Consider the following 72089-nt stretch of genomic DNA (forward strand, 5'->3'; position numbering starts at 1 on the left):
CTAACATCATCCATTCACCTGCTGAATTGATAATGAAATTGAGTAAAGAAGTTATTATTTCTGATTTTTTAAAACATTTTTGCATTTATTATAAATCTAGGTATGTGTACACACATGTATGAACATATACTATATATGAACATATGCATATATGAACAAATACAAGTGGAGGTCAGAGAACAACTTGCAGGGATTAATTTTTTCCCTTCATCATATGGGTTCCAGGAATTGAACTCAAGTTGTCAGGGTTGGTGGCAAGAACATTTACTCACTGAGCAAGCTCCATAGTCCCCATTTCTGATATTCATATACAATAAGACCATAAGTTTAATTTCTAGGTTTTTAGAACAGAGCTAAAACTTTGGGGGAAATATTCTATGGTGTGTGTGGCCAGCAAGCTCCAGGAATTCAAGCGTTTTCATAGCCTTAGCCCTGGGCTTCTAAGCACACACCACCCTACTAGGCTTTTTACCTGACTGCTAGCATTCACACAAGGTGTTTATGCTTGTGTGGCAAATACTTTATCAACCAACTCACTTTCTCAGCTCTAAGAACTGAAACTTTTCCACTGGCCTACATATTGATCCCCATGCATGACAGATCATGGAGTCTGTTTGTTTTTAAATTTTCAAAGCACTTACATGACAACTTCTCACAATTCAAGGACAATGGGACTTTACAAATAACCTGAAAATGAATGTGCTCTTCTTGGAACACATATAATCATAATACATTTTATAAAACCCCAAACAAGAACATGGAAGAATAAGCTGCTCTAACTCAAAAGCAAAAGTTGAAATGTGAGAAATCTGGATAGAAATTCAAAGGATTAGTTAACAGAGAATGTTTCACAGCACCATTAGCTTTCTGGCTTATAGTGAACACCAGAGTATTGTTGACTCTTAGCTGGTAGAAATTAAAGAAATGGTATGAATTGGTTGACAATATACCACAGCTGGAACCAAATGGCTTTTCTGCTTTTTGCACTTTCTCCTCTTCCATTTTTACCTCTTTCTCCTTACAATTAGCACTGTGTCTCTGCTATAATCTATAGGTCATGAGTCTATACCAGGAGTTAACACATTTTTTTTTTCAGTAAAACCAGATAATAAATCTTCAGGCTCTGTGCACCATAAGATCTCTTTTATAACTACTCACATCTCCCATGGTAGCATGAAAGCGCCATAGATAATAAATACAGAAATGAATATGCTATGGCTGTGTGCCCATAAAGCTTTAGACAAAGAGACAGCCTACTAGATTTGGCATGCATGGGTTCTGGCTTGTTGACTCCTTGTCTAGACAACAAAATGTTGTGGGAGCATTACTCTTGCTTGGGAAATGCTAACGTATGTATAAAGCAATGTATGAGAAACTAGGGATAGGGATGGCCATGTGAATTAGAATCACCCATCAGCCATGTGTTCTCTTTGTATATTTTAGATAGAAAATTTAGATGTTCCATGGTCAGTAGGAATTTTAACATTATTATAACCACTGTTCAACATCTTATTGTTTAAATATAAGAAGTGTATACTTCTCAATTTGTCTTAAATGTCTTAGGGAAGCATGGCTGAAAGTCATTTATTTTGTTTTCCTTTGTTTCGCCTTGTTTTTGAGGTAAATTCTTGCTATGCAGGCCAGACTGGTAAGAAACTTGGGATCTTCCTGTGTTAGGCTCCAGAGCTCTAGGATTATAGGTGTGAGTTTCATGTCAGCTAAATAGCATACTTAAATTAACAGAAATCCAGTCCCACAAGATCAAAAGTATTTCTTTCTGAGTCAGTTTTTCAACTGTTAGGTTAAAAATAAGAAAAATAAACATTATCATTATTCAGTATGTACGTAAGTACCTCTACTTTCCCATTCAAGAGAACTGGAGGCCCAATAGAAAAAGATTAAAAAGAGGGAAGTAAAAAAGGCAGCCCTCTCTGAGTTCCAAATAGTGACAATTTTCCAAATGATGGGTGTACTTATTAAATTCAAAATAATATATACAGGGTTCAGAGTAGAACCAACTATTTTTCGCCTGCCAAAGTTTTTAGCCATATCTTTCACAGGTTCTATGTGTCTGCACATATTGACTTGTTTTAATGCAAGAAGGCATACACTTCTCTTTACACCAGAGGTTCTCAAGTGTGCTAATGCTCTGACCTTTTAATACAGTTCCTCATGCTGTGGTGACCTCCAACAATAAAATTGTGTGGCTGCTACTTGCTAACTTTAATTTTGCTACTGTTATGAATTGTTATATACATATCTAATATGAGACCCCTGTGAAAGGGTCATTTGACCCCCAAAGGGGTCTCGACCTACAGGTTGAGAACCACTGCTCTACATGGTCCTATGTCTAAATCAGTGACTCCTAGGCAGGTAACAACTGGGAGATTGTTGAAAATTTCAGATGAGTTTACACTGCCAAAAGTCAGGCATTCTATGCAAGAAGTCAGCTGTACCTCCCTGCAGGAAGTGCCTCAGTAAACTCTTATTAAAGATGGGACTGTGGTTTATAGGGGATTGAGGAAGAAAAAATATGGTTAAAAATTGCTGACATGAAATAGCTTGATAAATGAATGTGTGCATGAATATAGATGATAAAAGACAGGGCAGGATTTATGCATGTATCCAGGCAGACAGTTTAGTAGGCTCATTAAATAATTATAGTACAATGAATATATCAAGCTACTAATTCATTTACCTTTGCCTTTTGTACTTTTGCTGTAAGATGCAGAAAAACAAGACTGACAGCTTTAAGAGCATCTTTTTGAAGGTAAATGAGTCATTGTAGAGGCAACTTTAGATCATTTAAGGGTGCTTTGCTAAGCCTTCCTCCTTATAGCTCATTTTGAGCCAAATTCTTTGTTCACAAGGCATCTAGATAGAAGGTGAAATAAGATCCATATGCACAAGAGTACAAGAGGGATGTTGACAAGTTTCCGAAAATAAATGCAGTGTGCCAGGGATGCTCAGAGATGAGAGAGATGGCGTTAGGCTGGAGCAGGGCTTCAGGGAAGTTAGTCATCTACACATCACTGAGTTCTTTGCCCAAAGAGAAAAGAGAACTTCCTTGTGTTCTTAGATACGTTAGACACTGATGTTTGGTGCTACTATTGCTTCAGAATGTATTACAACTCTTTTAATGTATGGCTTAAGTAAGCCTTGGACTTGTGATCGCCCTGCCTCAGTTTCTGGCATACTGGGATTAGAGTTGTGTGCCAGCACATCTGGCTCCTCACGATTTCATCTTTTGACGTTTTAATTCTATGCATTGCTATTACTGTTTGTGTGGGTGTTGTGGGGCTGTGATTGCATATATGTTTGTGCCACCTCATGCACGTGGAGTTCGGAACACGACTATCCAGAGTCTCTTCTCTTCTACAATAGGTTCTGAGGATCAAACACAGATCTTCTGGTTTGGGCAGCAAGCATTTTTACACATGAGCTCATCTCTCCAGTCCGCAGTATTTTTCTTAGAGGTTAGGTTGCATCATCCCATAGTCCAAGATTTCTTTATTGGAGTATTATTTTCCCCAAAATAATGGACATCATTTTAAAGGAAAATTCTGCTTAAGAGTGAGTATGTTCTCTCAGTTTTTCATTTTTCAACTATTTAATCCCTGTGGTAGAGATTATTCTGAGCTTTGGAGAAAAAGTTAGGGAGAACCTCAGTTCTCAGTAGGTGAGGAACTGAGCCGTTGAAATGCAGTTTAAGAGTGAGTATAGACACACACACACACACACACACACACACACACAAAAGGGGGAAGAGATGAGAGAGAGAGAGAGAGAGAGAGAGAGAGAGAGAGAGAGAGAGAGAGAGAGAGCTGACTTCAGCAGCTGGGAGGTAAGAGTGAGAGCTGAGAGCTTAGTGCCCGCTGAGCTGGTTTCTACTTCAAGTGTCTGCATGTCAGAGGCTGAGTTTGAAGCCGCCAGCATAGTTGGAGTTAATTCCCATTACACCGGACTCCGCCCCTCTCTCCCAAAGGTACAGCTAGGTTTTCAGGCGTCACTGCAAAGAGCAACTGGGATTGCATCCCTGTCTGACAAGCTGTGAGAAGTTTTATTTTTTTTCTTTCTTCTCAAATCTGAATCAGAAGAAAGGGAACAAGTCAATCAGCCTTCATGGTTAGAAGGTAAATATGCATCTCAGCCAAATGCAACTGAAGCAGCTGGACAAACCCCTGCTTTGCTTCCTTTGCTCAGCTCTTCTTTGCCGCTTCCTTTCTCAGGCTTCCTGTCCTTTCATGTCAAAGCTCAGAGAAGCTGTCTTTCTTCCCAGGGGCAGCCTGGTGGATTTTTCTTTCCTCATAGTTGGTTGTTTGCACAGTATAAGCGGGATCAGTGCTGGATTCCTATTTCATATAGACAAGGTTTGAAGGCCTAAGGGTTAAGAGCTAGCTGCTTTCCCCCAAGGGAGTTGGTAACTTGAGGAGAGGAGAGGCTCTGGGAGTAGAGGGAGGGATTTTGTTCTGACTTGTCCATCCAAGTAAAAATGGATCTGATTTCCCGATGTGGTAGGGCAATGTCTTAGATTTGCCTCAATTGAAATTACAGGACTGAAACAATGATCAGGTTAAACTGAAACACAGATGTTGAGAGCAGTAGGGCCAGCGTTAAATCACGGCATTCATTCGGAAGATGTTTATGAGTTCCTACTATGTGCCAAGCAGGATGATTTCCAAGGAAGCTGAAAGAAGTTAACTGCTAAGCCATACTAACAAAGAACACACAGCCAAGTAGTTTTGCTTTATAGTGGGAAAGGAGAAATTAAACAGCCCAGGAGCAATGACTGTTAGTGAGGTTTCAAGGAGAGGGTGGAGGGCAGGACAGAGGGTAGGGGGAGGGCAGAGGGTGGGAGGAGGATAGCGTGTGGGGGGAGAATAGAAGAGATTTTGTTCTTCTGAGTAATATCAAGTTATCTCTGGTATGAGACAATGTTGTATTCTCTGGCAGCACAAAGAATGAATGACAGCTACTCTGGTGCCAGGTAAACTGTGCTTCACTTGAACATTGTGCATTATTTCCAGAAGAGATGAAACAGAAACTCAGAAGTTTGAAGTGATTTCTCCCATAGTCATATCACCTTTAAGGGGAAAACCTCAGGTGTTTGCATCAAATTTGATTCCCAAATCTCACTCGTTTCCACTAAAAGAGTATTCCTCAGTCCCGAGTTCCATTAGAATGGCAGAATAGACTGAGGTTTTTAAAAATTGCAAATTGCAGATTCTCATTAAATAGAATTCAGTGGCTCTTAGAGAGAGAGAGAGAGAGAGAGAGAGAGAGAGAGAGAGAGAGAGAGAGAGAGAGAGAGAGAGAGAGATCTTTGAAAGAGCATCTAGAGTGATCCGGATGCAGGGGAGTTAGAGCTCCCTAATATCAGAGACTTGTCAGTATACCATGCTGCATCCCAACTATTCTGAACTAAACAGACAACCAATTAGCCTGCCTTCTGTTCAGATGTGGTGGCATTTTATTCTGTCTGAGGACATGTAAAAATTTTTATTGTACAGCAATAGAAGGCTGCCATTATGAACCGAAAGGTGGAGGAGAGAATGCATGCTTTGCTAGCCATTCCCTTGATAGGGTTTATCCTTATTTTGAAAGAGCAACTGAGGGGCAGTTTTTTTTTTTTGTTTTCTTATAGTTATTAAACATTTTTTTAATTTATTTATTTATTAAAGATTTCTGTCTCTTCCCCGCCACCGCCTCCCATTTCCCTCCCCCTCCCCCAATTAAGTCCCCCCTGAGGGGCAGTTTTGAATGAGCCAAATGTCTACCATTTGATCATTGAAGATGGGGTACTGGCCTTCTGCCTAGATATTATTCTTGCTGGTTGACAAAACATTAGAGAGATGGGTGTTCAGGAAGTAGACGTCAGAGTCAGGAGACACTCACATGAAATTTGGGAAGTCATTCTAGTACCCACATTTTCAACCTCAAACTCTTGAGAAGGAGAATGGCTTAGTATATGTGGAGTTTTTCTGTGTTTTTCCCCCTAACAATGTATGGTTAACTCTATTATTTAGAGGTGACCTTCTAGGTGTTTTATTAAGTTGATTGAGTGTACTGCAAAGGTTCAGAGAGCATGGCTGTATCAGAACAACAACCTCAATTTTCTAGATATTTGGTTGCTCAGGTGGTTCTCTGTATCCACTTACTGTCTTGCTTCCTGGATTTATTCTCAAGTTTTGGTCTCAGAGATCTGTACGTAAGGATGGTTATGTACAGGCAAATAAACAAACTAACCCAACACAGCTGCTTTTGCAACTCTTTCCATTCCAGATAAAAAGAGCGGGGATGGCTGGGGCAGGCAGCCTGAAAGAAGTTCCAGCAATCTTGAAAACTGAAGTAAAACAATATTGAGATGTTCTTAAGAGTCACAAAGGTACCAGTAGAAAATAAAACCCATTGAGTGACATTTTCTTGAGAGGGAGTCAAGCACAGAAGGCCTTGGAGCTCTTGTTATTATAGAGGAGACACTTCTGAGAGTGTAGGTGGCAGAAAAAGGTAGTCAGAAAATGATTGAGACATGGTAGACTTTATTGAGGTATTGTTTAAATGAGAAAGGTCTAGAATGGGTAGACTGACTATATAGTTAGCCCGATACAAGAGAACTTCACCTATTAGACATACATGTCTGCACGTCTTGTTCATTTCCCTGTAACGTGTCAATACTGAAGAAGATATACATGTAGCAGGATTAGCAGGTAGCCAGTACACGCTGCCTGGGGGTTGAGGAGAAAGATTTGTCCATATCTTTTACTCACACTAATGCCAATAAACCTACTTGTCATACAAGCATGCTTGCAGTCATTTTTGCCTTAGTACCTGCAGCTCACAGTCTCTTTTGTGTGAATCCTGTTGCCCTTGGGAACTGTTTTATTTATTTTTAACTCAGAATTTATACAATGCACTCCAGTGGCAATGAAAAGATTTGTGACTACCAGGACTGGGGAAGAGGTGAGAGAGATGAAAATGTCCGCTTACCTTTTCCCTTATGCAAAACATAAGCACAAATGTCTCTAATTTAATTGATATTAAGTGATCACATCAGAGTAGATACATGTGATAGCAAAACCTAAGAAAAGCATATGACAATAGTTGCTATAGAGAGAAGGGGAGTATTCCTTTTGAGGGATGGAAAAATATACTAATAAAGGAACACATCATACCAAAGTGAAATCTCTACCAACCAATGCTTGGCTAATGGAAACACAGTGGTGATGTCTGGATTTCTAAAATGCAGTGTATCTGCATAGCTAGACATTGCAGGACAGGGAAACAGAGGTAGTGCAATACGATATGTATGGGACATTAGGGTACAATGAAGGACAGCATTGTTTGTGATATTTATTGAAGTGAGAATAAAATGACTGAACCAGTTTCTGGGAATGAACTCGGGTTGCTTTAGAAGGCTGCCATCAAGGGGTTTACTCCATTCCAGGTGATGTAACTAAAAGCAGTTGCTAAACTGTGCTTCACTACCCAACAACTGGGAACATGCAGCAATGTGGGTGCATAGACTCCACGTATACTTCTGTTTCTCTGTCCAGCTATGGAAAGGTAGGCTCACTCTCACTATGTGCTCCAGGAATAGTAAGCAACCAAACCCCCACAACCTAAGCATTAATCTTATAAGGCCAAGGGTCCATGATTGAGAAAGGCATGAGGCAAAATGTATACATTTCATCTTTCCAATGTTGGCTTTCTTGGCCAGTTTTAACTTCATATCTTTTGAGTCATGGAGAGAGCTCATTAGAGAGGTATCGATGATAGTGATTCTCAACCTGCTGCCCGCTAATGATGCTGGCTAAAGACATCTCCAATTCTACATATGGTGACCGTCTCACCCCAGGTGGCTTTGGTCTTTTCTGAATTTGTCACAGACAAGCCCACATTACTTACAGAAAATCCTTCAGTTCCAGGCAGCTTTTGTTGTTTACTAAAATCTCAATGAACAAAAGGAAATTCATTTTTTTTTACCAAAGTTTAAATTATTTAAGTTCTAAAACAATGAGTTTTCTTTAGTTAGATATATTCATACTAAAATTTAAGTTCTAATTTCCTACATCCTGGTTTCACAATTCCATATTTGTAATCATGGTGGCAATGTTTGGTAGTATTATACTTCAAGTAACAGCATTTGTTTTCACTGATTAGATCAATGTTACATTAGAATCTCCCCTAGTTGCACATATCTGAGAAAGTGCCAGGCTGTGTAGCCCAGGATGGCCTTAAGCTCTCAATCCCCCTGCCTTTCCCTCTCCAGCACTTGTGAGTTTAGGTGCGGACTCTACAATGCTGGCTTTCCCTTCCACCACAGTCTTTTACTCACTGATGCTACTGTCTTCCTCTGCCCTATATTTTCTGCCATTCTTCCTAGTCATCATGCTGGATGAGCTCAAGGTGATGACGTCCGGCTACAAGTGTTGGGCTTGAAGCGGTCGACACTCTTGTTATATGTTATGTCTTGAGAAATGGACATTCCTCTCAACTTCTCTGTCTTGGCTTGTAATTTTTGACCCATTCTGAAGTACTTTTGTGGATATGACACCATGAAGACTTTTAAGTGTAATAATACAGGGTGATACTATAATTCTATTGGGGTAACACTGTGCAAGAAGAGAAGGTTGTAGGTAGGAGACAGAGAAATGAAATTTTTGTTATTGAGTCATCGTGTATCATTGTGAAAATCATTTGACTGTCTGACCCTCAGTTTGCTTATTTGGAATTGGAGAGCTAATACTTACAAACCCAAGAAGATTTCTGAGCACAGCACATGAAATGATAGGTTGAGAAAAGGTATTGATGATGATGCCAGTAGCTGTTTACTAGCTTTCTCTTTCTCCCCATCTGGTCTCTGTAAGAAGTTTCATATTCTTACAAACGCCAACATAACACACAGAAGCATTACCTCATTGTGGCAAAGGATAGCTGCCTTCTAAAAGCAATTACTCAAACCAGTTCCACTCCTTCCCCTGTTGGCCTCCAATCCCTCACCACATCTTTCTTTCATTTTCCTAACTCTCAGGCAGAAAGCCTCATCCTCAGGGGACCAGATCATGGTACTTTTTTTGCAAACCTTAACATTCCAAAGCAAGCACCTGCAATTTATGGTCTCGGCTCCCTTCCTGCACAAAACACATATGTTTCAAGAAGGAATTGTGATGGAGTGGAAAGAGAGTATAATACTGGGGAACAAATCATTGGACCCTAGTTTGTTCTGTGTACCCCTCTAGCTTTTCCCTCTTGGGTAAAGAACTTCCTCCATAGATTCACATCTGTAAAACGATAGGCAAGGGCAGATTAGCACTGCGTGGTGGTCTCCAAACTCTGGACTAGTAAACTGCAGTTCAAGTTTCTGGTTCCGGTGTGTCTGGTTACTAACTGTGACTGAAAAAAAAATCACTTCCTGCTTTGCTGAGCCAAACTCACCCATATATAAAGCAAGAAGGCTGAAGTAGGTGATTCATTAAAGTCTCTGCCAGTCTGGGAATTGGATGATCTTTTTTAAAAGTTCATTAAGCAAATATGAATTGTACTGCATGCCTTGTGCAAGCAGTATCTGATGATGCTTACAAATCGCATACAGCTAGATCCTGACACCCTAGATACAGGTAGGGTTTGTTCCTGTTGATCTCCCAAAGTGACATTATGGTGGCTTCATACAGCTAGTCCCTATACTCCTTGTGTTTTGCCCTCGCCTTTTCCAATATCACTACAATTTAAAATTCTAAGAAGTGGTGGTGAATCGGAGAGAAGTTTCTAAAACATTCTACCATCTGCCTGCTAGAGACATTTACAGCACTTTCTACAGCACAAGCTACAGTGTGGTCTCTAGATGCGTTAGTGGAGAAACTAGCCAGAAAGCAATGGCAGGTTAATGGATTGGAAAGGAAGTGGTTGATTTTTGACAGAGGAGAGTCTGGAAAGCAATTTGTGAGCTGGGCTGAGGCTACTAGCACTGGAAAGCCAGTATCCTGAAACTGAGCTTACTTGTTCCAAAGGGAATCTTGAAAGTCCCATTCAGCTGTACATATATGTTCTTTCCCTGGAGAAAGCCTGATCTTGATATGTTTCTGGGAGATGAGAAGCTTTATTAACTTTATTAAAAGCATAAGATGTGGATGATTTTCTTGGTAGTCTAGGCGTAAGCGCTGCTGGCTGGCAGATGGCTGCTCAGTTCTTGTGTGGGACGTGACCAAGTAATAGTTATACAATACAAAACAAGGCAACATTTATTTTATCTTACCAGTTTAGCTTTGATATTTCTGTGAAAAGCATACACATTGTTGGACACTCCAAGTCAAAATGGAACATCTTACAATGCCCTCTTACCTCTAAAATAGGGGCAGACGCGTGACTTTTGTTCCTCTTTATTTTCTGAAAAACTGTGTCAAAAACTCATCTAACTAAAATCCCCAGGGAGTCTTGCGACAGCCTTACTTTCATATTCTCTTCTCATGATTGGTTCCATATTGTGTGACAAGAGTAATACGCTGACTGATCAGGCTCTATTTGCATTACCATAGCAGTCACTAATTCAGTTCTGTGACTCTTCCACTGCAGCCTAGCGACCATAGAACTCTGAAGTAGGCAGAAGAAAAGGATGATGGAAAGCAACATCCCACAAAGACCCAAATGACACTTGAGAGAATGATCTCCTCCAGAAGCAAGAGCCACAAGGCACACCTGTGAGTCCCAGGACCTGCCAACCTGATGAAAACAGGCCAGTGGAGCCTACATCGTGACTTGTTGCTTTTGCTGCTGTGAACCATCTCATCTTCCCATCCTTTCAGAGAAACCTGAGACCATGAGGAGCAGCCTCACCCTGGTAGGCACCTTCTGGGCCTTCCTATCCCTAGTTACTGCTGTGGCGAGTTCTACCAGTTACTTCCTTCCTTATTGGCTGTTTGGATCACAGCTAGGGAAGCCAGTCTCTTTCAGCACATTCAGGAGATGCAACTATCCTGTGAGGGGAGAGGGGCACAATCTGATCATGGTGGAAGAATGTGGGCGCTATGCCAGCTTCACTGCCATACCAAGCCTGGCATGGCAGATGTGTACAGTGGTGACAGGTGCCGGCTGTGCTCTGCTACTCCTGGTGGCACTGGCTGCTGTCTTAGGATGCTGCATGGAGGAACTCATCTCTAGAATGATGGGGCGTTGCATGGGAGCTGCACAGTTTGTAGGAGGTAAGACTATCTCAGGGATTGAGGAGTAGGTTATGGAGATTTGGGGTGATGGAAGTGAGGAAAATGGGAGTATGGGAAAATACACTCTCACCTCTTCTACTCTTAATCTGAAGCTATGAATGAGATTTCCTTGAAATTCATTAAGAATTCACAGAAAATTGAGGTAGTAGACAGGGTTGCTATCAATAGCTTTGTCTCCTTTTTCTCACTTACAGGGTGTCTACTTAAAAATATTCTCTAAAACAGACATCAAAGTATAACAGAAAAGAACAGTGATCAATACAGGTAGAGCAGTTGAGATTGAATAATGGGTACCAAAATACAGTTGCATAGGAAGAATTCATTCTGTTTCTATAGGTAAGTATGGAGACAGTAGTCAACAGTTCTTTATTATATATCTTCTAAATCTATAAACTGGAATGAGAAGAGCCTTAGTGCTTCTAGTCATGTGTCAATTAAAAATAAATAGTACACAGTTAAAGTCTATACCATAGAACACTTCTGAATATAATAAAAATTTTAAGACTTTTATCCATTCTGACTTCCAATAACAGAGTAATAGTCCAGTATAATATCAGTGCTCCTTAATAAAGGTGATCTCTATGAGCCTTTTTGGTAGTTACTTTAGAGGACAATGATCAGGTAGACATTTACACACTTGCTAAATATCAATTATCCCCATCAAAAAATACCTCTATTAGTAGTAAATGTTATTTATTTTCTAGACAGTCATAAATACTTTTTGGTCTATATCCAAAGTTAACACCATTTGGTAGCCATTAAATAAATTTACCCATATTTCTTGTGGCCACGACATACCCTATTTTGTTCTTTGCCTTATTCAAGCTTCCCTTAATTTTAGTGCAGTCATCCTAGGTTGCAGGTAGCTGGATAGTGGTCTAAAAAAGAAGAAAAAATGCAAAGCTTGAAGATTGCAAGAAGATGGTGAGACTAGCTTAATTTGAACCAAGAATAAAAACTCAATTTAGATAGGCAAATGTATGTAATATTTGTACTATTTTGTATGTTTCCATGGGGCACTGGAAAAACTATTGTAGAACACACTGCTGATGTTTGTTGGTACAAGTTTTGGAGTTTTCATACACTGCATTAACACCATCTTTTCTACTAGTATCATAGCGTGGTAAGAAAAGTCAGGATGCTTGGATTCCAGTTGTGTGTGACATTGACCTGTGCCTACATATGCAAATGTTATATTTTTTTTGGTATTTCACTTCCATTGAATATATTCCCTGGAAATATGATACATATATGCATTTTATTTTTCTCTCCAATGACAGACTGCATTTAGGTGGTCTTGGAGTAAGATGGTCGTGAACTTAGGCAAATATTCTCAATGGAATAGTGATGGGTGAGACTTGGTTCTGTATCTTCTTTTCCACAGAGGGTATTTAGCTTTGTCTGGAGAAATTTTGGTTATTAAAACTCAGAAAAAAACGTGCCTCTGAGAAGCTCTTGGCTTTCTAGTTCCTTCTTTATTCAGATTCACTGTAAATCTTTCACATATGTATTATCATTCTATTTGCTCATATGCCTTAATTTTTCTACTTTTTTGCAGCTAAAAGGTTTTCTAGAAAAATCAAAAGTAGAATTCGATTCCTTCTGAATGCCATGGTAGCAAACATGTTGCTAATATTGCTAGAAACCAGCTACTTGATTTCTCTTGGAGAGTTCCATGAGTATCACAAATCAGCCTTTGGCTAGCTTTTCACCTACATTTGTGGACATGTTAAAGTTAACCCAACATTTCCTTCAATATATTTCCTCAGCAAGTGAAAGTTGACTGATAAGAGAGGGCTATTGCTGTTTTCTGGGATAATGTGAACATGTGAGACTTGGGTTAGTTTCCATCTGTTCATTCTTTTATAGACATTTTGCTTGTTTGTTTTGTTTTTTAAGACAGGGTTTCTCTGTGTAACAGCCCTGGCTGTCCTGAAACTCACTCTGTAGACCAGGCTGGCCTTCAGCTCACAGAGACACACCTGCCTCTGTCTCTCGAGTGCTGAGATAACAGGCAAAAACCACCATCGCCTGGCTATTTTCTAGACTTTTATTTATGCCTTTTATGCCCGGAATAGCCATCTCTTCTTACAGGAGAGTGATAGTTTAGCTCCATTTGCATCTCTGAGAGCACCAAGCTGAAAGTTAGGAGGCTGCAAGTGGCAGAAACAAGGACTGTAGCAACAGCCTCTACAAAACTGCATTATTAGCTCCTTGTCCTCTACGCTTGCTTCTCTTTGGAGCCCAACTGAGACTTTTACAACATTCAGGCTTCTCTATATAATGCCCATCCATTGATCTCATCTACAAGATCTAGAAACTTGAAGAAAAATTTTGAGGTGAATATGGAATGATAATGGGGACTTTGACATTTCCCAAGATGTCTGGAATAAAACTTTGGCTTGGTGACAGGTATCATTTGGCACTCAGATGACTCTGTCACCTTATATTCCCTATGATCCTTGTTCATTGGAATATACTTGCAGTGTTTGTATCTAGTTTAGTATCTTTAGAACCACAAATAAAGTGGCATCTACAACAGCCTTAGGATAGATAAGATTTTTAAAATTTTTCTGCACAGCTAAAAAATCCTGTCATTGGAGTGATTAGAAATCTTATAGAATGAGAGAAAATTCTTTGCCAGTTATTCTTCAGACAAGGAGTTAATATCTAGACTATATGAAGAATTAAAAAAGCAACACATACCTGCTCACCAATAAACTGTCAATCAATAAATAGCCTAATGAAATGACCAAGCAGTTCTCAAAAGAAGAAATACAACTGGTCAATAAATATTTTAAAGTGGTCGACATCCTTAGCCATTAGAAAATGCAAGTTAAATTGATTTGTGAGCCCATCTCACCCCAGTGATAAAGGTTATCATCAAGGAAACACATAACAATAAATGTTGATGAAGATGTGGAGAAAGATGTCTTATTCTCAGCTCATAGGAATTCAGACCACTGAGACCACTCTGGAAATAAGCTTAGAATTTTCTCAAAAATTAATAATAAGAAATACCATATGATCTAGCTATACTATTATTGAGTATACATGTACAGGACTGTATTTCTACCACAGAGACATATATACATCCTTGCTTGTTCCTGGTCTTCATGATATCAAGAAAACAAAATCAACTTAGAATCAACATATGAATTCTTAATGAAAATATGGGTGTATAAACACAAAAATTTATTTCACTGTGAAGAAAAATGAAACAATGAAAATTCCCCAAAATAGACAGATCTTGAATTTATATTAAGCAAGAAAGCCCAAGTTTAGAAAACAAATGCCGTATAAACTCTCATATGCAGATTCTAAATTTTAATGCGTATCTATACACATATGTGCATGCACACACATCACACACACATGTATGAGTTTGAGTGTGGATGCAGACAATGAAATGTGCAAGAAGATGACAAGAAGGAAAGGAGTAGAAAAGAGGTGCAAAAGAGGCAACTGAATGAGTGTGACAGGTAAGTAAACAGAATATTGGAGGTGGAAGGATACAAGGCTAGGAGTCGGTGGTGAAAAATAGTCTACAAAGATCAACACCAATTGCATATGATGACGAGAGAATGAAATGGAATATATTGTATGCTAGTTTACAGAAAAAGGAGCAAGGATGTGTTATCAGGATTATCCCCCAACAGTGGAATGATATTGCAATAGACTGCTAGATTTCTGCTGTTTCCCTGTCTGTAAGCAGCCAGATAATAGACAACCAGGCCTCCTTTGCTGACTCTTGTGACTGTTAAGTTGTATCCCATATGAAGGGCTAGGGAAGAGTGTTTTGGATCACCAGAGTTTCTAGGAGTCACTTGGCATTTGACCACTCCTATGTCTCTTCGAAGGTCAGACACTAAGAGAGAGGCTTCCTCAGTGGCAGGAAGCCAACCATGAGCAGCAATTAGAGCTCCATGGCTAGCAGACAGATAAAAAAAATAAGTAAATAAACAAATAAATAAATAAGAAAAAAGATATGTGGGCGTTTGATCTGTGCTTCTCGTGCAGCTAGGAGAAATTGATTTTGTTTCCCTGAGATCGCCTTGCTTCTCGGCAGCTATTGCATTAACCGAAATCCATCAGGGGAGGAGCCAATTTGGTTCAGGTCTGGATTATCTCTGCCAGACCCCAAACCACTGAAGAGATGGAGGATCCATTAAGAAATCCCTCCTCTCCCTGCCTGACTCTTGTTCCCTGCTCTGGCAACTGCCCACAGAGATGAGTGGTGGGAAGTGGGGGAGACAGGAAGAAATAAAGAGCTGCTGGCCTGACTCATACTCAGCAAGGTGACCTGATGGGGCCCTTGGGTCCCATTTGCTCCACCTGCAGCTGATCCAGCTGGCCAAGCTAGGGTCCAGAGAGTCTTCCACTGGGACCTCTGTGCCCTGTTCCAAACCGTGAAGGAAACATCTGGTCAGGAGATTATTTCAACACTGGGGGATGCTGAGGTTTCCAACTAGCTTGCCCTTGGTCCCCAAGAAAACTATCATTATTCACATTCCCTGGTGTATACATATGTAAGATGTTTATGAATTATCCTTTCTCTTTCAGTGAGAACTAAACAAAGAAAGAATAGGTGAGAAGTAAACATAAGGAACTTCTTGGCAGGAAAAAAAGTGTAAGATGTTGGATCAGGTTACTCGAAGTAAGCCAAAAATCTTTCTAGAACAGAAAATGTATTGGAATCACCTGGAATGCTTAAAAGAACATGAACTCTCCAACTCTCCAGTTTATTTTTCCATTCTGATATACACAGAAACAGGTGGAAAGCTCTGTGTATTTTTTTAAAAAAAAATCCTCAGCATCTCTGATATGGAGCCTTTTCCAAACCCAAAAGCAACCCATTGCCTTGAAAATATACTTTTTGTTAAGGGGAGCCTTTTATACATCCGACAGTCACCAGTGCACTTTTGTGTGTAAACCCACAGTATTAGATGATTCCAGCTGGATAAATGTTGGCACTGAAGAGAGATAACAGAGAACTTGATTTCAGGAATGATACTGTCTTTCCGAAAACTGTTATCTTCAATACGTGTGCACATTGTGTAATAACCAAATCAGAGCAATGAGTATTTCCACCATCTCAATCCTTTTATCAGTTACTGGGGTTGAAGACATTTTTATTTATTTTGAAACATAAAGTATAGTTATTACATGTATTGTTAGCTTGTTGCAACACTTCCATAAATAGTCAGAATCTAGGCTAACTGCAACTCCATAAATTAATTCCATAGAAGTGAAAAGAAAATTATTAACCTTTCTTAAAATTATTAATTTCTTCTGATGTTTACCAGACTTCATGCCATTTATTCTTCCTATGTGAGAAAGGATTTTAAAAGTTGACATGAGTTTGTAAGATAATAAAGGAGGTTTACCTACCAGCCAAGAGTCAAGTAGCAAAGTGAGTTAGATTTTTCTAACTTCCAGTTTGGGATGTTAAAGAACATTTTACACTCTATTATTTTGTTTATCTGTTTCTCTCTGCCTTTCTCTCTCTCTCTCTCTCTCTCTCTCTCTCTCTCTCTCTCTCTCTCTCTCTCTCTCTGTGTGTGTGTGTGTGTGTGTTTGTGTGTGTGTGTGTACAGCTTAAAGAATTCAGTTCCCTTGGTTCCCTCCTTCCACCACGTGAGTCCTGGGCATTGAACTGAGGTCGATAGGCCAGGCATCATATACCTTTTCCTCTTGCACCATCTCAGAGTTTTGCAGATGTTTTTAATTTTTCCTTGCTTCCCTTTCAGAAATCAATGCTAGGATATTGATTTGTGAAGTGGACCATGAACCATGTGAATACAAAGTACCTGTGGTGTTTGTTAATACAGATTCTGGTTGTCACAGCGCTGACCAGAGCCCTGTTTTTCACACAGCCTCACAGGCTGGTTTACTTTTAACATACTATAAAATGTTTTATACATATCCACACTCCAGAACCACAATAGTACAGTGTAGTTGAAGCATTTTACATACCCTAATTGCATTCCCAGGTCTCTCCGGCAAAGGTTCTGAGAAAGATTTCAGAATACACTAAAAGTGTTGAAGGAAACCGTCTCACTTCTGTTCATGAAATTGCATCCTTCTGCAATTATCTCTGCCTGTAAATATTTACTCATTGCTCAAATGCCAGTTCCAATTCAATGTCTGTATGTAAAGTTTCCATTGGCATTTTACCATCACTAGCAGATATAAGCTATACTATGGCTCTGAAAGAAGATGTCAGGTCTAATGAATGGAAGTGAACTAGAAGGAAAACATATACCCAGAATACAGACTTGTCAATTTTCCAGAGTTACATTTTACTTGAGATTTTTGTAAGAGAAAGAACTGAGCAAGTTAAAAATCTTTAACACCTACTATGCTTCTGTCCAGGAAAGTACATTTGAGCCTACCTTACCGATTTTGATTAGAAAGGTAGGGGACTTGGTGGTAGTGGTGTGGAATTAACAAAATTGCTGCTCACTTATGGATGGGGAGAAAGGATGTTACAGGTTTGTAATACCCAGTAAGAGGGCTAGTACTTCCCATAAATAAAAATCAGGCATAAACCTATTGGGGATATGTGTTGGAGGGAGAATAATACAGCTGCTGGTGGACTATGGGAAATAATTGTTCTGGGTGACTGAGGGCCTGGGGCAGCAGTAAGTTAATTAAAGGGAGGGTTTCATGTTGTTTTAGATTTTTTACCTCCTGAGAGGGTTTTTTTGATATGGAGGTTGCTGCAATGTCTGAAGCTCATCACCCCAGGCCTCTGTGTGGTCAGCACAGGGAATTCAAACTACAGTAATACATTTGCCTTTGTGTTAGCCACTACACTAGAAGGGGATGAGGTGAAGGGATACGCGATGGTCTGGTGGTGGCCCATTGGACATCTGCTTTGCCCAGCAGAAGAGAGGAAGGATAGCAATACCCTCCAGAAGGTGTTCATTGCCTTCTTACTGGCAAGTGAAACTAAGTTGGATAGACAACCTCTTCTTTCCCCTTCTTCATCCGTCTTTTTCCTTCTTCCTCCTCCTTCTTCTTCTTATCTTTCTTCTTCTTGATAGGTTACCAGTGCATAGTACTTACTGTCCTGGCACTTGCTACGTAGAACAGGAAGGCCTTGAATTCATAGAGAACTTTCAGCCTCTGGTTCTTCCTCTGCCTACTGAGTGCTGGGATTAAACATGATCACCACCATACCCAGTAGGGGCAGATGTCTTGTGGTTAGAAAGGCAGTAAAAGGAGTTGTTAGCAAGAACACACCGTGGTAATACAAACCAGAGCTACAACTCATATGTGGCAGGGCTAGGATTTTAAACTAGTTTTCCCCCAATAGCTGATCGCCTGCTTTTGTGAATATGATTGTGTTTTTATTTAGTGTTGCTACAAGAAGCAGATACATCTACACACAGGGAGTTTTAACAATGCATATTCCTGGTATGCATCTAAATACCTGGTGATAAAACCCAAGAATCTACGTTTTTACTGCTAGTAACTTTAAAGTTACTTTATATAAAACAGAATGGAAAATAATGGGTTTTGCTATGATTTTCACTCACTTCCCTACCTTTTTTTTCTCTGATCTTTAGATCCTTTCATTCACTGACATAGATGCCCACCTGCATTTTGTTCTACATATACGCTTAAAAAAATAAGTACTTTATATGAAGAAAAAAATGTATCTGTCTTTCTGAGTCAAGTTTATTTGGTTTATCCTAATGATCTCCACTTCCATTTTCGTTCAAGTCTCATTATTTTGTTTCTCTTTATGAGTGAATAAAATTCCATTGTGTGTACATGTGTTATGTTTCTGATCCATTCATCTATTGATAAACATATATATGCTTTCATATATTAGCTATTGTAAATAGTGCTGAAACTAACCATGGGTTTGTAGATGTCTCTGTGGTATGCTGATTTAGAGTCCTTTATGTATAGATACAAATGCACATTTTTACTTATTTTATTTTCTTTAATTTAAATTATTATTTTAAAAATTTACACACAATATATTTTGACCAATTTTCCCCTTTCCCAGTTCTTTCTAGATCCTTCCCAACTCCCTACCCACTCAACTTCAGGTTCATTCTCTGTCTCTCAAATAAACCTACCAAACTGAAAAAGACAATTTAAAACAACCAAAAAAAAAAGACAATAAAACAAAAATATCAAATGTACATTTTTAATCAGTTGCTGCTGTCTTGGAAAGTTTCAGCATGGTTGCTAGTAACAATTCCAAATAGAGAAGGAGAACAGGTGGGGACATATCTAACTGCGGAAGAATTACCCTGTGATTTCATTTTTCCTTTGTAATGTGTCTTCCTAGGACAAAATTTTACAGCTATGATAAAATGTATTGAGACTGTTAGTCACAAGGGAAATATGTGCATGAAGTGTGTTTACACTCTAGTGTACTTACCATCTACAGGACAGTAGGGGAGACGGGCATTTGCGGAGAGTTGGAGTAGAGCATGATTGTATGTGTGTTAGACAGGACCTATGCCTCAAAGGGAGCCCCTGCCTCTCACTAGGTACCCCTGAAAAATCGCAAAATAATGACTTCAATTTGGCAGCTTTTGAATGAAGTACTGTTCAACTTTTGGCTTTTCAGCTGTTTGTTATGAAGGCAAAGTGAGGAAACAATTAACAGAGGAATATGGTCAGAAATTGGGAGTCAAGCCATGGGGAAAAGCAGTTGTTTAATAACAACAAATCTTAGTTGAGTACTTTAAGTATCTGTCACTTGATATTTATTAATCTTGTTGGCTATTGAAATGTCTGTAGGCAGAGACTGCTCGTTTATTTCCTGGCTGCCTAGACTCGAAATAACCACACAGAAACTGCATTAATTAAAACACTGCTCAGCCTATTAACATATGCATATTTCTAGCTACCTCTTACATCTCAAATTAACCCATTTCTATTAATCTGTGCATCACAATGAGGCTCATGGTTTATCACTTCTGGCATTCATCTCCTCTGGCAGGTACATAGTGTCTCTGACTCTGCATACTCTCTCTCTCTCTCTCTCCATATATATATATATATATATATATATATATATATATATATATATATATATATTCCAGACTGGCTATATTCTGTTAAGTCATAAGTCATTGGCTGAAAGTAGCTTCTTTATTAATCAGCAGTAGTTACAGAATACAGAGGGGGCTCCCACATCAAATGTCTGCATAGGATATGGTATTGTTATTATTTCCATTTTAAAATGAAGGGAATTAAGACAGAGAGAGACATCAAGTAGCTTGTCTGAGGTCAGGTGAACTTTCAACTGAGGTCTAGGAATATTCTAGAGCTTGTTCTCTTAAAGTGTCATGTTTTGTGGTTTGTCCAGATTTCATGCTTGTGAAATACCTAAGGCCTGGTAGAACTTGTCTTCCCCGAAAGTAGTCATTCTTGAAAAGTGAACTCTAGAACAAAAGAGACTCTAATGGTTGATCAGTTTTAGATTACAAGTGTCCTGTCAATGACCAGCTGCACAATCTTATGAATACAGGCAAAATATCTAAAGGTCTTTTCCTATGCAGGATTCTATGATAGGAACAGTTGGAGGGAAGAAATTGAGGTGGGAAATTATGTCAATATAGTACCCATTTATGAAACTTTCAAGCTAAAAATACCGAATAAATTTAAAAATAAACATAATGTGTTAGAATAGAAAAGATGCTATTGACTATACAAGATATCCAGAATTATCTCCCAATCTAGCTGAGGAAATTCCTTCAGAAGGCTACCCTTAGAGAAAATGGGAAAACTCTGTTTTTCTTTTCTCTGTTTGCCTGTCTACCTGTTTTCCTTCCTTTCCTTTCCCCCTTTATCCATTTTTCCATCCTTCCTTCTTTCCTTTCGTTTTCTTTCTTCCTCATGTTGTTTCCCTTGAGATAGGACCTTATACTGTAGCTATCCCTGGCCTGGAACTTCTTATGTGGCCTAAGCTATGTCATCATGATGATCTTCCTATCTCAGCCTCCAAAGTGCTAGGGTTATGAAAAGCTACCACACCCAATGTCTCAGTTTTTAGTCACTATTTCTATCACAACAAGAAAGGGTTCAATTTTCCTTTCTACTTTTGTCTCTACCCATTGTGGGTACTCTGAACTGTCTCATATTACAGAATTTTAGTTTAGCTAGAATTTAAATGAAGTGTATTGTTCCATTGTCACTGGAGAAATTCCAAAGTCTAGAAAGGTCTCTGAGTGACAAGTTTCATTTCCCGGAAGACAACAAGACAGATAAGGATACTCTCTAATTTTAAGCTTTCTATTGAAGAAGGATTCAAGACTTAATTCGATCTCTCTTTATGTTACAAACTTCTCACTGCCAGTCAGGAACATTCTTCCTCTTTCCACATTTAAACTATTTTTTCTATATGTTAAGATCCTTCCTTTCTCCCATAGCTTCACTGGGGATGGGGAAAAGCCAATAGCCATATGTCGGACAAACTCACTTGCTCAATTTAAGACCTTCTTTATGCAAAGTGGGCTTCTTGAATGCCTTCGGGAACCTATGAGTGAAGAATGAAAAGTGAAAATCAGCCTTACTTTCCCTGTCTGACTGACACCAGGACCCTGGGACTTGCAAGCTTGCCAATTAGTCACCACCGTTCACTCATCTGCTCCTGTGTTCTACATGTCCGCTGCTTCCTTTCAGTGCATTCTTTACAGGTGTGTCCTTTCCTTGTCTCCTAGATGTGGCATACAGAGTCTTGAAATCAAGACATTTTGGTTTAAAATACACAGATTCACTTGAGTCTTCTCAGGGAAAAAGGAAAATACATATATATTAGGAAATCGGGACCAGACACTTAACAAAAAGAAGCAGCTTCTGCTTTCTATGTTTTAAATGCCATCAGCAGAAAGGGATTTATCTCATGATGTGTCTGATTCATGTCACTATTCTACCTTGTTACTTGCTCCACCAATTGCTTCGCCTACTTTCTCAGATTTCAATTCTAAACTGTAGCTTTAGCGTTATAGAGACTTGGATCTACCTCCTCAACTTTTTATTTTTCAATGCCGGTGTTATCTGTGAATTATGCCAGCAGTTCCACGCTTTGTTTTGTTTTGTTGCCTGTTTGTCCTTTCTTTTCATGTCAGTACAGGCTCTACATAATCTTGACTAATCCTTTGCACATGCCAAGCAACCCAGCCTGAAGCATAATTCTCCTACCTTAGGTTCTGAAAGTACCTAGATTACCATTACATGCCACTATACATTATTTAAAAGTTTCATAAGTCAAAATCTAGTGCTGTTGATTTCCTGAGGTCTGGATATGATGGCACTCATTACTAGATAGTCAATGAATTTGGTTTCGTTTAGTGTCAGGTACCAATGTTTGTTCTAAATTATTGCAGCTAAAGGCCTGGTAGGGTCGCAGGTTGTAAAAATGAGTCAGGTACTCCTAGGACACTATGGTGGCAAGTAAACCCAGCTGTGGTTTGAAGAGTAAGGTTTTTATTAAAGTGCCACAGTGTTCCCCGATCATGACCAAGAGGCCTAAGCCAATGGAGATAAGTGAATGGGGCTTTACTAGTTCCATTTGGTGTTTCTGGGAAGAAATACCTTATGAAACTTTAAGGAAGTTTATTTGGCTTTCAAATAGATGTTGTGGCACCGAAAAGTTCCCTAGAAGTGGCGGCTGGAGCATGAGGTCACGTGGTATCTGCAGTCAGGAAGCAGAGGGAGATGAACGCTGCTGCACATACTTTCTTGTCTTTTTTTCAGACTAGCACACTAAGGCACGGAATTACTGGTATGACCTACACCCAGACTAGTTCTTTCCATCCCAGTCAAACCTCCCTAGAAAAAGGGTCACACAGACAGACATGCCCAGGGGTGTGTCTCTTAGGTTAATATAAATCCCACCATGGTGACAGTCAAAGTTAATCATGACAGGTCAAAGAAATTGTTAGAAGTCAAAGAAGGCTCAGGATTTGGTTGAAATAATATTTTGAAGAAGAAGGAGTATAATATCCTTTTTACCATGCAAAGTATCCTCAACACGTATGAAGTCTGTAGTTCAGTAGTTTCACAGAGAGTTTGATGTCAGAATAGGCCTCATAGTGAGACTGTCTGTGACCAAGAAAGAAAAAGTGGCTGTAAGTATGATATTGACCTATCTTAACTTCATTCTGTCTTTATAAGCTGTCTACTTATCTATCTATCTATCTATCTATCTATCTATCTATCTATCTATCTATCTATCTATCTATCTATCTATATTTCTATCTATCTATCTATGACACTGTAATTGAATTTACAATATAATAGAAATATTGTATTTTAGAGATAAGTGTCAGGCTTGAATAGAGGAGGCAGAATGTAATGTGAAGCAGTCTAGGAAAGTTGCTAGGATGATCAAAAGCTGCTCTATTTTATTACTTGTGTGTGTGCTTTTCTTTCCAGGGCTGCTGATAAGCTCAGGCTGTGCATTATATCCTTTAGGATGGAACAGTCCGGAGGTAATGCAAACATGTGGGAATGTCTCCAATCAATTTCAGTTAGGTAAGGTAGTATGGCCAGAATGGTAGTGATGGTTTATGGGAAAAGTAGCTTCAAATGTTTATCTTTTGGAGAGTCCTCTGTGACTAAATTGCCCTTGCCTATATCTGTCATCTTGTAAACTTGTAGGAGGCAATAGGTTTGTCTGGGTTCCTTTATCCTTTTAAATTTATAAGCTTTGGATTTTAAATTCTGTTTCTTTAATTCTCTCTATATGTGATTGATGCATTTCATCAGGGTCTTTTGGCCAGTGTAGAGAAACTAACTATAGAGAAATTTAAAGTATTTGGCATGCAGATTAATTTTTGATATGTGTTATTTTTTATCATTTAACTGAGGAGGAATTTAAAAGAATGAGACAATGAGACAATGATTCCCAGGGTTTAAACTCTTTCCTAGTTTACCTTTGTGTGGGTAGAGGAGAATAAAAGCAATGTTGATAACGATTGAGATGCTTTTGAGAATTTATTTTATTTTGTGCATTATATTATAACCTAGGAAGACAATGAAGAGCAAATAGGTAAAAGGTGGTTTTAACTTGCCCATGGGCATATAACTTTTAGCTAACAGAATCATGATCTAATTGAAGTTCATATATGTTTGTTGCTGTACTATTCGTAAAAGAGAAAAAATAGAATCAACCTAATTTTTTTCATCATAAGAATAAACAGTGAAAATTATGTACAAAATGAATATGTAGATCAAAATGATTCTTAAAAAAAAACAAGAAAATGTGGCATGGAAACACAAAAGAGTTTTTCAGTCATGAAAATAGAACAAAATTTTGACATTTTCAGGAAAATGGCTGGAACTGGAAATAATTATACTAAGTGAATTAATTCAAGCTTACAAAGACACATATCATATATTTCTCCCTTATGCAGAGCTTAGATTTAAATTTAGGTGTTGCTACGTCTGTTTGAATAGAACAGAAAACAAAAAAAAAGAGGATTTTGAGAGGAGAAGAGGAGGTCTAAAAGGAATGAGAAAAGTGAAAGAAAAGATAATGGACTGTAACATGAAACCAGGAACAGAATGACTGGCCGGGAGACGGAGTACTCACAGAGCCGATAGGGGTCAGAGGAAGACAGTGGAAAAGAAGATTAAGTACAAAACATATTGACACTAGAAAGGGTCACAGTGAAAACTATTAGATTAAATATTAAATAAATAATAATAAAAGGAAAAGACACTTAAACAGTTGTTTTACATATTCTGTCCTAATTATATCTCCCAATGCCTCCAGCAGAGGTAACTATTATCTGTAACTTACATTTTTTTTTCATTTTTGGAGTTAGTGTTTCTCTGTACCTTCGGAGCCTGTTTTGAAACTAGTCCTTGTAGACCAGGCTGACTTTGAACTCTTTCTTAGACTTCCACCTGCCTCTGCCTCCCAAGTGTTGGAATTAAAGGCATGTGCTTTAAAGGCCTGCACAGCTAATTTTAATGCTTTAAAGTTTATAAATATATTTATAACTTTATATATATAAATATATATTATATTTATAAGTTTATATTTATAAACTTTAAAGCATTAAAATTATTATATATATATTCAAAATGGTGATTGTACTATGAACTTAATATTTATTATCAGATTTTATTTTTCAGACAACTCCATGAGTAGGTATTTTAAGACTTTCATTTCCTTTTACCGAATACACGAAGAACTGGGTATTAGTTTTAATGAAGCATCAATTCCCTATACAGTGCTTGGAAAATTCAGCATATTTTTACACAGAATCATAAACTATATGAACAAGAAAAAAGACTTAGCTATTGCTTGGCTTAGGTTGTTGCTTATTCTTCTTATCCTTTATATAAAATGCTCTGATCTCTGATTTGGGAGGCGATTCAATTGATAATGTGCTTGTGAACCGAGTTGAGATCCCCAGCACATGCATTAAAAAGCTGGGCATAACTATGCTCATCTACAACTCCAGTAGTGTGGAGAAGACATGGAGTCAGACAGATCTTTAGAGCTCGCCAGACAGTGTTGTTAGCTAATGGGTGAGCTCTAGATTCAGTGAAGAAATGGTGTTTCAAGAAAAATAATACGGAGGATGATTGATTAAGACACTCCAAACATTGACTTCTGAGCACACCACACATTAGCTCATATTTAAACCCTCTACATGGAAGTACCTTTCCACATGCATACACCATAAACACACACACACACACACACACACACACACACACATCCTGCAACTTGAAAAGTCCTTCACCACCATATATTTACATATTCATTTCCTTTGTAACACAAAACATGTAGTTATTTGGTCTTATTTGACCACCTGCTTTCCTTAATAGAACCGAAGATCTGTGATGGAAGAGACTTCATCTTTTTTCATAATCAAATGATACTTTTGGCATGAATAAATCTGATTTCGCCTCTTCAATTTAAAGACAAGGAACCAGGAGTCCTACTTGACCTTTGCCCTTGCCCTCCCCTTCCTTTTCCTCTTCTGGTGATGGTGCTTAGAGGCACTCAGAATGATCCAGCATTTGACATACTGTAGGCTCTCCTATAACACAGCCTCCAACAAAACTAGGCTGTCTCGAACCCCTAGCAACAGGATTGTTTGTTTACCTTTACATCAAGAAGGTTGGAAAAGCACCTAAATCAGCATGCAGTATGTGCCCAGGCCTACTCCAAGGGGTTCGTGCTGTGAGACCGAAAGTCCTCATGAGAATGTCTAAGACAAAGAAGCATGTCAGCCGGGCCTATGGTGGCTCCATGTGTGCCAAGTGTGTCCGTGACAGGATCAAGTGGACTTTCCTTACTGAGGAGCAGCAAATTGTTGTGAAAGTGTTGAAGGCACAAGCGCAGAGTCAGAAAGAGAAATAAATGTGCGGCTTAAAAAAAAAAAAGACAAGGAACCAGAGGTCCAGAAACTGATAGTGCAGTCCAAGTTTCCTGACTTCTCACTCCTGTGCTCTCAGGCTAGGATCCATATGTTTTGCAACTGTTCTGGGTGGGGCAGAGACTAGCGTGATGCGAAATTGTGGAGTTGTCACTGCTCTGACTGGGAAGACAGTTTCTCTGAGAGAGAACAATAAAGGACACTCTTACTTCAACTGGGGAAAGATTAGGGAAGACCTTCCTGATGAAGTGTAATAGTTTTAGAAGGTAGCTGAGATTAGTACTATTAACAGGGTAACTACAGGAGGAAGAGAGTTCTACACAGAGAAAAAGACAATAGTCTCTGAAATGGGAATGACATGACATAGATGTTGGAGAACTGGAAGGTCAGTGTTGCTGAAGTTGAGTGAGTGGCAAGAAGTGTAACAGACAGCTGAAGGATCGTGAACAGCGATCCAATTTTACAAGGCTTTGTGTTTTATCCTACCTACAGTGGGAAGCCATTGCATGACTTTGTATAGGAGAGAGACAAGATGTGCTTTACATCCTGTAAATTTACATCCTGTTTTTCTGACAGAGTTACAGAGAATACCATTGGAGGTGGTGGCAAGAGTGAAAGGTGTCAAATGGGAGGCTTGTCTTAGACTAGGTAGAAATAAAAGCATAGGGATCAGCTATCTGAATAAAGTAAATAGACCAATTACAATAGAGTTGTTCCTTACCAACACCAGTGTTGATGGGCCAACATGGATGCAGGAAATTTCACAAGGCCCGACCTCTAGATCAATAGCTACAGGCAATTAATAGCTCCTCAAAGAGGGAGAATCCATCTTCTTTCAGATGAGTCCTCAATGGGTTATCCAGTCCCAAGTGGTCAGTCCCCAAATTATATACATATGAGCAATGCTAAATGAACTCAGGAGATTGGATTTACATATTAATGCATATATAATGCATGCCTGTCTGTGTGTATATACATAAGCGTGCATAAAACAATAAAAATTTTAAAAAGGAGAGCACGGATTTGATGGGAAGTGTGTAGTGGAAGACTTGGAAGGAGGAGAGAGAGGGGAAGATGGTAGAAATACATTACCCATATATGAAATTTTTTTATTTACAAATGATTTAAAATTTATTATTTGACTATTTAATACAATATACAGTGTATTTTGATCATATATATTTCTCATTCCCTGATTTTATTCCATTCTAGGATTTTTCTTTTCTTTTTCTTTTTTTGACAGTTAACTTAATTTTTTTAAATTTATTTATTAAAGATTTCTGCCTCCTCCCCGCCACCGCCTCCCATTTCCCTCCCCCTCCCCTGATCAAGTCCCCCTCCCTCATCAGCCCAAATATTTTAATGAAAAAAAAAACACAGTTGTCCATTGCATCCTTGGGTTAGCGTTTATATTTTTTGATTCAACCAACTATGGAAAATTAAATTTGATACAAATTGTACTTGTAGTACAAATGCACATTTTTGGTCACTTATCTGTAAATAATGCAGTATAGCAAACTGTTTACAAAAACTTACATTCTATTAAATAAATACCATAGAAATTACTGAAATATACAATGAATTTATAATTCTTATGCAGCTACAATGCCATTTTATATCAGGGACTTGAAATTTTTTCAAATTTTGTGTGGGTTGCTAGACCCAATCTCCAGTAAATAGTGAGGGACAGATGTGTATTTTAAAATGCTCAATGGATTGTAGAAGGTATTATGTTTGATGAGGGTAAGAGAAGACAAGAAGTAGGAAGACAAGAGGAGAAACAGCTGTGCTTGAAGTGGGAGGAGGAAAACAGGAAACACAGTTCAGTTGTTTGTGAGATGAGATGTCTCTGTGTAGCTTAAATGCTAAGATCAAGCATGTGGTCTGAGTCTCACTGAGGAATCCAGTCTCAAGTCTAGAAACTGGGAGTTCTTAGCATATATATGATATAGTTATTAGGATAAAAGATTGTGTTAATAATGACTATCATGTTGTGAAGGTGAGATTTACAAACAGTTGAAGTTACTTTTACAAGATCTGTTTAGCTATGGAAATGAGTAAAAAGAAAGGTTAAGTTGAAGTCTTGGAAATTCTCAACACATAAAATTAGCAAATACAAACTCCTGCGTGTCATTCACTATGCACATAACCAACCTTTACATCAATCTGCTAGGAAGGGATTATCAGCCTGTGTCTTAGACTATCTTGTGTTATTATAGCAATCTCCCATTACTGGACAATGTATAAAGACAAAATATTCAACTTTGAAAAATATTAGTGTCTGAATGTGTCAAGACATTGTAGAGAAACAGAAAAATGTTGTAAGGAGCTGCAGGCTGCGTTCCTGCCTCCCGGCTCCCAGCCATGGGCTAGCTTTACCCGAAATAACAACACACAAACTGTATTCATATAAACACTGTTTGGCCCATTTCTATTAATGTGTGTAGCACCACGAGGTGGTGACTTTCGTTGCCTAGCCCATATTTAGTAATCTGTGTAGCACCAGTCTTACCGGGAAAGATTCAACATGTCTGACCTGGCGGCTTGCTTCATCACATTTGCCCTGGAGAGGGAAGACATGGCGTCTGTCTGAGGTGTCTTACCTCACTTCCTCTTCCTCCCAGCATTCTGTTCTGTTTACTCCACCCACCTATGTTCTAACCTATCAGGCCAAGCAGTTTCTTTATTAATTAACCAATGAAACAACAGATTGATATGACACTCCCACATCAGAAAAAGAATTGGATATGTGCAGAAGGGTCATGCATTTGTGTAAGGACAAAAGGGAGTAAAGATTGCTCATTTATGATGGCCTGCATTTTCTTGGGAACTAGTCTGCTCTTGGACGGTCTGAAATAGTCCTTTGAAACACCATTCATTCATTTATGGTGTGGAGTTCTTATAACCCAATAAGCCTCATCTCTTAAAGGTTCTGCTACTTCAACACTGACCCTGGAGAAACATGTTTTTTGCACATAATTTTCTGAGGGACAAACAGTATCTAGACCACAACAGCCTTACTGTTTGCATGGGGCTTGTGTATATTGTCATAACCATTGTGAGTTCTTTGTAGTCATTCTCTGATGCTAGATCCTACAGGTGAGAATGCTGCCTGCTCTTATTATTCTCTGTATGAGGAAAGGTAGACATGAAATCCTACCACTAACCAAGGAGATCCCAGTAAGAACTTAAAGAATATAAATATTTCAAATGGAACATAGCACCTTTTCATGAAAAGACTGCTATCATAACACTTAATTCTTACATAAGTTCTGTAGCATCTATAGATAAACCATGTTACTACATATTCTCATAGTCTAATTGGCACACAGCATTAGCTTGTGAAGGCAGTGGGATTTACAGCAGGGTCTGAAGATGACTTGAGATATAAATAGGAGGGTGAGTACTAGTTTATTTATTATGATATCTTTTTGCTTACTTCTTTATTTTTTAAGAAGATGGTCATATTTAAGTACAATGCTTTCCTTTTCATTACTTGTATTTGTTTTATGACAACATCTTAGTAAACTTTCATGAAAATAAATAAGCAAGGAAAATGTATGCATAACTTATCGTAACATGCTGTTGTTATAAAGACATAACCCTGGAACACAAAGAGGTAAAGTGATTTATGTGAGGTTGTAGCATGAACAATAAAAACCCAGAGACATAAATTGGGATTCAGACCAAAAACTAGAAAAGCAAAGCAGCCAAGCCACTAGAGAAGTCTTACCTCTACCAAGACTGGGTGACCACAAACTAAGCAGAAAAAGACTCCCTCTCCTCCTATTTATAGTCCCTCTCATGCTGGGATTAGAGGTATCTGACTCCCTAGGACTAGGGGATTAAAGGTGTGAGACACCACCTGGATTTGTTCCTGTGATGTGGGAGTGTCATATATCAATCTGTTGATTTCATTGGCTAAGCAATAAAGGAACTGCCTCGGCCCATTTCATTGGTTAGAAGATAGGTGGGAGGAGGAGACAGAACAGAATGCCAGGAGGAAGAGGAAGTGAGGTCAGACTCGACAGCTCTCCTCTCCGGAGCAGACGCAGGAGAGACGCCATGCTACCCGCTCCAGGGAAGATGCACTCTATGAAGCTCCGACCCAGGATGGACTTAGGCTAGAATCTTCCCGGTAAGACCGGTGCCACAGATTATTAGAGATGGGTTGATTGGGATATCAGAATTAGCCAGTAAGGGCTAGAGCTAAGGGCCAAGCAGTGATTAAATGAATACAGTTTGTGTGTAATTATTTCGGGGCATAACCTAGCCGGGCACGCCGCGCCCTTATTACTACATTCCTGCATTGATCTTGTGTAGACCAGGGGGACCTCAAACTCACAGAGATCCATCTGACTTTGTCTCCCAATTAAAGGTGTGCGTCACCATTGCCTGACCTCTAGTAGCTTTAACATTGCCTCTGGTCTTCAGGCAAGATTTATTTATTAAAATACATATAATATATCACTACATAAAGTTATTCGGGAATGTAAAGGCAGAAGACTGACTAGAGTTTATTTGCTAATGCACTGTCCTATCCACACTATGATGGCCATTTTTCCTGTACACTGCTGAAGACATATATTGAGACACTTGAGAATTTATTGTTTTTATCAATAGTTATGTAAAATATAGAAAGTACCCAGTTTTGTGTCATGTCTCTCCAAACCTACTTTCAAACTCAGTCTCATGTCAATCTTTTAGTATAACTAAAGAAAAATAAACAACCAAAGGTTGTTGGAAGAGAGTACCAGTGGAATGGATATTTACTGGGAACTTTCAAACGCCCAGTGGATGGGATTTCTGCCCAAATTATACTGATAAATTTCATAAAAAAGACACATATAAATGTTTATGTTCCAAACATTTTTTTTTTTGGTTTTTCGAGATAGGGTTTTTGTGTTGCCTTGGGGCCTGTCCAGGAATTAGCTCTTGTTGACCAGGCACGCCTCGATCTCGCAAAAATCCACCTGCCTCTGTCTCCCAAGTGCTGGGATTAAAGGCATGCACCACCACTGCCCGACTGTTCTGCTCTATCTAATTTTATACAAACACAGTCTTTCTGGAACTTACTCTGATCTTTTGGAATATCTACTTATGCCTTCCTTGTCTCAGTCTTCTTTCCTAAAAAAAAGTGATAAAGTGGATGAATGTAAGGGTGGCTCTGATAAATGATTAGAGAAGTGTTGTACAAGAACAGCCCCCAAAGATGAAAGCATGCTATTGCTAGCTAGGTATAGTGGTATGTACATACAGTTCCAGTACTTAGGTAGAAGGAACAGGAAGACTAAATTTCAGGTAATCCTGAGTTACAGAGGGAGACATGTCTCAAAAATCAATCAAACTAAACAAAATACAAAAGTGTCACACAATGCAAAGGGAGTGTCAAACCTCATCATTTACATTTGAGTTCTGCCTACTGCTTTTCCTGCTTCTAAGATTTTATCTTGGAATGTTTCCTATTCTACCAATACCCTTGATGTTCCAATAGTCTACAGTGTCTGCACTAAACTCACTCTACTGACTCTTTCTCATCAATGCCTTTGATCAAATGGTTTAGGAAAATATCTCTTTCTTCTTTTCTTCATTAAAAAGGAAAAAAAATCAAATATTTAAAGCACAAAATCAACAAACAATAGCTGAATTTGCACTGAAGCACAAGGTGGAATCCACCTTCCAGATCAATTGTTGCAGCTATTGAGTCGTAGTAAAAGCAGATGAGATTTTTTTAAGTGACTAACGTGTTGAAACTAGCTCCCTGATTGTTCCCTGTCATCCTGTTCAATGGTGATCCAGTATCTGGAAGTTGAGGAAATTACTCATTCATTAATAAGAGGGAAGGCAAGTAAAAGCTCCAAACAACAACTTTGTCAAGTGCAATTTCTTTCTCTATCATTATTTTATCAATTAAATGAAAACCGAGGAAAGTGGTTTGCTGCTAATTGGACTCTTACCATTAAATGGAGCTTATGGAATTGATCTCACAAAGAAGAATGTCTAAAACTCTAATGCTAAAATAATCTATTTATCTGCCCTCTCCAGTTATTCTTCATCTTGGCTTGAATTGACACCAAAAACAGTAGGAAGCAAGGAACAGATCAGAACTCTGAGGAAGATGAATGAATATTGATTGGTTAAAGTTAACAATGTTACTCTTGGAGGCTGGAAGTGGCTAGACTAATGGCTCCACAGTTAAGAGTATTGACTGCTCTTCCATAGTATAATGAGAGCAGCAGGCTGCGTTCCCACCCATATCCCAGCTAGCTTACCCCCGAAATAATAACACACAAATTGTATTCTTTTAAACACTGCCTGGCCCATTATATCTACCCTCTTCTTGGGTAACTCTCACATCTTGACTAACCCATTTCTAATAATCTGTGTAGCACCACGAGATTGTGGCTTACCAGGAAAGATTCTAGCCTACATCCATCTCTGGTAGGAGAATCATGGCGACTGATTCACTTCCCTTCTTCCCAGCATTCTGTTAGGTCTATTCTGCCTATCTAAGCTGCTGTCCTATCAAAAAACCAAGGCAGTTTCTTTATTAACCAATGAAAGTAACACATAGACAGATGCCCTCCTCCATCACCATAGGACCCAGGTTCAATTCCTAGTACCTGCATGGTTGCTCACAACAATCCATGACTCCAGTTTCAGAGGATCCAAATGCCTTCTTTTGTCCTTCATGGGTACCAGGCACACATATGGTAAATAGGCATGCATGGAGTCAAAACAACCAAACACATAAAAAAGAAATATATTTTTTAAATGAGTGTTTTTATTTCTGTTTTCCACAATGAAATAGACAAATATGTGACATGGGGCAAATTATTCAATAATCATAAGCTCATTATTATATAGGTTTTGTGAAGGTTATATAAAGTCAATTATGAAATACACTCAGTACAGTGTTTGGCATGTAGTAATCTGTCAATATTTGCTGTGTGATGTCATCATTATCATTACACTGATGCCAATTTTAAAATGAAAGTATTCTCATGTGTGGTAGTTAACACTTATTACCAACTTGACTGAATTTAGAATCACCTAGGAGACACATCTGTGGGGTGTTTCAGAGAAGTTAAACTGAGGGAGGAAAACTCACTCTGAATGTAGTAGAACAGTGCCACAGACTGGGATCCTGGCCAGAATAAAAAGAAAAAGAAGAAAAGAGTAAGCTAGCATTAGTAAATAATACCAGCATTCTTTTTCTGTGTCCTGATCTTCCTAGCTGTGAGCAAGTTGCCTGCTGCCATGCCTTCCCTGCCCTGAGGGACTATGCTCACTAAACCATGAACCCGAAAACTTCTTTCTTCCTCTGTAGTACTTTCTTTCAGGTATTTGTCCACAGTAATGACAAAATACCCTAATATATCATGCTTTAGTTTTCAGAAAAAACAATTATATATAGGACTTCTTAAATTTTTTACTTATGAACCATTTCCCTGAAGAAACTTTCATACAACCCCAAGTATTCAGATATAAAAGTAGATATATAAGTCAAATTACTGATGATAAATAATAAATCAATTTATTTTAAAACAACCTTGATATATGATTTTTACCATTTATTACAGATGAAACAAATTTGCACACTAATGAAAGGATGTGTTTGCTTTTACATAAAAAATAAGTTTTAGTTGAATATTAAATATGAAAGGACTTATAGCATCTTCCACAGTTTTCATTTGATTGGTATTTTGGTTTCATAATTATAAATGCTTGGAGTACAACTCCACATAAATATGTAGCACAAAATAGCAAAGTGTGTTCAGGGCCATGTTAAAAGCTGTTGGGAATTCTGTTCTAACACCAAGTCAAATACACTGCCTTTTTCTGAAATTCAATTAAGCAACTCAAGTAGTAGCTTATATCTTTATTTTCTTGCTATGTCAAATTTTTACTTAAAACATATTTTTCAAAATTTTATTTAAATTTTTTTTCAAACAGTATATTCTAAACATGGTGTTTCCTTCCTTATCTCATCCAAGATTATTCTTGTCATCATCCCACCCATACATGTTTTCTTTCTCTCTCTCTTCAGATAGCAAACAGACAAATACAAAAGGACTAAGCAAACCATAAAGAAAACAAAGCAAACAAGCAGGGAAAAAGTTAGAGTAGCACATACACATATAGAGACACATATGCACTCACACAGATTCCTTAAGAAGGCAAAATTGCAAACTATAATAGATAAACAAAAGATGGCTATGCTTAAAAAAATGCCCAAACAAAACATTATGAGACAAAACGTCTCTAAAGATACATACCACTGAGTTTGTTTTGTGTTGGCTGGGCAGGCAACCTGGCCTTAAGTGTGGTTTGTATACCCTCTGTGATGCCATTGGAGAAAACTTTTTTTTCCTTTGTCAATTAAATAGCTTCTTGATTAGGGATGGGGCCTCATTTCCAGTTCTGTTCTCAGTGCTGGGACCTCATTTGGCTTCGACATCTGTAGATCCCAAGCACAAAGCAGCAGTTTTTAAAATCAAACTTTACTAACACAATATAATCCATAGATACACTACTTTGATGGTTACATGCTAAAGAACATATTAAATAGGTCAGAAAACATTAAAAGATTCTGTTTTGCTTAATTAAACCACAGTTTCTGCATCATCAGGAAACATTGCTTATATAATAAAATCCCTGCAGTTTATAACAAGCTACACTACTAAATCCGAGCCCATGTTTCAGGCTGTGCTTAGTGCCATCACATGGTGTGAGGTGAGGTCATGGACAGGCTATATGAACCATGTTTTAAATTCAGAACCATGACTGCAGTGAAGTTGCACAATGCAGCTTGGGCAAAGTGAGGCCAGAAACAGCTTGGATTCATTGAATGTTTGATTTTGAATTAATTTGTGTGCATTGTGAATTCAAAAACAAGTTGCTTTTATTAAGTTTTCATTTCCCTCCTATAATTTGTTATATGACCCCATAGGATGATGACCAACAGTTTTAGAATCTGTGACCTATATAGCATGAAGAATAAATGCACAGGTTAAGAGTGCAAGACTGGTGTTCCAATGTGAGTCCTGCAACTTACTAGATGCAGATCTGGCCACACTCCTTAATCTCTCAGTATCTCCCTTAATGGAGATTGGTAGTAGTATATCCTCGTAGGATTATCGAGATGGTAGGAGAAAGTAATAGTTACATACAAAGCACAGTATTGCGCTAGTATAACATTAGTGGACAGTTGATCCAGTTGTCACAGAGTCCCTTTGGATGGGATGGCCCAGACTTGGTTTTTGGAAAGGAAGAAAGCAAGGAAGGACCTAGCCAACTTGGCAAAAGCTTGTCATAGAGGCTAACCAAAGGCCACATATGTGTTTCTTACATTCCTTGAATTTCCTTTTCTGGGATTCATTTCCTTTGCTCTCTCAAAATTTCCGTTCATTCTTGCCAGTTCAAAGCCTTTTATGGAGATTTTTTTTGTGGGTTCAGTTTCCAGGCATTTCCTGCTAACCTTTCCTTTCTGTCAGTTTCCTTTTGTGTGGACAGTTTTTGTCTTGTGCTCACCAGAGCACAATCAGGCAACTTAGCAACTATCTTCATGTCCACAGTGGGGCAGCAGAGTGTGGGAGAAATCAGCCTCACCAGCCTACCTGCTCATGCTGCTTGCAATTTTCCTAAGCTTGATAGGGCACATTCCTGTCTGAGACCTGGTTTCCCTGTTTTTATACAGAGAGCCCTGAACTAGATGGGTAGATAACTATGCTACCAGCTCCAGTAACAAAGCCTGGCTGTGGGTCTGAACGTTTCTCTGCCTTCAGAAAATCAAAGGCGTTATATGCCTATTCAGCTCCCTCTTGGGATTTGCTTTCCATTAATCACAATTAATTCCATGATTGTCTTTTTTGTTCTCCAAGAGAAAAATAGATTTTCAAGTGATTTTAGCATACATAAAACTATATATAGCGGGAGATGAATGTGTTCATTTGTTTGACAAGTAATTATTTTATTACAGAAAGATCAAAATATCATGTCATATACATCAAACCATACAGCAAAAATATGTATTTAGGATAATCCTCTTATAAGCATGGATACTTCAAGGACACTGCTGGTAGTTGCCTGTGAGAGAGATGGATTTAGCCAAGGGCATTGCCTGGAGCCACTATCCTTTGGGGTAGCATTAGCTGGAAGTTGACAGTCCTTGAAAATTTGAGGCTCAGACATTGCTGAAAATCGCATTGCTGTCTGCACTAAGGACCACAGAGATGTGCCTCCATTGGGGAGAAACTGGGCTATGCTGGAGGAGGCAGGGGAAATCAATGGGTGAGGGAACAACTTCATTTAACTGCTTATCTCTGGTGCCTAACAAACTTTTACATAGTGCAATGGCTGTACCCTCATCTTATTCTCTGTGCCATAGATGACCCATTTCTTTTCTTTAAGCCTATTTTCCTATAGACAATGAGAGATATCAATTACCTTCAGAAATGGTTCTGCATCAGAAAATTGGGCAGAGAGGTTTTGAAACACTATGTTTGTGAGTGAGGGGTGAAAATTAGAAAGCTGATCTGTTAGATCTCGCTGATCATCTTCTAGATTCAACATAATGAGACATTTAAAGCAACGACACCCTACGCATCCCAGGGAACATGAGGCTATTTTCGTTCTGACTAGGAAAAGTAACAAAGGTGCTTATAAGCAGTTTTCTCCTTCCTGAAATAGTCTGCCTGAGAAACGGTGTTCAGCCCTGAATTAACTGCTTGTTCCAGTTCCAGTTCTGCAACTCCAGAGGAAGAGAAGGCTCTCACAAATGCCTGAAGGGCAGATCCTCTGCTTGTTCTTATTTCCTGTTGTCTTTTCTGAGGGCCTCCTAGGCACGGGTCTATGAACTGGTTGTTATACATCATACAACCACACGATGGCAGTAAAGCAAGGCAAATTCACTTTGTTTAGCACTTCAGCGCTTCACTTTGCAGATTGTGACTCACACAATTTCTCTGCTTCCATTTCCTGCCCTGGAGTTGCTTCTGTAAGCTTCAATGCCAATTTCCGCTTCCTCTTTCACCTTTATTGTGTCCTAGTCTTTTCCCTTCTACTGTAGGATGAAACTCTATCTTCAGCCTTTGTTTAAAAGCAGAACCTCAGACTCTATTTTTAAGAGTAGATGTTAACACGGCAGCACCCAGTCATAGGACGCTGACAGGAGGATGGAGTGAGATAATGTACAAATGATGTTCAGTGCAGAGCCCACACCTTGCAAAGGAAAACGGCCACAGGGAGGACTAAGATTATTGTTGTTATAGGTCAGACTAACCCACAAGGTTGATTATCAAAGTGAAACGGCTTGCGAAGAAGAAAAGCAAGCACTACCACACTCCTCGGAGCAATTCCCTGATGAGGTGACAGTTACAGGGGCAAAAGGATATGTTAGGGTTATGTCATGTAGTTTCCTGTGCAACTGTCATGAAACCTTATCTAAGTGAATTGTAAGAAATGGTGAGAAAGATAATTTTTATCTCTCAAGTGAAAGCCCCTAGCATAGCACCAAAATAGGGTAAGTTCTAAATAAAATGGATTCCTTTTAACGTTTTCTTTCATGGGCTAATGATACACCCTACATCAGGCCCAGTGAGCTGGACCTAAGAATCCACAGATTCTTCCCCAATGATACAGGTTCAAGGGATCTGTAAAGGAGCCTGGACGTCTGCATCTTTGTAGTCGGCATAATAACCAGGCTAGCTTAATATGAAACAGCAAATTTTAATGAAGGAATAGCTTACAACACCAGGGATCCAGCGATGAGCAGGAGATAAAAAAAAGAGAGCAGCGGGGCTCATGCCGCCAGATTTATATGTAAACATTAGCCTGAGGCGAACATGCCCCCCATTGGGCGGAGTTTCCCCTACATCTCCCCTTTTTGTCTAAATAAGACAGAACTAAACCAAATACAACTATATACACTAGTAACAAATAATAAATTATAACAATCAATATTGAGCAAGAAACATATAACAAAAGTTTTGCTAAACATTCTATCTCAAGGAGTCTAAATAATGTAGAGAGTAACTACAATTATATAATTTTCAACTCCGTCAAAGACTGAAAAGGGAATTAATATTACTTAACAAACGAGAGATATCCACTCTTATGCCCTGAAATAATAACACGGAAACTGTATTCTTTTAAACACTGCCTGGCCCATTAGTACCAGCCTCTTATTCGCTAGCTCTTACATATTGATCTAACCCATTTCTAATAATCTGTGTAGCCCACACAGGCTTACCAGGAAAGATCTTAATCTCCGGCTGTGTCGGGTGGGAGAATCATGGTGACTCACTGACTCAGCTTCTTTCTCCTGGCATTCTGTTCTGTCTACTCTGCCTACCTAATTTTCTGTCCTATCAGAGGCCAAGCAGTTTCTTTATTACTTAACCAATGAAACAACAGATAGAAAAATGACCCTCCTCCATCACATCTTGATGTTGTCTCAAGTATTTGTAGGGATTGTGACTGAGAGAGAGGAGCTGCAAACTACTCATGCTAGGCTCTGCACTAAATGTTATTTTTGTTTTAGAGTTTTTTTAATGTACCATCATAGTTATCCCCTTAGTTGTGCTGTAAAGCAAATAATGCCGCTTCTGTTTTCCCCATGAGAAAGAGAAGCTCGGAAAGGCTAGATGACTTGCCTGTGGCGATCCAGTTTGGAAGGGGCAGGGCATGCTTTCAAATGCAGTTCCCTATAACTGCCATGCTGGTGGTTCTCCCTGAACCACACTGACTCTCCAGTTCCAAAACTGCATAATCTCAGTCGCTATACCTCCTGACTAAGTCGGGGACTTTGAGAGCCACTTCATCTCTCTGTTAATTCCTTCTTGGGGAATAATATTCCTGCCAATAGCTATGACTTAGTGAATGGATAAAACTCAGGAAACAAGATTGACTGGAATAATGGGAGGAAAAGATACATTGTCAATTAGGAAGCACTGTACTCATATTGGATGGTATAAGTTGAGGAATGTGTTATGACTGAGGGGTTTGGGACTGATAGGCACCAGATCCTGTGGTGTCATGGTTAATGCTCTAAACTCTCAATCCAGTGTTCGTATCTCAGTGGAACCTGTTCTTTGAGGAAGATACCTGGTCAGTCATTCTCATCAACTCAGACCATGAAACCCAATATAAACAGACTACCCATGCATGCTTCAGCATTGCAGGGGGCATAGTTTACTTCTTCACTGCTTTGGGGGCTGATTGACACATTTCTGTTAGGTGATAAAGACTGGATAAAAATAGCCAGTGCTGTCAGGCAGTGGTGGTGCACGCCTTTAATCCCAGCAGATCTCTTTGAGTTCAAGGCCAGCCAGCCTGGTTGACGTAGTGAGCTCCAGGACAGGCTCCAAAGCTACACAGAGAACACAGAGAAAGGCTGTCTCCACAAACATATATATATATATATATATATATATATATATACACATATATATATATATTGCTTAAAGCTGGCTTTTCCAGGATAAGTCCCAGGAAATTGCTTGAATAAGCATTCACTCATTCCTGATTCCTGTGATAGTTCTAATTTCTGGTTCTGGCCCTTTAGCATTCTTAGTATTTAAAGATGTGTCAAAATAGAGGTAATACTTCCTTATATCTTGCATGTTCACTATATATATATAATATTGAATAAATCATTATAAAATGCAGAGACCAAAGAGCTTGTAGTTTGTTTGGGGAGACAAACCATGCAGGCATAGAACTAATAACTGATGATGATGTTAATCCAAATGTATGACATTAGCAGCAACAAATGTGGCAATGCTAAAAGCACACAAAGGGAACTTGATTTCTCTCACTCTTTGGGACAAGCGATCTTTATGAGATGCAAATCTAATGTCACGCTTCTTCTTTACCGATTGTGTCTTCCACATTACTTTCAGGATGGAGTCTAGACTCCACAACAAGGCCTGCATGGACCACACTCAGGATTTCCACTCTTGCCTAGCTAGCCTAAAAACACCAGGTCCTTCCCACTGTTGTAATTTTGCAGTTCTCACTTTGTTCCCTAAGAATGCCACTTTTCCCTTTCTGATATGACTAAATTCTTAATTCACTTGAAAGTCTTTTCCCCTTTGAACTGGATTCGCTTGCCTGTCTGCATCCTTGTATGACTGCATCATAGCACTTGCCAAATTACTAGACCATTTCCTCATGCCACTTCCTGGTTTTGACCTTACCTATGAGAGAGCAACTTGTTCAAAGAACTTACCACAGTGCCTGGCATGTAGAAGTATTTGACAGATATTAACAACTTCTGTTTTAGTTACTGGCTTATGCTGAGAAAGTCCAAGAGGTTGCAAGCAGAGGGCTATTGAGCAGATATGAGAGGAGAGGGAACAATAGCTTAGAAGCCAAGTGTCCTAGAGAGCTCATGCTGAATGAATGCAGTCCAATATTTGCTTAGCTAGTTTTTGACTTCTCTCCTTAGGGAGGATGTCCAAAGCTATTGTAAGAAGCTGCTCTAGGTATAATTAATGGGATGTACAAAGGGCAACATGATGATATGGGCAATTTTGAAGGGATGGGGGGTCAGTCTGAAGAAAGACAGAGAAACACAGTGATAATTGATCTGAGGCAGGCTTCTCCCCTCTGAAGAAAAAGATAAGCAAAGACTGCTAAGACTTATAACTATATAGGAAATCAAATGAAAGGAAATGCAGGTTGGCAAGGGAGATTTCAATAGGAATCAATTTGCTGGGCTGAAATGTGTGTCTGAGAGAGAAAAATCAGACAAACAAGGACATTTCTTTCTTCATGAAGATTTGGCATTTTTGCAAATGCCACAGGTCTGGTCTTTTCTCCCATTCAGAGCACTGGGTTGTATCAAGATGAGTTTGTAAGCCTAGAATGCCTTAATCTTTAGCCGATCTGATTGGGTTAAAGTTAGTACTATCAACAATAATGTGCTCACCTAAACAACTGAAATTTTCTGCGTTTTTCCCCCCTCTGCCAAGAGAGCTTGGCAGAATTCTGGAATATTCACTGGGTTCTGGGCCTCCAATCTGGGCTGCTGGTGACATACATAGCCAGCTTGGAGTGTGAGTAAAGAGATGTTTTCATAGGCTTGGCTGTCTTTTTACTGGGGGCTGTGGTGGAGAGGTAATATGTTTGGCAATTGTTCTTGAATTCATTGACTTTGCTTTCTCTTTGAAGATCTGTCTCTGCTCAAACCTAGTACAGAAAGTTCTCTGTTCATTTACCTTTTGTTCCATTGACAAATCTCCTTATGTTGCTTCCTATAGAAGCCCTGAAAGTCTAAAATCTATAGCCATCATAAGACAAATGAGACCACTGTCTTCTTCCAAAACCCCACAGCTTCTGTTGCCATAAGAGTTAGGTGATCTTGTCTGTTTTCAATTTCTAGGTGGATTTAGATATGTTTTTGTTTGGGTTCACCTCATTACTTAGCTTCTCTAAAATCATGAACTATAGACCCAGTGTCCTTTGTTTATATCTAGTATTCACTTATGAATGAGTACATACCATATATATCTTTTTGGGTCTGGGTTACCTCACTCAGGATAGTGTTTTTTAATTCCATTCATTTGCATGCAAAATTCAAGATGTCATTGTTTTTTACCACTGAGTAGTACTCTAATGTGTAAATGTGCCACATTTTCTATATCTATTCTTCAGTTGAGGGGCATCTATTTTGTTCCCAGGTTCTGGCTATTACAAATAATGCTGCTATGAACATAGTTGAACAAATGCTTTTGTAGTATGATTAAGCATCTTTTGGTTATATGCCTAAAAGTGTTATTGCTGGATTCTGAGGTAGGTTGATTCCCAATTTTCTGTGAAACCACAATACTGATTTCCAAAGTGGTTCTACAGGTTTGCATTTCCATCAGCAATGGATGAGTGTTCTCCTTACTCCCCATCCTCTCCATCATAAGCTATAATTGGTGTTTTTAATCTAATAAATAAATTAATTAAAAAGGAGTCAGGCCATTGTGGCAAAAGTATAGCAAACTAGAAAATGGTAAGCCTTTGTCTTTCTCATTCTCATGTTATGCACCAACAACAGCTTGGAAGAGAGGTTGTGACCAAGCGTCATAAATTTAGGTGAGCTACAGTGATGGGAAGAGCAGTTAGCTTTCCTTAACTGAACTGGCTTTGGAGAAATAATGTAGTCATTAGGAAGAGGTCTGGTGTAGAGCTCAGTTCTCCCTTCTTTGTACCATGTCATAGATGGTGTTCTAACGCTCTTCTGCTTGCCTCAACTGCCTTCTTTAGTCTCTTCCTAGGCTTTGATCCCTTTCAAGTTCTTCTCCTCACTTTCTACTTCATTGATTCCCATGGGATGTATAGGTATCTTTTTGTAGGGAGCATCTTCTTGGGATCAATATCAACAACCCAGTTTGACATGGGGGACACTGTAAAGCTACCTGAGTTGGCTGACAAACAAAATTCTATTTATCTGTCTCTGTTCTTTATAGTGGAAATGAGGGTAAAGCAGATATGTAATTTATTTTTACTCTATACTTTCTTCCTCTTTCTTGTTCATCTCAAGCTAAAACACAACCTCTTCCATTTCCAGTCTTTTGCGCATACTAAATGGGAAAAAGACGTCAATTTTGTTCTCAGCATTCTACCTGAACCATTTCCTCATTCTTCTAATGTCAAGAATCCTTACAGTTTGGATTTCGTCTTTTTTGTTTTGTTTTATTTCATTTTTATTTTTTTTATTTAAATTTATTTATTTATTAAAGATTTCTGTCTCTTCCCTGCCACCGCCTCCCATTTCCCTCCCCCTCCCCCAATTAAGTCCCCCCCCAGCCCGAAAAGCAATCAGGGTTCCCTGTCCTATGGGAAGTCCAAGGAACCCCCACCACCATCCAGGTCTAGTAAGTTGAGCATCCAAACTGCCTAGGCTCCCACAAAGCCAGTGCGTGCAGTAGGATCAGAAACCCATTGCCATTGTTCTTGAGTTGTCAGTAGTCCTCATTGTCCGCTATGTTCAGAGAGTCCGGTTTTATCCCAGGCTTTTCCAGACCCAGGCCAGCTGGTCTTGGTGAGTTCCCAGTAGAACATCCCCATTGTCTCAGTGTGTGGGTGCACCCCTCGCGGTCCTGAGTTCCTTGCTCGTGCTCTCTCTCCTTCTGCTCCTGATTTGGACCTTGAGATTTCAGTCCTATGCTCCAATTTGGGTCTCTGTCTCCTTTCATTGCTTGCTGAAGGTTAATATTCAGAAGGATGCCTATATGTTTTTCAACACAGAAGAAGTGGAAAAAATTGACTTTATGAAAGCAGTAGAATCCCTTAAACAACATGTGAAAAATGCCCTTATAGAAATGGATGAGAAGTATAACCAAAAATTTGAAGAAATGAGTAAATACGTACATAATACCTTGGGAAACCAAGAAAGAACGATCAAACAGGTCATGGAAACAGTTCATTTTTATTTTTGAGAGAATGTCTTACTCTGTAACATTGGCTATCCCGGAACTCTTAATGTAGACCAGGTTGGCCTCCAACTCAGAGAGATCTGTCTACTTCTGTTACCCTACTCCTAGGATTAAAGGTATGCGCCACCACACCAAGATAGATTTCCTCTGTACAGAAACACAGATTGCTCTGTACATTCCTAAATTATTCACATTCTTCCCACAGCATTATGCCTTCTTGTCCTATTCTGGAGCTCCATTCTCCATTACAATCTTATCCTTCTGGCCACGGATACCTGGGATACCTTATCTCTAATGTTTGGGCACCATCATGGTTTTCCCTATAGTAGTCATGCTTAGAGCTTGACTCTTAGTAACACTTAAACCTAGTCAAACTTTTATCCAGCTGAAAGTTTTGTATACCTCGTAGCCCTAGTAGTTTGTACAATTTAGTTAATATGTACCTGCAACATTCCTGCTTCTGGAGCTATTCCTCCAGACTTCCAGAGACTTGAAATAGCATCAGATAAATTTCTTCAAGAGAAGACACAGAGCACTCAAAAGACAGACTTACCTTGATCAATTTGTATGTCTGTAACCATCATCATACTTCCCTTCTCCCTCTAAAGACATTTTTCTTTGAGCAAGTTCTAGAGAATTATTTTTCATACTAAATTGACATTCTGAATTTGGCCCTTTAAAGGAGTAGACTTTTTCTCAGACTCTGTCTTGTTCTTATTACAAAGTCTGATGCCCACACCACTAATCCACAATACCCAATTCTACTCCACAGTACTCACTGCTAATCCACAGCACCCACTGATAATCCGCAGTACCCATTGGTAATCTATAGTACCTACAGTTAATCCAAAGTACCTTGCTAATCTACAGTACCCACTGCTAATTCACAGTACCTAATGCTAATCCACAGTACCCACCACTAACCCACAGTATCCACTGCTAATCCACAATACAAGCATTAGTTTGGGGCTAACTTCTCTGAGGGGCTCATCACAATTCTGTGGCTACTGTCAGGCATCATTCTCCTAAAGAGCACAGGACTTGTGCTTTACAGAGGATGACCAGTTTAAGTGGCACTCACTGCTTCCCTCCCATCCATTCACAGTAGACAGAAACAACTTAATGCTGAATCAAAGGAAACAGTCACAAACTCCAATTCAAATTGATTTGCGACTTGGAATAAAAGCAACATGTCTTGATTTAAATGTCAGGCCCATTGCTGAGTGATGATTTAATAACTTTTATGAGGGATTCTGTCACAGCAAATTCAAGACTGGAATAGAATGACTCAGAAAGGGTGTTAGAACTGATGCAGGAGCACACAGAAAGGAACAGACTTAGTGCTCATCCAGAAATTTTGCATAAAGCTAATTTGCAGTAAGAGTCGATTCTCTTCCCCTATCCTGTCACCCAAGCTTCCTCTTCACAGACACCCATGTACGGATGTGCGGGAAATCTCTAGGTGTGATGCCGACTCACTAGAGTTGCTTCTGAGGATACAGGCCCTGGAACAAGTTTAGAACAGAGGTTCAGAAGCAGCACATTTGATTTAAGGACAAGGAATTTTAAATGTTCTTACTGGAACTTACAAGGAACAGTACTGCTTCTCAAGAGATTTTAAGAACAGATCTGGTTCCAGTGTTCCACCTTTGGGGAGCTTCATAATTTCATTTCCCCGTCTTAATGGAGAGTTTACACCTGTGAATTTAAGAGGTATTTTCCTAACTCTACAGTCTCCAAGATCCAAGGAAATTGGTATTTTTCCCTAAATACCTTTAGAAATTTCTTTACTTGATGTTTCCCAGACTTCCTTTTTGCGCAGTTACTTCCTAAGTCAAAAAGGAATGACGCATAGCCATTCAGAACTGAGAACATCTCTTGTTGGGCTAACTCCTGAGATATCAAGATACATTTTGAAGAAAACTTAAATAGTAAACATCTGCTATTTGCCTAGGTAAAGGTTCTTCAGACTTGATAACAATATTTTGGTTGGACCATTTTTTGTCATAGAAAATGGATTTGTGTATTGTTAGATATGTGTGTACAGCATGCTTGACTGTGTAGGTTAGTAGTTATTCTCTTCTGAAGTCACCACACACTGAAATCCTTTCCATAGAATTTTAAGGTTCCCAAACCATGCTTTTAACATAATGGATCTCAATGGAAAGCAACACTCTTCTCCCCCACTTATAACTGTAAATATATGTGTGTATACAAATGTATATTTACAGATATATATGTAAATATATTTCTGTACATGTATGTACAAATATATGTAAATCTATACAGATATATTTGATTTTGAAACTGGAGTAGGGTAAGTCAAAAGTTATTCTGTACAACTAATAGACAGAAGCCAGAGAGGTACAATTATTAGAATAACCACTCTCTAAACATTTTCACTCTAAACAAAAAAATTGTTCACCCTGAAATATAAATATAAAATATCATTGACAAATCTTGTTCTTTCAAATCATCCCTTGGTTGCTGTAGGAAGGCTGCTTGTTCATTTCCTGGTCACCCAGACTCCCGATATAATCACACAGAAACTATATCATTTAAATCACTGCTTGGCCTATTAGCTCTAGTTTCTTATTGGTTAAAGCATTTCTATTATTTTATATTTTACCACAAGGATGTGGCCTACCAGCAAGGTTCCAGCTGACACCTCACGTCTTTCCCTCTGGCGGCTCCATGGCATCTCCCTGACTCTGCCTTCTTTCTCCCAGCATTCAGTTTAGTTTTCAGCATTCGGTTTATTTTTCCCTGCCTTCATTATTCTGCTAAGCCGTTGGCCAAAACAGCTTCTTTATTCATTAACCAATGAAAACAACACATATACAGAAGGACTTCCCACACCACTTGGTTAAAAAAAAACCACCAGCACCACCACTGACAACAAAATAGTCCATTGTTTCACACTATTTGTGAGAAAGGATAAGAGCTATCTTCTCTTCTAATGTAGATTTACCTTATCATATTAGTTACTTTGCCTTGCTGTAACTAAGATACAAGATAGAAACAAGTTAAGGGAATAGATGTCTATTTTGGCTCACAGATTTGGTCCCTCATGTTGGGAAAGTACAGTTGCTATGCCTATGCCAACTATTAAACTGTCCAAGACTAGAAATAAGGCAGAACAAGCAGGAACTAGGTGTGAGAGCCTTCAAAATCCTGCCATTAATGGTAATTTGGCCAGGCAGACCTCTGAAAGATATCACATTCTTCAAAATAGCACCATAACTTGGGAACCACACACACCCACTCCTGTTTAATCTATAACTGAATATTATTTGAAATTTTACCTTATGTCTGAGTGGTAAAACTACTTCTAAACACATCATATTGTTTTGACTCATGTAACTTTGTTTTCTATGCCTAAAGTGCTTACTTCCCACTAGATGGAGCAGATAGAAACAGAAGGATCTCTAGATATTTCCACACTGATGAATTCCAGGTTCAATGGCAAATGATTGAGGAAGACATCTATGTTGACTTCTGGCATCAACTCTCACTTTTGTGTTTGCACATGCGCGCGCGCGCACACACACACACACACACACACAGAGAGAGAGAGAGAGAGAGAGAGAGAGAGAGAGAGAGAGAGAGAGAGAGACACACACACCACAACACAAGGGGTGTGGTACTGGGGCCCCAAAAAGTGACATGATTGATTGTTCCTTCTAAAAATTTAGATAATAGTAATTTGTATTGCCTAACTTTTTTTCTCTTGATATAAATGGAAGGCATCTGTGGAATTTTAAATCAGCTCTGGCCTTAACACCATGCCTCTGAAGGTTTTATGTTGGCCAAGTCATTTGCCTTCCTGAAACTCACTTGAACAAAGATAAATATGATAGCTGTGAGAATCAAGTGAAATTGCAGTACTCCAGATATTGGGTTCTATCTAGGGCTGATAGTGTATTCCTATGAGAATTGCAAGTTTGAGGCAAGCCTGGTCTATAAAAAGGGTTTGGATCCAGTATGGGCAACGAAGAGAGATCATGTCTTTAAAAAGTTGATACATAGTTGCTATTAGGTAAATATTTGTAAAGAGACTCTGCGTACCAACAGTCATTACATCTGATGATATGGTTGAGGAGTTGATGACAGTCTGGTGGACTTCCTTAGAAGTGGTTAGAAGTAAAGAGTGGCATCACATTGCTATTGCTCCCTGTTTTTTCATCTTCCCATGTCAGACTCTTCTATCATTGTCCAAGCACTAGCTGGAGTGACTGGTAGTGATTATTAAAGTGGAATAATATTTCTAAATATATATATATTTTTTCCTTGTTTTCTTTTGGTAATACCAGATTTACAGCTCCTCTGTTCCCTCAAGTAGAAACCATGCAGGGCTGTGAGTAGGGTATGGGATGAAAGCTCTACATTTTTTGTTTCTCTTTAGCTTACATCAGAATCCTGGGACTTAGTGTCTTAAGGAGGGTGTTTGCGAGAGGAAATTCAGAATGCACTTGGGATGGCTTCAGGGGCACATTGGCTTCTCACACAGTGGTAACTGCTTCTTCCCTTTGAAAGGCTTACTTAGGTCTTTATTGACATCTCTTTACCTGGTGGAGCTGTTCACACTGGCCGTTTGCTTCCTGATTAGGGCTTTGGGGTAAGGTCATGCTATGCATATATTCTTTTCATCTAAAGCAACAAATCTTTTTCTGGTCCCAGAGTGCATTTACCTAATAAAATATTCCTGCAGCTCTAATGAGGGGATGACCTGGTAGAAGAGAGAAGAAATGGAAGTGTGATGCCCTTTCTATGCTAGATAAGGCAAAGCTGAGGGGCGCGAAGTTGCTTAGCAAAGGGTATACCTCAGGGATGGCTCCATCTCAGCAATGGCTCGTGCCTATTCTGCAATGTTAGCATGTTTTAATTGGTGAAGCAAGAAAAGAGGTTCACTAGGAGTATTTTGCAAGTTGATTCCAGGGTTTCCTCTTTAGAGCTGATCAAGTCATAAGAAGTAACCTTGTGGGAGATTAAGAGTAAGGCTAAGAAAACCATAAGGGAACATATGAGACTGGGGGTTAGAGATTTAGTTTAAATTCCTGCCTCTGCCTTAGGAATCTAGGACAATTCCTAAGCCTTTTGTTTATTTCTAAGCCTTATATTCCAGTCTGTAAAATGGTTAGAATAATTTATGTAAATATAATGATTGCTGAATAAGGTTTCCAACTCCATTTTTAATGTAATTTCTCAAGCATTTGTTTAGAATGTATAGATGAATTGGGAAAAGCTACCCTCTCATATCTATGGAAAACTAAGGTAAGAAATAATATAGAAATATTTGTGAATTACTTCAAAATAGACTGCCATATACTCTACCCATACTCTACCATTTTTTATCATGTTGAAACCACTTTGGAATTAGATGCATTCTTTTATCTAAGGAGTCATCTCTATTAAAACTATGTCTTATCAAGACAGGGAGCATTGAGGAAGGTAATGGGGTATGTGTACAAATTGGAACAAAGCATAATGATATGTATGTATGAAAATATAATAAAAACAATTATTTTGCATGTAAATATTTGCATCCCAATCCTTCCCAAACAGTTCTACCATCTATAGACAAAGCATTGAAATATATGAGCATATGGTGGCCATGTCATTCAAACCACCATAGATAATTTAAAATAGCAATTTAAAAAGTGTTTAAAAATTCTCTCTCTTCTCTCTGAGAGCGTTGGTAACCTAATTTTCATTATTATTTTGCCTTGGTCCACAGGAGTTTAGGAAAAGTTCCATTGCTAACAGATAATCTTTCTGTACATGGTGAATACGTATTCCTCTCATTGGTTAATAATAAAAGCTCTTTGATCAATAGCCAGACAGGATAAGGTTAGGCGAACAATCAAACTGAGAACTCAGATGAGGGGGAGCAGAGTCGAGAGAGATACTGACTAGCCAGTCACCAAACAAGCCGGGAGTGTAGAAGATGAGGTAACAAGCCACGAGACACATGGCAAAAATATAAATATAGATATAAATATGGGTTAATTTAAGTGTAGGTGCTAGCTAGTAATATGCCTGAGCTTTTGGTCAAGCATTAATAGTATTAGCCTCCAAGTGATTATTTAGAAACAGCTGTAAGACTGAGTGGGACAGAGAAACTTCTGTTTACTTTCCGTTGCCTATGTCTATTGGCAAAATAGTACTCCTTGGAATGACTGACATTCGGGCACAAGTCAGGATAGGAGATAAGGAAGTGGTTATTCAAGGACAAAAGAAAGGAATGGTGGTAGTTTGACATCCTCTTGTGAGAGAATTTGACTTAGGTAGTTCAGAAAGAAAATCCTAGGAAGTAATTAATGAGATCATGTGAATCATAGAACACTGATATACAGGGAGTGTGATGGGAAGTGTATGTATACATACAGATTCACAAGAAGGAAGCATTTTAGGCAGAGGAACCATAATATGCATATGTTTTATAGTAAAAGAGCCATGGGACATTCAAGACATCAATAGATTATTACTTTGGGTTTTCAAACTCGGTTGAAAATTTAGATGAGAGTGTTTTGCGTTGATGTGTGAAAGTGAAAGTACACCAAGATTCAAAATACTGCCAGAGTAGATCTGACATAGTGAAATTATATCCACTATGTTCAAAACACTGAAATCATCAACAAAAATGTATTAAAGTCCCCTTACTGTGAAGGGAGGAACGGACAGATTACAAACTATGTGGAATGTAAAGTTTCTTTCCAATATTTTCTCCAACAGCTGTAGCCATATATGAGATGCTCAGATGGATTCCTGGATCTTTATTGGTTGGGATGACTTGTTTCCAGTAGGTGCCAAGTTCTGAACAGTATTCTGTGTAAGATATGAATCAGTGAACAAGAGGATAGAAGGTGGTATTTTTCTCAGGAGAGATAGCATGAGTGCTCTCTTAGTTAGGGTTTCTTTTGTGGTGATGGAACACCGTGACCAAAAAGCAATTTGGGGAAGAAAGGGTTTATTAGGCTTATATTTCCATACCTCTGTTCATCATAGAAGAAATTCAGGACAGAAACTCAAACAGGGCTGGAACATGGAGCAGGAGTTGATGCAGAAGCCATGGAGAAGTGAAGCTTACTGGATTGCTCTCCATGGCTTGCTCAGCCTGCTTTCTTATAGAACCCAGGACCAGCAGCCCAGAGGTAGCACCACACACCATAGGCTGGGCCATCTGCCATTGATCAACAATTGAGAAAAGGCATTATAACGGAATCTCATGGAGGCATTTCTTCAGTTGAGTCTTCTTCCTCTATGATGAGTCTAGTTTGTGTAAAGTTGGCACAAAACTAGCCAGTACAAGCAATGACTTAGTATTGTATAGACAACTGAGGTGGGACATTTGGTATAAACTATAGGGCAAAAAATGGAAAAGCAAAGCATCATAACTTGAACCCATCTGAATCTTTCCATGACACATCAGCAATTTTGATGTGAAATTTGAGATTTACTGAGTACCATGTGAACAAAACTAATTGGTATTTGTTCAAATGTAGGAGATTTGAAAATAAAAGTTTTTTTATAAACATTAGTACTGGTATCTTTGATGACAATTAGCTTTCTGCAAGACTGTAGGATAGAGAATGATCACTGCCTATTTCTCTTCTCAGGACCAAATTTGTATAGTTAGGCACCTATCACCATTTCCAGAATTCTACCAGCTCAAACACTTCAGTTTAGCAGTTCGTCATTCTAATAACTCATTAAATAATAGCTCTTTCTCTGGGAGTTAATATTTCCTGAAGGATTTTTACTAAAAGCATAGATCTGTCAAAAAAGGTGACCTACTTTTATAAAATGGAAGGAGGTGTTTAAGCACATGGCACTTTTTTCTTACCTTTCAAATGGAAGCTACTCCATTTAAAACTTAACTTTGATTACAATGTATACTTTCTAATAAGTACTGAGAGGTCAGGTTAAAATAGAGACATATAGTATAGTAAGAAGTACGGGACTTTATTTATGGCTAGAAACCAAATATGAGTGAGTACATCCCATGTTCCTCTTTTTGGGTCTGGCTTACCTCACTCAGGATAGTGTTTTCTATTTCCATCCATTTGTATGCAAAATTCAAGAAGTCCTTGTTTTTTACTGCTGAGTAATACTCTAATATGTATATATTCCATACTTTCTTCATCCATTCTTCCGTTGAAGGGCATCTAGATTGTTTCCAGGTTCTGGCTATTACAAACAATGCTGCTATGGACATAGTTGAGCATATACTTTTGTTGTATGATAAGGCCTCTCTTGGGTATATTCCCAAGAGTGGTATTGCTGGATCCAGGGGTAGGTTGATCCCGAATTTCCTGAGAAACCGAAACACTGCTTTCCAGAGTGGTTGCACAAGTTTGCATTCCCACCAGCAATGGATGAGTGTACCCCTTTCTCCACAACCTCTCCAGCAAAGGCTATCACTGGTGTTTTTTATTTTAGCCATTCTGACAGGTGTAAGATGGTATCTTAAAGTTGTCTTGATTTGCATTTCCCTGATCGCTAAGGAGGTTGAGCATGACCTTAAGTGTCTTTTGGCCATTTGAACTTCTTCTGTTGAGAATTCTCTGTTCAGCTCACATTGAGTTTATAATTCATGTTCCTAGAGAAGCTAAATAAGAAGGTGAATCCAAAGACAAACACATAGGCATCCTCCTGAATATTAACCTTCATCAGGCGATGAAAGGAGACAGAGACAGAGACCCACACTGGAGCACCGGACAAAATTCTCAAGGTCCAAGTCAGGAGCAGAAGGAGACAAAGCACGAGCAAGGAACTCAGGACCGCGAGGGGTGCACCCACACACTGAGACAATGGGGATGTTCTATCGTGAACTCACCAAGGCCAGCTAGCCTGGGTCTGAAAAAGCATGGGAAAAATTTGGACTAGCTGAACATAGCGGACAATGAGGAAGAATGGGAACTCAAGAACAATCGCAGTGGGTTTTTGATCCTACTGCACGTACTGGCTTTGGGGGAGCCTAGGCAGTTTGGATGCTCACCTTATGAGACCTGGATAGAGGTGGGCGGTCCTTGGGCTTCCCACAGGTCAGGGAACCCTGATTCTTCTTCGAGCAGATGAGGGAGGGTGACTTGATCGGGGGAGGGGGAGGGAAATGGGAGGCGGTGGTGGGGAGGAGGCAGAAATCCTTAATAAATAAATAAATTAAAAAAATAAGTAAGGGACTTGATTTCAGCAGTCTCAGCTCCTGTTGATTCAGGACAAGGATCTTTTGGAGAAGCAGATGTACAGTAATATATCTCTTTGATTAAAAATGAAGTGCTTGTGAAACATCTTTAAGCATGGTCTGTAGTCCAACTCTACCGCTTTCTAGCTGTATAAGTGTTCACAGCATGTACCATGTCTGTCACATCATTTATAAGATAACAAGAGTATCTGGGTCAGGAGGTTGCTGTGATCATCAATGAGGTCTATGTGTGAAGAACTTAGTATACTGTTTGATATTTTATTAGCTTTCTCCTGTCATCATTGCAATTATTATTGCTGCAGTGTCACCACCTGCACCATTCCCCGGTTCCTACTCTAATAGAAAATATGGTTTTATAAGGTCTTGCTAAAACATGGACCAGCAAACAATAAAGGAGGGAAGGAGGAAAGAGAAAACTTAGTTTTCATATCTTTTTTCTTTCCTTACTTTAACCATCACATCTCAAAGAAGATGTGTCAAGAATATACTTTTATAAGGAGGAAAAACTCATGGGGCCCCACTCGTAGATAAAGACCTACAGAGAACTAAGGGGTGTTGAGGGTAGAGGAGAAATAGTCTTCTCCCATGGAGGAATCCCCTAGTTTGTTATTCAATTTCAAGTGGTCAGCCCTGAAATCATGTACACAGACACACATACATGCACGTGCATGTGCACACACGTACATGTGCACGTACACACACACACACGCACATGTACACACACACACGGGTAGAAGCTAGGGAAGAGAGAAGTAGAGCTTGGGAGAAAGGAAAGGTAATAGGTAATGGAGGAAAATTATATAATTATGTTGTAGGAGGCCACTTGCTTTATTCCCGGCTGCTTGGCAGCTCATACCTAAAATAACCACATAGAAAACTATATTACTTAAATCACTGCTTGGTCTATTAGCTCTAGCTTCTTACTGGATAACTCTTACATATTAATTTAACCCATTTCTATGAATCTGTGTATCGCCACGTGGCTGTGCTCCAGCAGGGCTACATGGCTTCTGTCAGACTCTGCCCTTCTTTCTCCCAACATTCAGTTTAGTTTTCCCTGCCTAGCTAAGTTCTGCCCTGCTATAGGTCCAAAGCAGTTTATTTATTCATTAATGGTAATCACAGCATACAGGGGGAAATCCCACATCACCTCTTTTTTTCTGTTTAAAAAGAAAAGGAAAGTTGTAACTTTAACATAGTAAAATTACATAAAACAGTTACCAAACAAGAATTACAGTTATATATAGTTTATCTTTTATTAAAAGTAAAGAAAACTATAACTATAAATTCTTCAACTCCATCAAAGACTCTAGAATGATATAATATTACTTAAGTAAATAGAAAGTGCATTGTAAGCAACTTCCAAATCTCTTAAATTGACAGAGACATCTTACTGCCTGGACAGCGACCCTAAGTTCTTCTCTAACATTGGGGGCATCTATCTTCAGCCTACAGGGCCATAGTATCCAGCAGACTTTTCCATGAAGCAGGAAATTATAAAGACAGTTCCACCTATATTGGCAGTTTTTAGTAATTTTTTTCTGTGTCCTGCAGAATGTCTAGCAGACTCTTTCATGAAGCAGGAATCCCGAAGGACCATATCATTTTTAGGCAAGTTAAGCAGTCATTTTTCTGTGGGTCCTGCATGTCCTGTTCATCAAGCAGTCCAGGCATGCACAGTTTCATGCCCAAATGACTAACGATCTCCATAAGGAGCCGTTTCAATGCCCATCTTCCTCTTGAAGTAGATTGGTGCAGCCAGGAACAGATGTGTCTCATTGTCATTAAAAGTCATAAATTCTTAAACATTTTAAATGCTGTATTCTATAGTCTTTGAAAAGTCTGAAGAATGCCTATCCATCTGAAATATATCTCTGTACATGTAGAAAATCTAACTAACATGACTACAAGCCTGACTATTATAGACGATTATCTATTAACCTATAGTTTCTAGTTATATATTACATTTATAAATGAGCTGGACAAATACAATACCTTAATCAAGATCAGAAATACATAGTATAACATAATTGCCTTTAAATTTGTATCAATAAACCAAAATCCGTACCAATGCAAATCTCTATAGCATAATTGTATTTTAATTTAAATATACTTTTAAAGGTTATGTTTACAGTTTACTGCCAAAAAGGATATAGGAAAAGACAAATCAACATTTATACCTCTATCCCTCTTTCCACAGGGACCTGTAGACTTGGCTGGGCCTATTACTGTGCTGGGGGCGGAGCTGCTGCAGCCATGTTGATCTGTACCTGGCTCTCTTGTTTTGCTGGAAGAAATCCCAAGCCAGTCATGTTGGTGGAGAGTATCATGAGGAATACCAATTCTTACACCATGGAGCTTGATCACTGCCTCAAACCTTAAGCCTTGATGAAGATCATCTGAAGAGGGTGGGAATGGGAGGGAAACAAGCCTCGAAAAGAGGCAGCCACCTACTGGTAGTGTAGCCTAGTTCTTGCATGCTTTGTAACCACTTGTCATTCATTTTCACGTCCCCATAAAGCTCTAAGTCCTTACCTATTTATACAATTCATCAGGCACAATGATGCTCTCAAATACTCGCTGAACAGAGTTTCCACTGACCACCCAAGTCCCATTGAGACCTTTATACAAAATACGATTCTCACTTGGAGGTTAACTGTATAAGTAAGAAATCCCTCAGAGTTCTGTAACACTTTCCATTAACTTTAAACCTCAGAGAGATTTCAGGAGCAGTTTTACTCAGAGATACTAGAAGATGGACTAAGCTGATTTCCATGGCTCTCCCTCTAATATTTATTGTTGCCCACAAACATATCTTGAGTATCAATAGACAAATCATTTGTGACTTTCTTAGGGCTATGCTTGGTCCCATTTTTCTCTCTCAAGCATGGGGAAGTTTGGTGAAACGGTAACTTCCAGTGGGGGACAACATTAATCATGTTTGTTTGCATATAATCTGGGGCACCTTCCACATTATGCTTTAGAATATTCATAGGACTTAATTTTCTACTCTTTCTGGGTATTTGGTATCAAAATATTATAATTGCTCCCCAACCCCTTCTAGATAAAGAAATATTGCCCATTGAATATTTTGAGTAAAGTCTAACATTTGTGAGGTGTTCAATAAATATATAATCACAGTGATGAAGGCAAGGATGTTCTTTGTTCTATTCTCCTTGAAAATTTTATCTGAGTTTATTATGTGACTAGGAAGTCTGCAATAACATTTGTCTTAGTAATCATCTGTAGTGTGATATAAGTTTCCTTGTCTGCTATAAAGACTGCTCTTCAAATCTTCTCACTTCCATCTGGGGTGAGTTAGATCTGAAAGCATACAGCCATGATGTCACCTAGGGCTGAAGTATTTTTAGGCCTGACTTCTATCCCATCTGTGATCAAGGCGGATGGATGGTGTAGAATTTGGTTTCTCCCTGGGGGAAATTAGCCTCACCCCTTCCCTCAACTAATTAAGTCCAGTGCTATTATTCCATAGCTCTAGTTTTAGGAACTAGAGAAGGAATGTGATGCAGCAAGCCAGCTCATCTGTTTCTATTCCTAAACCTTCTATCATGGATTTTGTCCATCTAGAGGGGGAAAACCTAACAAAGCTGGCTTGATTAATTGTAGACCATCCCATAGTCAGAGTTCTTATACTTGTCTCATGTATGCAACTGAATTCATATATTCCATTCATAATCACTCATAATTAACTTGTTTAGTCCTTCATTTAGGAAACATTTCTTAAACATTCATCATTCTGTTCCCAGCACTAGCCTTAAATGATGAAAACAGTTTCTCAGCCTAAAATGAATAGTGAGGAGTTATCAACAGGCATGCCAATAAATAATTGCCAATGCGCTAAGTGCTAGGAAATTGAAGGTGGGTGAAGAGGGGCTAAAGGATCACAGAACACTCACAAAACTCAATTGGTGACTTAAGGAATCGCAGGTAAGTTTTGTTTTTTTTTTTAAAAAGTGATGACTAAGATGGGTTTGAAATATGAAGAGCTGGAGCTAATCATCAAAGGTAAGAAGTGCACAGGAACAAAAGTACAGGGACAGAGTGAGGATGGAAGCCAAGCTTGAAAACAAATGGACGAAGACAATACTGTTAGAAAACAGTAGTCAGATTCTCTGCAGCCCAAAGTAATGAGTTTGAATTTTAACCTAAAGGATGGATGGCCAATGAAGAGTACATGACATGAGTGCATTTGTGTTCTTCAAAGTCTACAGCAAAGAGTTAAAGAGGATGGGGAGAGGATAGAAAAGGTTACATAATCTAGGTACAAAGCGAATACATTGGGAAAAAGAATGGAAAGGGGGGTGAATACTAGAAAGATATAGATTGAGACTTTCTAGTTCAAAACGCTTCCAAATCTAAAGTAATTTAAGATTGTTGTCCTCAAAAAGATGTTCCAGAGCATTTCCATTTAATTTTTTATTTTGGCTTAATAACAAGCAACTTATATAATCTATGCCAACATTACAAACCCAAACAACTTTGACAATTCAAAGCCAGACTCAGTTGTATAGTGAGTTCAAGACCAGTGTGAGATACATGAGCATTTGCCTCAAAAAAGCAAAATAACAAACATTACTCTACCAAACAAAATAGGATACCTTAAACAGGTATGTTTATTTTATTGTTTATTATTGTGGGCATAGGCAATTTGGCTCTCATTGAAGTATACCAGTAACATCTTAAAACATAGGTGCAGTAATTTGATTTCATATTTCAACAGTTTATATGGTTGTGTGTTTTTTTATGGTTTACCATGTCACTAAAACATGTGACTAAGTTTTTGTTCCCAAAGTCAAATTTTCCAAAGGGATCTTAATAGTGCTAGTCTTTTAAATACACTTTTAGTTGGATTTAAGTTGTTTAATATATAACATTTTCAATTGAAAGGAGGAACACTTACAATGCCAAGCATTTTGAATAAGAGATGCTCAATTCTGTGCCTAGAAAGTCAGTTCTTTGTCAACATATGTAGGTAAGTCCAGGTAACAGTTTAGAATAATCACTGTAGTACATGGGTAATATCAAAATGGGTATTATGGACCATAAACAACTCCTGTTCAAATTCATGTTAAATATGGATTATTCCTAGGACACAGATTGATTAAATGTATAAGGTAAAGTATCTTGACAAAACTTTCTGGAAAGCAGTGTATCTTGAGTTCATAGCATCCACTTAGCCAAGTAAGTTGACTCAGTATAGCTAAAACAAATCTGTAACCAACTCATTCCTCATGTTTATTTTATAAACATTGCAATGCACTCTCAATTTAAGAGAAGGCAGTCCATGGAGAACATGTTAAATGGTCAGGAAAAGGCAGATCACTCTCTTAGGAAAGGTAAATCAACTAGGTAATCTCATATTTCAAGCTATGGAACTTTCTGGAGTTCTATAGGACAGAATTTGTGCAGGTGAATGTGTACACTAGTATCCTGGGGGCAAACACCAGCAATACACAAGGAGTTTAGGTGGGACAAGTGCAATGAAAGAATCATTTATGATGGTATGTGTAGGGTAAAGGGCACCTACCAGCAATAAAGTTGACAGGCATAAAACCTCTAGGGTTTTATAGAAGGGTAGCCACACCCATTTTTAAGATGGAAGGGGCAAAGGGAAGAAATGTCATTAATGGAACCCAGCAGTAACTGTATTGGAAGAAAAGGAAGGTGCCATCTGATAGTAGTTGTGGCTTGAGATAGCACCATGCAGTTGCCGCCTAAATGAAGGACAAAGGAAAGGAGATAGGGTATGAATACACATCTCACTCTCTTCCTGCTCTCTGATATTCATCCAGTGCTCACCATTAGCCAGATTCAACCAGATGCTAGCTGGTAAGGAAATCTTTGCTCTTGTCTACTGAAGTTAACTTCCTTTGGTACAGATCGTGGCAGGTAAGGTCAAAGTATGGTGCTTGGTGATATGTGGGTAAAAGGAAAATAACAGCTCTATGAGTGGTTTCTACTCCCCCAACTGACATTTCCTATTGCACTGCCTCCAGAGACGGTCTGTTTTGCTGCCCTTTCAGCCCAGATCGCCAAACACAGTAAAATAGTTGCACTGACTAAGGTAATGATTAGGGGAGGGGCTAAGAAGGAGGATGTTAATTTGAAAGAACTTCAAGGAGAGGGGACTATAAGGAGTGGAGGAACAGGAAACTGCAGTTGAGTTGTATTGAAGACAAAATAAAAAAAGGGACATTTTTAAAATGACTTGTAGGTAGAAGACTACCTTTGTTTTCAGGAAAATGGGACCATGTTCGAAGAGAATTTTCCTCTTCTGAAGCAGTCAATCCTGAACAACCACATTTTCAGCATGAATTTAAAATTTCCCTCCATATTCCTGGCTCCATCCCACCAAGCCTTGTTTTGTCATAAGTGTTGGAATAGCCTAGATTCTCCCTACCTCTTACCCCTGCCCTATGGTCAGATTACACTCTTGGATACTAAATTTGTGTCTTCTGGCTACAATGGTGTAGAAAGGAAAAAAAACATAGGTTTTGTGAGATTCTAAATGAGCAAAAAGGGGATCTCAGAGACCCCATAGTTTGAGCAAGGCTTCTGCAAATCAGTCATTTCACAAAGGAGGCCAAAGGAGCCTCACTATAGGGGACACTTGTCCCTTCAAAATGTTCCAGGGATAGAGTAGTAGCCAACATTTTGTCTCTATGGTAAGATGTCTAAGCCTGACTTTTAGTTAAGGAAAGATATTTAGTTCACTGTTGCCAAAGTTCAAGGTCATGATGCTTGCATTGGCTCAGCTCTAGCCAAGGCTCTATGGGTGGTATCATATGAAGATGGATGGCAACAATTAAACTTAGTGTATACATTGTTACAGGATCTAGAGACTCAAAGTTTGAACTCAGGTTTTTATAATACTTTATTCTCATGAGACCTGCAAAGAAACCATTTTAATTCTTTCCAAGATTATATATATCACAACACCCAAGAATATCCTGATAGGTCCAACCCATTAAAAGACCCCTCCTCCCTAAACTAAGTTCTCCATTCATGGGCCTTTAGTTGAGAGAAAAACCACATCTTAACCACGGCGAATGTTTTCTTTAGAGTCTAGGATTCACTCTTCATAGAAATACAAATGTATATCAGTTTACAGATTGATTTTATGCCACGACAGCTTAGTGGTGAGGGAAAAAAAAAGAAGTTTCAAAAACAATAATCCTGGGTGCATTTTACAAGTGGTGAAAGATATACTACTTAGTGGCCTGGGGGGGAAAGGTATGCTATTTCTAGAACTCACAATCAATCTCCAACCAGGCCAAGTAAGCAGGATCCTTCCAAAGAGTCATCTCCACTCCATGTTCTTGGACTGAGAGTATTTTTCAGAACTGGAGGGGGTAGAGCTAAAGGATAATTTATCCCTGGCCTGTCCCTCAGATGTAGGGAGAAGCATTTTCAGCTTCAATTTTCTTTTTGTCTACTTATGAGATTAGACTCTCCCAGGGTTGATCTCTTTTCTAAACGCATCAAACCCCCACTGAGTCCTCAAAGCTAACAGCAAATAAACAGTTGCTATGTGTGCACACAAATGATTTAGACTTTCATTATACAGAGCTGCTGATATGTAAGGAGGCAGAAGTAGGAGGAGACAAAATGTTTCTCTGGTTTTGACTGCAGCAGTATATGCTTTGCCTTCTCCTTCTCCAAAAGGAAGCCCTAGAAGACAGTACTTGGAATGGGAAACGTTGATACCTGGCTGCATGCATATGGGAAGCACCCTGGTCCTGGCCCCCTTTTATATAGAGTCCCCCTACTCTTAAGAGGTGCTGAGAAGTTGTATATAGGAAGCAGAAAAAGCTCTGGAAGAATAAAATAGGGTAAATGAAGAACTAAACATCTTTCTTTCATAAAAATGCAGTGCTGCCTCCAACTCTTTTCTCCTAGTATGACATTTGGGCGGTTTTATTAATAAGGTATCTCTTGGTACTGTGTGCATTAAAGGAGTGTCCTCTATCCCACAGAGACAGCTGACCAGAGCTTGTGGTAGCTCATGAACTCTAGATAGACATCTGGGGAGACTGCCTGGAACCAAACTAGGCCTTCTGCATGTGGGTGACAGTAGTGTGGCTTGGTCTGTTTGTGGGAGCCCTGACAGTGGGACCAGGATCTGTCACTGGTACATAAGCTGACTATTTGGAGCACATTCCCAATGAAGGATATCTTACTCAGCCTTGATGCAGAGGCCGAGGGGCTTGGCCTTGCCTCAACTTGATATGACAGACTTTTTTGACTCCCCATGGGGAGGCCTTATCCTTTCTGGGTAGTGGATGGAGGTAGGAAGGGGTGAGGAGAGTAGGAGGAAGGGAGGGAGGGGGAACTGTGGTTGGTATGTCAAATGAATAAAAAATTTAAAATTAAAAAAATACTTTCTTCTTAGGCAACAGGGCAAAGTGAACATAGCTCAGGTTTTAGTCAGACAGAAATAGTTTTAATCTGAAATATTTCTTAGTTCTGTGTCCTATGGTTAGTTTATTTAACTTTTTTGTTTCTAAACTTTTTAAAACATGCAGTCTGCTATTGACACTCTTGATCTCCACTCCAGCAGCTCTAGAAAGTTCTAGTCACACAGTGGCATACCATCAGGCTCTGCAATAAGTTATAGGATGTAATGTGTGCCCATAAATGATAACTACTGAATAAAATATTGATACCCAAACTATTGGTTCAAGGGAAAATTTCTTTGAACTCTAGACTAATGTGCTTAGCTTCCTAATTCACATGGCTATTTGGATGTCTAGAAGGCTTGTTAAATTACATGAATTTACAACCAAGATCCAAGCCTCCTGTCTTAGTTATGGTTCTACTGCTGTGAAGAGACACCATATCCATGGCAACTCTTATAAAGGAAAACATATAATTGGGTGGCTTACAGTTCAGCGATTTAGTCCATTATCATCATAGTAGGACCTATGGTGACATGCAGGCAGATATGGTTCTAGAGAATGATGGAGGTGGGTCTTGTATCTTATCTGTTGCTTTTATTGGTTAACTAATAAAGAACATTGCTTGGCCTGATAGGACAGAAAATTAGGTAGGCAGAGTAGACAAAACAAAATGCTGGCAAAAAGAAGCCGAGTTAGGCAGTCACCATGATTTTCCCACTCCAGACAGACTTAGGTTAAGATCTTTCCTGGTAAGCCATCTCGTGGGCTACATAGATTATTAAAAATGGGTTAGATCAATATGTAAAAGCTAGCCAATAAGAGGCTGGAAGTAATGGGCCAGGCAGTGTTTAAAAAATACAGTTTCTGTGTAATTATTTCGGGTAAAGCTAGCTGGGTGGCGGGAAGCAGCCCGCTGCTCCTATCAAAACAGAGTGGCGCTCAACGTACATCTGGATCCACAAGGAGTAGGGAGAGACAGTGAATCACTAGGACTGGTTTGAGCTTCTGAAACCTCAAAGCCCACTCCTCCGTGACACACTTCCTCCAACAAGGCCACAGCTAGTCCAACAAGGTTATACTTCCCTATGGGTCTATGAGGTGCCATTTTGTTCAAGTCATCTAAAACTTCTTTCTAATTAATGCTATCTTTGTAAGTAAATGACATGAACTTTAGCTGGTTTTCTAGGCTAACTTATTGCATAGCACTTCACTTTTTGCTGTCTCCAATTAACAATATTTTCTGGGGCAGGGGTGTTGATGATCACATCCAGAGACTTGTTCATGTTAATTTTGTTCACTGTATCACTGAGCTACACCATGTGTTCCCTATACTCATATTGAAAATTTCCAGTGTACGTAGTTTCTCTTGATATACAAAATATATTCAAGATATCTCATTTACATCTTTATGAGGCAGTGGCTTAAATATATTACATTAACCTGTGCTAAAGGAAGTTAGTAATTTTCTCCACTATTCCTTCTCATTATTCCTACAAAAAAAGGTTGCAAGGGGACATCATGGGCTGTCGAATAAAATTCTTATTGCCTGGTGTGGTTTCCTCTTTTCAAGACCTTGGCAACTGGGTTACTGTTCCAGTTTGCTTCCTATTGATCTGATGAACTCAGTGACCAAAGCCAAGTAGGGGAGAAAGTGTGTATTTAGCTTAAATACTGATTACAGTCCATCACTGAGGCAAGCCTATGCAAAAACTCAAGTAGGGCAATAACCTAGAGGCACAAACTGCAGTACAGACCATAAAGTAATGCTGCTTATTGGTTTGTTCTCCTTAACTTGCTTAGCTTGCTTTATTATATAGTCCAGGAACACATGCCCAGGAGAGGCATTGCTCACAGTGTGCTGGGCCCTTCTTCATCAGTCATTAATCAAGAAAATATGCCTATAGATTTCCTAATAGACAAATCTGATAAAGGTGTAGTCTCAATTGAAGTTCTCTCTTTGTAGATGACTCTAGCTTGCACGAAGTGGACAAAAACTTAACCAACAAAGGTCCCATAGCAAACCCCTCCAATATTACAAGATACTGCCATTGTTCTTGGTTGTCCTCAGAGACATGATAGAAAGAGTCTGCTGCTGAAGATAGCACACACTTGAGAAACAGAACATGGAGAAATTAAGCTGGTACCTACCACGAAGCTTCATCACTACTGGATAGATTTGAGAGTTCTGGAAAATGCTGTGTGCACTACTGGGGAGAAATGTCATAAGTCATATCCAGCTATAAGCTACAATAATGACTAAGTTGGCAAGATATCTTCATCGGCTCCATAGTGGCATGAGTGTTGTAGGAGTAAACAACCACTTTCTGATTCTGTACCACAGGACAGAACTCATGTCTGATAGTATTAACTGGGTACAAAAGCTATGACTGAATAGATAGGTTGTATGCCTTAAGAGAAAACCTCATACCATTGTTCTATTAAATGAACCTATCATTTAAGTATCCCCAGAGCTGTTATCAACATACACTTATCAAATGCCTTCAAACATTTTACAGTAGCTGGAGACTAATACAGAGATCCATGACTGGTCAGTGTGCAAAGAGGAGGAGACCTTGGAGTGTAAAGCTGTAAATTGGATACCTAAATTAACACCCACCCCTACGAAACCTGAGGATCAGTCATGATCAAAGAACAGGGCACAGAGGGAGTGGACAACTGTAGGAAAACATTATTTGCTAGGCAAGACAGGGCCTTTGTATACATAAAGTCACAGAAATTAGACAAAAAGCACAAGATCAAAATACACAAAATCCCAGCATGAATAAAGGGAAGATTTTAGGAGTCCCATTCCTTTTTGAGAAGCTTTTAGCAATTAATGGCTGTGGTGGGAGCGAAGGTATGACTGGCCTGACCATGGAAAGAGTTTGGAACTTTGGAGCTAGAAAAGCCACTGAGTGTTGAGAGCTCAGTGGAATGTTCTGAGGGATCCTGGAAGATAAGAATGTTGAGAGCAGTGTAGAGGATGGTGACTGGCTTGAGAAGATTCAGAGGAAACTTTAAAGACTCTATCATAGCCATTTGCAATTTTGCTTTAAGATTCTGTCAAGAATATCAAGATACCAGAACTACTAAAGTGAATCATTTGCTTTGCTGGGCTACTCCATGCTGTACAGCTGGAGCTGAGAATTTAGCTGTGATTAAGAAGAGACCAGCATTGTGAAGATGAAATCTCCTGAGCAGTGTTTCCTGAGAGTCAGCACACAGATACTGTGCTCCAGAGGCAGCCAAGGTTGTATCTCAAACTGGCAGCTTTACTTGTTAGTATAAATGCCAGCCCAGTGGTACTGGTTTTGAAGACATGAAAGGGGTCATGGAGAGCATGTGAGACTTGGCATTGTGAGAGGCCAGGGGAAGACATTGGTGAAGGTACAGCCAAAGTAGCAGTGAGAGCCTCAGGATTGAAGGGGTCATGGATAAAAGTTGAGGCTTTGTACCATGAAGATTGTCAAGGAGAGGCTATTGGTAAAAGTGCAGTCTACTTCCAATAGAAGACACTAACATTTTGGAGATGCCAGTACTGTGGGGTGACCACCATAGACAGCAACAGCAATGGAGTGAAGCCAGCCAGAGCCTAAAAGACAGGTTGTGTGTGTTACAGAGCATGGAGACACACTCTTTGGAGGAGCCTAGAAAGAACATGAGGGAATGCCCAACATTGGATGTTGAGTTCTTTATACTGCTGGGGTTTTGTTTTACTTTGTTGAGATTGTAATTGTGCCTGATTTTCCCTCTTGAAATAAGAAGCAATTTAATTTAATTTTGATTTTTCACAGGAGTCCACAGCTGAAAGACAAGAGATTTTAGATTTGGAGAGATAGGACATTTTAAAGAGACTGAAATTTTAATGTACTTGAATCTGTAAAACCTATGAGACATTTTATTAAACTTATTTATGTTTTTGATGTGAGATCATTGTGATGAATAAGAAAGGGAAGGTAGTAGCTTAATAGTGGTATGTTTGTGTGTCAAGTTGACAAGGGGTCAGTTGTGCTGGCTAGTTTTATGTTAACTTGATACAGAAACTAGAGTGGTCTGAAAAGGGAGAACCTCAATTGAGAAAATGCCTCCATAAGATCCAGCTGTATGGCATTTTCTTTTTTTTAAAATTTATTTATTTATTAAAGATTTCTGTCTCTTCCCCGCCACCGCCTCCCATTTTCCTCCCCCTCCCCCAATTAAGTCCCCCCCCAGCCCGAAAAGCAATCAGGGTTCCCTGTCCTGTGGGAAGTCCAAGGAACCCCCACCTCCATCCAGGTCTAGTAAGTTGAGCATCCAAACTGCCTAGGCTCCCACAAAGCCAGTGCGTGCAGTAGGATCAAAAACCCATTGCCATTGTTCTTGAGTTGTCAGTAGTCCTCATTGTCCGCTATGTTCAGAGAGTCCGGTTTTATCCCAGGCTTTTCCAGACCCAGGCCAGCTGGTCTTGGTGAGTTCCCAGTAGAACATCCCCATTGTCTCTAATTAGTGATTGATGGAGGAAAGAATCGACCCACTGTGGATGGTGCCACTCCTGGACTGTTGGTCCTGGGTTCTATAAGACAGGCTGTTCAAGCCATGAAGAGCAAGCCAGTAAATGGCTCTCCTTCATGACCTCTGCATCAGCTCCTTCCTCCAGGTTTCTGCCCTGTTTGGGTTCCTGTCCTGACTTCCTTCAGTGATTTATACAGAAATATAAGCCTTATAAACCCTTTTTTCTCCACCTTGCCTTCGGTCAAAGTGTTCATTGCAGGAGTAGAAATTTTAAGACAGGAGGTAAGTATTCAATGATTGTGATCTTCATGCTCCAGCAGATTGCCCTACATCCATGTATACACAAGAGTCCCTAAATTGATTCAGTTGGTTGTTTTTTAGAGAAAGAAATAAAATAAGCAAGGAGGGGAAAGTAGTGAGATAGAAGAATTATAATGGAGGCAATGGGGTGAATTTCATTAAAACACATTATATGTATCTATAAAATTCTCAATTTAAAAATGCTGGGAGGAATTTATGATCCTCCATTTCCTAGGCTCCTACCTCCTATCCACAAGAAAGTCTATCAATTTTTCTTTCAAGATATACTTCTTATCTGCCTATTTCTCTTATCTGTACTACTACCAGTCTAAGACATGAGTGATAAAAAGAGGTCTTAGCAGAGCTCAGACTCAAATGGAGTATTCTATCCTGATAAAACATATCTTTCGAGCTTCAGGAAATATCAGACTAAAAAAATACAATTTTAGAAATATTTAAATTTGAATAAGAGACAAGGCAAGAAAAAAATTTCCATTTACAATAGCTACCAGAATCCTAAGACCCTGAAGGGTAAATTTTACACAAAAATGCAGCAAAACTTAGAAAATATTAAAGATAAAGAGGAGGCTTTATAATGGAAAGGTTTGACAGCATATTAGTTATTTTCAAAGGAATTTGTTACTTAAATTTTGTTCCAATAAACACCCATTTTTTGTTCTGTGTGTTTACATTATAATCTCTGCATTTGTCTTCAGATATCAAGGCTACATAAAGGGTTAATGATTCGCAAGTGTAATATTGACCCAGGGATGAACAAATAGATGAAGAGATTAGGGGATCAGGAAACAGACTCACAATTAAAGAAAAAATAGATCTATAAGAAAAATAGTTTAAGTTAGTGAAGAAAGGGTAGACAAATCAACAAATTATACTGAAATGTTAATCATTTGGACAATAAAATAATATATATAAATAAATTATATATAATTTATATATATATAATAAATATATATGAGAGAACATATTAGAAATGTGTCATTTTGAGTCTGTTTTATTTTGTTTGACATGATGATCACCAGTTCTAACGATTTAACAACTGAAATGAAAATAATTCTCAATTTACAGAGAAAATATATGCAAATGGGTTTATAAGGTTCTGGGAAGACAGTTCAGCAGGCAGTTTCCCAACTGGATTGTCTTCCCAGACCCTCAGAACTGGATGGCAGATGCCCACCACCATGCCCAAATTTTACAGGCATGATGAGGGTCTGAATTTGGGCATGGGGATGTGCACCTGCAACCCCAGTCCTGGGCAGTTGGAAACAGAAGGGCAGCTGATCAGCCAGTTTAACTGAATGACTAAATTACAAGTTCAGTAGGAAATCGATCTCAAAACTAAGATGAAGAACAATAAAAGGAGACACTCCATGTCCAGAATTCTGACCTATATACACAAGTGCACAGGAAAACACACAAAGACAAGTACATACACAAACAGATCACTAAATAGAAAAGAAAATATATTTATAATGGTTAGTAGAAAATAATTTCCAAATAAGACACAAAAGGCAAAAGCTGTGTATCTAAGGACCAATATACCTATTCTTTTAAATAAATAATAAAAGTCTCTTCAGTGAAAACGTCTGATTGATTTTTTTCCTGGCCTCTGTGGTGAGGCAGAAAACGTGATTAGTTCTGGCCAGTGTGCTGTGAGGAATTGTGACATATGCCACTTCCAAAGTTAAGTGTTTGCATTTTTTTTGCCAGTATGAGTCCTTGCAAAGCTTTCTTCCCATTCTCCCACGTTGCTAAGCAGCATTCTGCTTAAGGCAGCCTGAGGCAATGAGGATGAGATAGAGGAGTGCTTCTGGCCGACCAGTACTGCATATTCATAGACAAAAAGAAAGGGCCAACCCAAGACTGGAAAGAAGATATTTGTAAAGAAGATCTTTACAACAAAGGTTTACCAACCTACAGTATTTAAAGAATTACATACCGACAAGGAAAGATGAACAATTCAATTAAAAGTGCAAGCGAAAGATATGATCAAGTTCTTTAGCGTTGAGAAAACCTCATAAGTTGCTTAACTGGCTAAAACTCGGGAAATCCAAATCAATGTAAAAGTAATTCAGTGAGCAGTGTAAATGATTTAAATGCAAGGAAACATTATTTTATAATCATTCATTTGTTATATTGGTGAAAATATAGTGATATTATTGGTGATATTAGTAATAATATAGTGATATTATTATTATAAGAATTATCCAAGTTACTTGGAATATAAATTGGTTTTCTCTTTTCTCTTCTCTTCTGTGATAAAATACTGCAACCAGAAGCAAGTTAGGGAAGAGAGGTTTTATTCGCCTTATTTGTTCAGGTAAAGTCATTCAGTGAGGGAAGTCAAAGCAGAAACTTGGAGTAGTGCTGTTTCCTGACTTACAGACTCATGCTTAGTTATCCTTATGCAGCCTAAGACCTACAATGCGCTGGGCACGTCCACATTAGTAGACAATCAAACTCCCTCATGAATATGTTTCAGGCCAAACTGATTTGCGAAAGCAGGTGACTCTAGACTGTGTCAAGATAATTGCAAAAACTAACAATTGCCATGGACCTTCCACAGGAAAAAGGTCAGTACTGTAAGTTGAAAATGTAGGTATAAATATACCTAAATCTGGAAGTTTTATGTTCATAAACATGCTGTAGAATAATTAGTAGCAGAGGCCAAAACCATATGAAATAGTTATTGGCAATGTTATTAATTTTTAAGATGGAGCTATCAAATATATAGTTAAAGAAATGAGAAAGTAAATTGGATATAATATTTGAGGAAAGTTAGAAACAAATTACTTGAAGTCACATGTTGGGGTAGCAATAAACATTTTCTCCAAGGTAACTTGCAGAATGGCTTCTGTGTACCTTTTACACGAAGTTTGGAAATATATAAAAATATTTTTATTAGTCATATATTTTATTTTTTCAGAATAGTTGTGTATCATCTCACCACTTTTATTGGAATAATAAAATATAATTTTATTATATTATATAATTTTATTATGTTATAACAAAATAATATTATAAAACTTAAGAGACAAGATTATTTGGTGATGTTATTGATACTGGTTCAATAGAGAAAGCTAACATTAAAAAGAAAAGAAGCCACAGACGTGTACATAAGAGGAAACACACCAACAAACATACATGAAAATGAAAAAAGAATATTTGAAGATTGTTTTAGTAAGGGAAGCTCTAGTCATGCTTTGTTTAGAGTTCTTTTTGACCCATTTTCTGGTGCTTATGATATATACGCGAGACTGAATATTTGTAAAAAGTGTTTTATGGTAGGGTCTTCAGTGTTCCAAGTTCTGAGGGCTATGTTTAACTCTTCTAGACACAATCATCTCTTCCAATCTTGTTAGACCTGTCATTAGATATCAAACTCAAAGACTATACAGGTATTATTAGCATCATGTGTTCTTAGGCTAGGGAATGCTATAATATATTTCTCATGATTATAAGGCTGCATATTTTCCTGAGAATAATTCTGATTGATTCATAAACATCACAGAAGTACATAAGAATGCTCATGCATGATTGACTAAAAAAAACTAAAACCACATATGAACTTACAAAGATTGTGCCAGCAGTAACAAGACTGCACAGGTTCAAATCAGACAAAATCCCAGCACCGAGAGGAGGAAGTGAACATAACGTCCCACCCCTAACCCAGAATCGATTTGTAATTGATATTTGTTGGAAAAAGGAAAGCCATTTTTCTACAATGAAGTGTCACTGGATATATCAACCACATTCCAAGGCAGGGTCCATGCCTAAGAATAGTTAGCCAACTGCAAAAGGACCCCAATTATTTTGTGTGTGTGGGGGGGGGTTGTTTTTGTATTTTTTTAATTTTTATTTTCATTTTTGTGGTATTTTTTAAGAGAGAGAATATAGAGTATCAAGTAAAAGTTTCAAGAAGGAAAAGAATATGATCAAAATATATTGCATGATAAAATTTAAATTTAAATAAAAGAAAAAATATGTACTTTAATTCTGATTTTTATACTTTTTTGAGGTTGTAATCTAATTACAATATTTCTCCACTCCCTTACCTCCCTCCAAAATCACCTATATGTCCTTCTCTACTCTCCTTCAAATTCTTTGCCTTTTTTCATTGTTATTGCATATATATATATATGCATATATTCCTATATAGCATGTTTATTTAATATACTGTTAGTTGGGTGTACGTTTCCAGGGTTGATTGACACTGGACAAGCAGTTGGTGTGCTCTTGTCTCGGGAAGAACATCTCTCCCTTCTCTGCTCTCCTAAGTTGCCTATAACACCTTGTGTTGAGTTGAGGCTTCATGGGCTTTTCCCCATCCGGAGAGATTTTTATAGGTGTGGCTTCCTTTGTTAGTAGACTCTCACAGCAAACTCCTCCATCCTCTGTCTCTTTAGAGCCTTTCTGATCCCTCTTTTTTTTTTTTTTTTTTTGGTTTTCGACCCCTCTTTTGCTGTCTTCCTGGAGCCTTAGGTGCAGAAGTGTTTTAGGTACATGCATCTATTGGAACTGTCCTCCACAACTCTGCCTTCTGATTGGTTGTGGTTTTCTGTAACTCTGAAATTCCCTTGTTTTAGCGGATGTTTTCAAGCAGGCAACCTCTGCAGTGACATTTAAGTTCAGACTTTCTCCCTTCAAACAAATTTCTGTTTTAACAAGGCTTTAATTTATATCCTCTACTCTTCAAGGTATCATTTCCACTGTCCCAATGAAAAGGGTGAATTTTCTTTTGAACAGTTTCCATAAAATGACTCTTTATTATAGAATGCTATACCTACAGAGTGGTGCCTGGCTCAGCCGCCACCAGAGGAGCTTCTTCTGACAATAGACTAGAATTCAAAAAGAGTCCCACACAACTGAACACCACATAGAGAGTAAGATACAGTGGAGTGCTCAGATACTTTTCTTCCACACTCTTCTTGTCCCAGATTTAAAAGTTTCTCACATAACTTTCCTCATTAGGCATCACATTTTCATTTTATTTTACCTTTCTTACCAGAGATATGATTCTGAGCTGTCGCTCTGCCACAACCTAAATGCTCAAGAAAATAGTCCATTAATGTTTCATTTACCCTCACATGACTTGTAAGGATGCTAGCAGATTGCAACAGGGATCTTTGATGGAGTGTAGCAAGAATGGACTTGATCTCAGTCACCAGTAGTGTCTCCATTATCTTCTCTTTTTTTTTGAAATTTTTTATTGAGAAAAAAATAGTTTCTGCCTCCTCCCAGCTTCCCATTTCCCTCCCCCTCCCACCCTCCCTCTCCACTCCAAAGAGCAGTCAGGGTTCCCTGCCCTGTGGAAAGTCCTAGGTCCTCCCCCCTCCATCCAGGTCTAGGAAGGTGAACATCCAAACTGCCTAGGCTCCCACAAAGCCAGTACATGCAGTAGGATCAAAACCCAGTGCCATTGTCCTTGGCGTCTCATCAGCCCTCATTGTTCGCCATGTTCAGAGAGTCTGGTTTTATCCCATGGTTTTTTAGTCACATTCCAGCTGGCCTTCGTGAGCTCCCAATAGATAAGCCCCATTGTCTCAGGGGGTGGGTGCACCCCTCGTGGTTCTGACTTCCTTGCTCATGTTCTCCCTCCTTCTGCTCCTCATTGGGACCTTGGGAGCTCA

General features: G+C 38.8%; 1 protein-coding gene and 1 pseudogene across 1 annotated transcript; both read left to right on the forward strand.

Moving 5' to 3' along the window:
• Positions 1-10619: 10619 nt before the first annotated feature.
• Lhfpl1 (LHFPL tetraspan subfamily member 1) lies at positions 10620-55612 on the forward strand. Its single transcript, XM_075958111.1, has 3 exons — positions 10620-11195; positions 23628-23726; positions 55431-55612. The coding sequence occupies exons 1-3, from the start codon at positions 10814-10816 to the stop codon at positions 55610-55612; spliced, it is 663 nt and encodes a 220-aa protein (XP_075814226.1). The 5' UTR covers positions 10620-10813.
• LOC142841082 (large ribosomal subunit protein eL34-like) lies at positions 26220-26574 on the forward strand (annotated as a pseudogene).
• Positions 55613-72089: the final 16477 nt, after the last annotated feature.

This window comes from Microtus pennsylvanicus, chromosome X (genome assembly GCF_037038515.1).
Source record: "Microtus pennsylvanicus isolate mMicPen1 chromosome X, mMicPen1.hap1, whole genome shotgun sequence".
Taxonomy (NCBI): domain Eukaryota; kingdom Metazoa; phylum Chordata; class Mammalia; order Rodentia; family Cricetidae; genus Microtus; species Microtus pennsylvanicus.

Bases quoted from the DNA above. Each gene is read 5' to 3' on its own strand.
- Lhfpl1 (XM_075958111.1), top strand. From the start codon at position 10,814: ATGAGGAGCAGCCTCACCCTGGTAGGCACCTTCTGGGCCTTCCTATCC. The intron at 11,196-23,627 runs GTAAGACTATCT...TTTTCTTTCCAG, and splicing joins AGCTGCACAGTTTGTAGGAG to GGCTGCTGATAAGCTCAGGC. The intron at 23,727-55,430 runs GTAAGGTAGTAT...CTCTTTCCACAG, and splicing joins CTCCAATCAATTTCAGTTAG to GGACCTGTAGACTTGGCTGG.